Raw genomic sequence first — 72,089 nt, 5'->3', positions numbered from 1 at the left:
TAAAGCTGCCTTCTACAGATTGACAGGTCTGATGTAATTTTACATTTTGTGACTCAGCCTTCAATTTAAGTGATTCAAGATAAAACAATAAAACAGATCACAATTAGTTGAAGAACTGCAGAAAATTTCCAATTTCTTAAAGCGTAAATCATTATAGCCATAAAACATCATTTTTTAAATTTTAATTAAAAAAAAAACAATCACATCTTTTGTCAGTAGTCTTATATTACTGTTTTCAGACTTTAATGCAGAAAAAGCCTAATTCATAGACAAGAAAATGTGGTCAAACTGGTCAATCAAACTTTGAGAGAGCAGCTTTAACAGAGACTATATATGATATATTTTGTTTCTGAGCCAATGGTTTCGCATAGGTATATAATAAGTTTACAATTCACATGTTTAATATTCAATCTTTTAAATCTATTCAGTGTGTTGTAAAAATGTTGATGGATATAAAGATAATACTTACTTAAAGGTTCCTCCCAAAAGATGTTTTTGAAATAATTTAAACAAGAACAGTCAAAGAAAGGTGACATAATTATGCCCTCCCACATTTGGGAAAATGCTGATGGATAATCTGGCGATTAATAAGATATATGTTGAATAAAATGTTATATGATATGAGAACACAGATATCATACACTTCTGCCATGAAGAAAGATCTTAATTATTAAGAATGGGCTGTCAGAGTAATCATCGTGTCACAGAGTTATAACACAGACATTGAAAACAATATTATTTATATTTCTCTCAAATAAATTCAATAAGGAAATATGAAAAGCTTAAGCATTTGTCTGCAAGGCCACTAATTACTATATATCATTATGGTCTAGTGGGTAATTCATAGTCTTTGCAATATCAGTTACAGACATCTGCTAGACTTGTTCTTAATTATTGGACATACATATGCACGTTGTACTTGAGGATGGAAGTGTATCTGATGATGTTAAAACTGTACTTATAAAATGGCAAAAAGATTTCAGTAAGTTACTAAACGTTGAACATGAATGAAACAAATATGGAAAATGTACCAAATGCTGTTAATTTTGACCTTGATGTTAGTATAAGTATTAATGAAATTGTCAAAGCTGTTGGGAATGCTAAGCGATGTAAAGCAGCAGGTGTTGACTGTATACCATTCGAAACTCTGAAAAATGAAACTGCTATTTTAGTTCTACATAGTCTTTTTAATGTATGTTTTCATACTGGAATAATACCGAAGCTTTGGTCCAGAAGTATTATTAACCCGATTCCTAAATCTAGTTTTAAAAATCCAAATGACCCCCTCTCCTATAGAGGCATTACACTAGCTCCTAGTATGTACAAAATGTATACCAGCATATTGAATGAACGTATTGTAAAATGGGCTGATGATAATGATCAAATTGCTGATGAGCAAAACGGCTTCCGAAAGAAACGTAGTACAATAGATCATATCTTGAGATTGAAAAATCTTGTTGACACACGAAAGAAAAATAAGCAATCTACTTTTTGTGCTTTTATCGATTTTAGTAAAGCGTTCGACTCGGTCAACAGAAATTTGCTTTGGAAAAAATTGGAAAACATTGGCATGACAACCAAAATGCTCTCAGCAGTGAAATCCCTGTATCACGATATTTCATCCTGTGTCCGAATCAATGGCCACTATACAGAATGGTTTAGCATAAATACTGGCCTGCGACAGGGCTGTTCTTTGTCAACAGTACTTTTCAGTTTATACTTAAATGACTTGACATTAATTCTTAAAAGTTTGGGAAAAGGTATAGAAATAGGCAATGAAAAATTGTGTATACTACTATATGCAGATGACATTGTTCTTATAGCAGAGAATGCAAATGACCTGCAATTCATGTTATCAACTTTAAATTCTTGGTGCAATTCAAACGATATGAATGTTAACACTTTGAAGAGTAATGTTGTACATTTTAGACCAAATTCAGTGAAACGTTCTGACTATGTTTTTAAATGTGGTCCATCCACTATAGAATATTCAGACAGATATGTATATCTTGGTGTAACACTCACAGAACATATAGACTTTAATATAACCGCTAAAATTGTTGCCCAAAGTGTTGGTCGTGCCTTGGGACTTCTCATCGCTAAGTTTAAAAACAATGGTGGTTTTCCATTTGACGTGTATTCAAAGCTTTATTACTCCCGTGTAGTGCCTATAATAACATATGGGGCTGCTGTTTGGGAAACAAGGTCTTTTTCATGTATAAATGCAATACATCACAGAGCAATGAGCATCTATTTACTTAGAAGTAGCCTCATTAAGATCTCAAATTAACAAAAAAGTGTATCCGAAAGCTTTCAAATACTGACCGAAGTGCAACATTGAGGCGGGCTGTAAGCAAATATTTTCAAGGGCAGAAATCTCGCAGACGTTTGAAAAAGATTATGCAAAGCTCTTGCTTGATGATTTTGGCCCAATTTCAAATTGTTACTCAGCGGCGTAAATTTAATCAAACATCAATATATATATAGTTACACAGGAAAATAAAAAATAGCTTTAAACTCTCTCACATTGATGGCCGAGTGTCTGATGACGGTCCAGTATGCCAACCAGGACGGAGAATATGACTGTGAAGCAGGCACATACTCACACACCTTTACAGCCCAACATTTGGTTATGGTTTCACAGTTATTCATTTACACAAACTCACAAACTCACAATCAATCAATCAATCAATCAATCAATCAATCAATCAATCAATCAATCAATCAATAAATCAATAAATCAATCAATCAATCAATTAATTAATTAATCAATCAATCAATCAATCAATCAATCAACCAATGCACACCCACCTGGAAAGGTACGACATCCTTTGGAAGAGATGAATCTTGCAGTCTGGTAGACGATTGCTGACTTAACTTTATTGTCCCAAGCAGCAACTGCAATTAGATAAACATGTTGATGTTCGCACTAAAACAAAGCTTAGTATTGAGTAAAATTAAACATGCAGCCTGTTGGCTGAGGTAACATATCTAAATCCCCAAATGGATGATCTGATCCCAGCCAACAGATCAGCGAAACACGAATTGTATTGCGTGTCTGGGGGGGGGGGGTCCCAAGGATATCTTGACGCAACTTACCATTGCCTCCTTGCGTTTTTGTTAACAAAGCCGGCACACACAGTTCATTCTCAGTTTGCATGTTGTGTACTGAAAAGTTCCAGCTTTCCATGACACTTGCAATAAACCTATCCATGAATTAAAACAAATTAACAAATAACTACCAGGTAATTATGGAAATTTAAATGTCCTTTTTACTTAAATTGATAAATACAACTTATATTGCAGTCAAACTGGATAAAATATCAGAAAAATGTGTTCTGTTCTAAAAAGTGTGTTTTGAAGTTGCAGACAATAGTCCAAAGACCAAGAATTTAAATGTTTAGACAGGGGCAGGCAAATCTTAGAAAATGTCAAAATTTTAAAACTTAAATAAAACTAAAATTATACAAACCTTATATAAATCATGTATGAACTTGAAAATACATACAAGAATACAATGTACACATCAAATGCTACCTGAGAGAATCCTTTTTTTTCAAGAACTACTTGAAGGGGTACTGCGACCCGCAAGCATTTCGTTGTGTGCCGACACCTTTAAACCTCTTTCCCGTATATTAATTAAACACATCTTATGTTTTGTCAGTGACGCGGTTTTGATGACCAGAATAAATCCAAAAGCAGTTTTTCTGCAAAAATTTACCAAAATGATTTGGATGAATGCTTAACAAGAAAGTGCAGTGTACACTTGTGACAATCAAATAAGTATTTAGTGTTCCAGAAATAATGAGCAATCTGAAATCTGACCCCTTACATTCCTTAAATATTCACAAAGAGTTAAGTTCTAATTTAAGCAACAAAAATCACATTCAAGCAGAATAATTTCAAGCAAAACTGAACAAGAAAATAGAAACCAATTGAATTGTATTTTCAAATGTTCCATCCGTGTTTGTTATCTTTTTATGATTCAAATGGTAAAAAAATGGTGTAAATGTGAGAAGCTCTGAAGAAGAAAACTGATATTTTAATAGAAATAGTGATGAAATCACTGACATTATGTTTACTTAGCATCTAAAGCAACAGACCAACCAGACCTACCAGTATGCTAATCTATATTTAACTGCTAAATTTTAAAAACCCTCAACATACAGATAAGATCTGTGGCGCAGTTGTTTACATTGTGTGATTAAAATGCATATATTTTTGTTGGTGATTAGTTTAAATCCAACTGAAGCAATCTCCTATCAATATAATCCTTAGTTTATCCAACAAATTAAATATTTGAATGTTAGAAGATTTGTTTTCAGAAGGTCAGCAATAATGTTTTTTTTTCTTTGTCTCAATGAAAAATGTAATGTTCAAGTTTTATCTGAGAATTTCCCTGGGTGTGAACCGCTTACTGTGTCCAAGTTATCCAAGCTGGATCTAAGACATTACTACAATATGGGCAATTTGCTCTGCCATTTTTTATAGATAATTGTGTATTCCAAAGGTATTCTTTTGGTACATTGAACTCACGACAATAGTTGAACTCCTGACGTCCAGCACCGCTGTCAGATTATCTGATCCAACCACTATGCCATTGCATGCACTTTACTGAACGAAAGATAAATGAATACGCACAATTTGAACAGTATGTTTTGGTCACAGATAGCAACCTTTTAACCCCACTTAAACCTGTCTTCCCTATTTGGCAAACAGAGAATTTTTAGAATATTTGCTATCTGATGATCCTGTAAATTTTGTGTGGATAGACTAAATACTGTTCGAATTTAGCAAATAAAAACTAACATTTTGGGTTTATTCAGTGTAGACCCTAAAATATCAATTTTGATTTATAAGTATGTAGGTTTGTTCAAAAGCTCAGTACAGTTTACTTTACTTGTTAAGTTATCCAATTTCTGTAAATAAATATTTCTAAACTCGACTATTAAATACTGTAGAGGGGCGAGTCGTAAAGTTAGTAAAAAAGTCCAAATAATGCAACAGTTAATTGCAGCATGGGCCCCCAAGGTCCTGCTAATAGCGGGGATTTTGACTTTCAGTCCAGCCAGTCCCAGGTAAAATTCCTGCTCTGCACAGACAAACTGCTGGTAAAAGCCCCGTCAAATGAATTATGGTCATTTCGTAACCTTTCCATTTCGTATCCGCTCATTGTTGGTCATTTCGTAACCATTGTATTAGTCAATTCGTAACCGTTAAGAATTTGAATGGTCATATCGTAACCGTTGACTCCTATATGAGGAATTAATTTCATACCATTTGAGTTTACAAAATAAGTTTACTGTAAGTATAAAACATAAACATTTGTTAAATCTAGTAGTTGTATTCCTTCTTTATTCCTAATAGTGTAGTGTGATTTGCCAATAAACTCTGAAACTATGACAATTTATAGAAGCATTCAAACTAGCTATTTTTTATGTTGCGAAGGAAATATTATAAGTAGGCTGAGTATTAAATGAATTTTTTTTTAATTCATATATGTTTTACCATTGAAACGAATTGTGACTTTAAGCCAATATTTTTAAATATATAGACCATATAACTTTCGACTTTATTTTTTTTTTAATTGCATAGAAGTATTGTAAAATGTAGTGAGTTTACCAAATGAGAGCATGCGCTTTTTATATGCTTTTTGTATTGAAAATGTGCCGATATGTTTAATTTTGTATCTTGTTATTGGAAATTAATAATTTTAGACTGTTTTTTGTCGGTTTCGGATATAAAGTATGCAAAATGGAATATGGATCAATTGAGAAAAGAACAGAACAAAATTTTGTTCGTTTTAAACAATTCAAACAAATATAGTCAATGAAATAGGTCAAGAATGACCCTTGATCATTTATGTAAACGTAATTTTACTCAAAAATACATCGCGATCCGTCTTAAATTATTGTTTATAAGTAAGCAAAATGTAAGAAAATAATTAACATATTTAGGTAGTATAACAAATCATTTCTAATTTACCATGATATATTTATATCTAATTACTATTGAGTAACGTAATATATTGGCTCGTTATTAGCGAGAATTTGAGTTTTGTCTCCCAATTGGTGTCTTGGTTGCTGTGCCATATACATCCAGGTTCGAACAATACACTTAACGAGGTGCTTAGTGTACTATTTATCACCTTGTTAAATGGTGGTTACCATATGACCAATTGATTTCTTGACGGTTACGAATTGACTAACAGAATGGTTACGAAATACCAAGATTCAGCGGTTACGAAATGGAAAGGTTACGAAATGACCAGATCCCCTTCAAATGCCCCTGGGGACATCCTAGGTTAGGCCATTCGGCGCAAAAACAATAACACCGCATTCACTCAGCACTGCCGGTCCACCTGGAAGGTAAAAACATGGCCCATTTCCCCTGCTATCCCCGGTATAAACAAGACCTGGGGGCCATGGTTACAATACTGGTGCATAACTGTGGCAGATAAGGGAAATGTTTTATTGTTGGATTTATTATCAAATATGAGTATTTAAGACACATGCAAAAGCCACAATACAGATGGGTGATAGTGTTCTTTCTGTTCTGCTATTCATAGGTGATGAGAATGACTAATGACATGACATTGACAAACAAAATGTAAGGCATTTGTATCCTTTCGTCTTTTATTTATTAAAATCTGAGATGTTAAGGGAGCAAATCCCTTTTTAGATTGGAACATACCAAATAATAATAAGCGACGTTGTAGTGGTAAACCAAGTTTGCTAGAAATCAATCGAGTTTCTCCAAAATACAAGGCAAAATTATACCGGATGTTGATTCTAGTGATTTAGTTTCGGATAGACAAAATCCGGATAACTCATTTGCTTTTCATCCAAAGGGTGGAGGATTTATACTACTGTCCAAAAGTCATAAAAATAAACGAAAAAACGTTGAATATGTATTTTAAACACTTCCCAAGTTACCATTCTCTTTCCGTAAGAGAGGTACACCATACCGCATAACTGCACGGATATGGTACCACGGAGATACCCGAAGATTTCCGTTATATTCCGGAAAGTTAAATTTTTGTATACTGGAAAATTTGGATGCTGATGGTACACGATTTATTGAATTTCTTGTTTCTGTTTTTTTATGGAATGAAACTTCGGGATAGTGTACAATAGGCTTTAAATAAAGTAAAACAAATAAAAAATGCTTAGTATTTAGCTATATTTGACCAAAATTATGATTTTTCCCTGGTCGCCTTAATAGCAATTTTTATGGATACACAAATATACTCACACAAAAGTTTAAGAATTTTTTTTTAATATTAAAAGAGAATAAGATTTAAAACAATGATATGATCTCGTAAATAAACATTCAAGCTTATCAACTTAATGTCAATGGACATTTTTATTGACATTTGATACAACAAATCTGGACTGAAAATATTAAGTAGACCAATTTTTGTCGCCTTAATCCAGCGGTCGCCATAATGCCTAGATTAATATATATATATATGGGCACCTTAATATCTATAGTAGATATATACTATAGATATATTTTTACTGATAGCATACAAGTCCTTTGAGGAGACAGTACTTGTTTTTTTCTGCCTTGTCATTATGTCTCCGTATGAAATAATGCAGAAATATATTCATCCTGTTTATATGTACAACGTCGTGAGAGTAAAATAACGTCAATTGACGTTACGAGCAAAACAAATGTCTAAAAATAGCTCTACCAAAAAGAACATAAGTCCGAATTTGCAGTGAAAATGATTCCGTTGCAAATCTTGTGATTATAGCGATGAACCAGCAAATCTGGGTTCGATTCCCAGTTTCGGCGGCAAATATTTTGCGATTTTTCTATATATTTAGGGGTCCGTTTCATATCAGTCGCTGTATATAAACCTAAGTGGGCCGTTTAAATGGTCATATAAGTCGTTGGAAATATACCTCAGATATTTTTTATACCTCAGTGTTTCCCTTGTGCAACAAATTTTTAATCATATAATTCGCAATATATACCCTAAGGGTCCGTGTAATATTTGTCGCAGTTTATACTCCAGGAGTCCCCATGTGAGGAAATATTACACCATACTGGTCGCAGATCACAAAGCCCAGGGTTCCCCAAGTATTATTATTATATATTATTATATTAAATCATATCAGTCGCAATATATAAACTAGACGTCGCCAATTGTAGAACATTTTCAATGTAATTAGTTGCAGTATATACACTTTTCGTTCATTAAGGCTCATGTTTTGCACCGCAAATTCGCAAAAAGTCAAATGCCATTGAGGTGCTATGAATACAAATTATGATTGAGACATCCGTTCGAAGCAACATTATAAATAGCTTCGAGTGGCAATTCAACGATTGATTTTGCATGTGTGTTTTATAACCTTTAGCCTCCAGACAGTGTTTTTACTTCAAGTTAGGTCTACCAGGGTGTTACTAAGGAATATTTTGATTCCCTAAAGTGGAATGTAAGTGGCATTTTTTTCCTTTTACAGTGGAGCGTTAGTGGCATTTGCTTCCATAACAGTGGAGCGTTAGTGGCATTTGCTTCCATAACAGTGGAGCCTTAGTGGCATTTGCTTCCATAACAGTGGAGCGTAAGTGGCATTTGCTTCCATAACAGTGGAGCGTTAGTGGCATTTGCTTCCATAACAGTGGAGCGTTAGTGACATTTGCTTCCATAACAGTAGTGCCTTTAAGAGGCCTTTGTTTTGTTAGTGACCTAAGCTTTCCTTCCAATGGCGCGTACCCGCCATCAAGCCCTTGTTGGTTTTGCTTCTCTTAGAGCTTTAAAGGGATTCCATTCCCTTACAGCGCGTCATTGGCCTTCCTAGTAAATAAGCTAATTACAGGCCTAAGATTCCACTAGGCTACACATACAGCTATGCGTTTCCTTTATAGTTAATAAGCTTACTACAGGCCTGAGTTTCCACTAGGCTACATATACAGCTATGCGTTTCTTTTATAATAAATAAGCTTATTACAGGCCTGAGATTCCACTAGGCTACATATACAGCTATGCGTTTCTTTTATAATAAATAAGCTTATTAGAGGCCTGAGTTTCCACTAGGCTACATATACAGCTATGCGTTTCTTTTATAATAAATAAGCTTATTACAGGCCTGAGTTTCCACTAGGCTACATATACAGCTATGCGTTTCTTTTATAATAAATAAGCTTATTAGAGGCCTGAGTTTCCACTAGGCTACATATACAGCTATGCATTTCTTTTATAATAAATAAGCTTATTACAGGCCTGAGTTTCCACTAGGCTACATATACAGCTATGCGTTTCTTTTATAATAAATAAGCTTATTACAGGCCTGAGTTTCCACTAGGCTACATATACAGCTATGCGTTTCCTTTATAGTAAATAAGCTTATTAGAGGCCTGAGTTTCCACTAGGCTACATATACAGCTATGCGTTTCTTTTATAATAAATAAGCTTATTACAGGCCTGAGTTTCCACTAGGCTACATATACAGCTATGCATTTCTTTTATAATAAATAAGCTTATTAGAGGCCTGAGTTTCCACTAGGCTACATATACAGCTATGCGTTTCCTTTATAATAAATAAGCTTATTACAGGCCTGAGTTTCCACTAGGCTACATATACAGCTATGCGTTTCTTTTATAATAAATAAGCTTATTACAGGCCTGAGTTTCCACTAGGCTACATATACAGCTATACGTTTCTTTTATAATAAATAAGCTTATTAGAGGCCTGAGTTTCCACTAGGCTACATATACAGCTATGCGTTTCTTTTATAATAAATAAGCTTATTACAGGCCTGAGTTTCCACTAGGCTACATATACAGCTATGCATTTCTTTTATAATAAATAAGCTTATTAGAGGCCTGAGTTTCCACTAGGCTACATATACAGCTATGCGTTTCTTTTATAATAAATAAGCTTATTAGAGGCCTGAGTTTCCACTAGGCTACATATACAGCTATGCGTTTCCTTTATAGTAAATAAGCTTATTACAGGCCTGAGATTCCACTAGTTTCATATACAGCTTTGCGTTTCCTCTATAGTAAATAAGCTTATTACAGACCTGAGATTCCATTAGGCTAGATATGTATCTATGTTTTCTTAACAGTAACTTAAGTAGCGTTTGCTTCTCTTAGAGTGGCGCGTTATTGGCCTTAAATTCCAAGTCAGTGGTGCAAGTGAAATTCCCCTCCCATACAGTGGTGCGTAAGTGACCTTCGATTCCCTTACAGTGGTTCATTAGTGGCCGTCGATTTCATTACAGGGTAGCGATAGTGGCCGTCGCTTCCTTGTCAGTGGTACGATAGTGGTCGTCGCTTCCATTCCAGTGGTTCGATAGTGGTCGTCGCTTTCCATGCTTACAGTTGCATATTAAACAGGGCAATAACATATGTAACTGAACCATGTTCGTTTAAGAATAGTGTCTTACATGGTTATGTCAGATGAAAAAAAAAACTGTTTTTTTATAGTTCTATACATTATTATTATTATTATTATTATTATTATTATTATTACAATAATTTTATCTTAAAATTTATTAAATATTCAATTTGAAGAGTAATGCAAGCATAATACTTTTAATAATTCATTCTATTAGTGAGTGACGTTATGTCAATGATTGTCCCTTATATAAAAAAAATAAAAATTATATACTCTTTATTTCCACTTTTCAGTGATTATACATATAAAGTTATTGACATGTTAAGTGTAAAGAATAATGAAATATAAATATGCAAATAAAGAAAAATAGTATGGTGTGTGATAAAACATGTAAACACAATAGCAAGAAATAACATGAAATAAGTTTCTGAAACAGCAATTTCTTTATGAGTTTCAAAACCCTAATTCACCCATCGTCAAGGCTTATCGAAATTCGAAATATAAACCATAAACCAGGTTGGGATGTTTTAGATGCAACTCCTTGTGATTACTTCATGTTTTATAGAGAACATTATAATAAGGACTAATGCTTTATATAGTCGGTTGTACATATTGACCGTGTCATAAATGAATTCAAGCGTCTTATTCAGAAATGTTTTCTGCAATTTTGAGTCAAAATGAAACGCAGTGAGAGTCTCTGCTTGAAAAAGTATGCGAAAAAAACATTTCATTTTCAGCTCTTTTAAGAAAGCTTACAAAGTTGGAGTCTAACACAGAACATAGATCACTGAACAGTTTTTTTCCTTAGCCAAGCAGTGCCATAATAGCTTACAATAAGGTGTCTGGCCAGTTCAGAGACATGATCGTTACATATTTTACACGTGTAGGGTTTAAAGTACCGTACTATTATGACATGCATCGCGCTGATTGCGTGTAATACTATTATTTCATCTCTTCCGTTGGCAAGTAACCATAGGTTAGAATGTACAATGCTGTCATGAACAGCAAGAAATCGCGCAAAATCTTCATCACGTTGTGTTCTGTTTTTCCATGCATTAGTATAATACTTTTTAAGGATAAAATGAACGATTTTCTTCCAGCTACATGTATATTTACTAGTGAATGTCGATGTGCGGATATAAATCAGTAAGTAAGATATCATACTGAATAAGCAAACGCACAACGCTTGGTATGAATCCTCGTTGGAGCTTGAATCGTCTTAATCTGCTTGATCTTTTTCAATATAGTTTTCTGTATAAATTGGAGTCCCAGACAGACTTCGTATTGAAACGCATCTGGAACTGAACAAGCAGCAATAGTTACGGACTGTGGGAAATATTTAAGGTAATTATGAAACTACTATAACTTGAATATATCATCTAGTATCACTGTTTTTTATAACTATATTCAATATGATTATATGTTAAGCATTTTATATTGTAAATGGCGTCGCCATTATGAAATAACATCATTTTATATTTTAATATTACTAGTGTTATAATTCTAGACATGTTATTATAAATAAATACCTTTGTATATTGGATGCACTTTAAATAAGCGACCTTTGATGTTTTTCGCGTAATTAATCACCAAAAGGGTAACTAAGATATGAATAGAATACCATATTCATGGCCATTCAAAATAAAATTAATTAAAATCATTTACCAAGTTTGTATTTTTGGCAAATGTCAGTTTTAGCCATGTTTGAAATTTTTTTTTGAAAATGTCTTATTGTATGAGCACTCTCGTGGATTTTTGCAAACTTTGATTTCACTCGGATTGCACCTTGTGAAATTTGAAGCTGCAAAATTCGCTCAAGTCGAATACAACATCCCGGATCAAAACACAGTTGTAATAATCCTATTGTATTACACGAGAGTAATTTAAAAAATATGCATGTAAACAATTGAATTGGAAAAAAAATAATTGCTTAATTAAATATATTCCAGCAAGTCATACGTTTATTTATCATTTTGTTTTTACGATAAAGATTAATTTGAATAAAGAGGTTCGTTTACAATATGATTCATTAGAGGAAAAAGGGGATATTTCCCTTTGATTTCATTATTTACATTCTCAAAACTTTCATTTCTCTCTGTATCTAAACAGGAAATTACGTATGAGGCTAAAGTCCTAAACTCGTTGAATAAAACGATATATTATATGACGACATGTGATATAATATTTTTAATATGTTTATGTTTTTAGGAGAAAACAAATGAGTGCTGCTCACATGGAGATGCTAAATACAGTCAATCAAGGGAAGTTTGAAGAATATGTTCCAGAACTTGTATTTATTGCCGCTGTCTGTTTTCTTGGTATTGTTGGAAATTTACTTCTCATAATTTACATGAAACAAAGAAAACAAACTGTTTCCAGTGTTTGCCTTACGGTTCTTTCCTTTAATGACCTTGTAGCTTCAACTTTCCTCGTAATAGGAACAATATATGATTTGGCAAATACCTATACATTCTACAACAATATTTTGTGCAAATTCCAGCTATTGTTCACACATGTGTTTCCTACGAACTCTCTGATGTTGCTGTTACCAATTGCTGTAGATAGATTCTTTTGCATTGTGATGGCCTTGTCTTCGAAACGATTTTCTATGAAAGCAGCGAAAATGACTCTCATAGGAATAATGACGTTTTCCATTATTCTGTCACTTCGAGAAGTTTTTATCGGTGGGTCGGTCCCAATTCGAATATCCATGCCAAACAATGTGACTGTAACAGGTTATCAATGTTTCTACTTTGAGGATGAGTTGTTGCAACTCCTTCAATTTATATTCCATTCAGTTGATTTTGCATTGGTTATTTTGACTATCATTGCATTGGGCATTTTATATGGTGCCGTTGCCGCCAAGCTGGTTTTGAAGAGAAAATCCGCCAACACGAAAACAAACGACAAACATGGCGAGAAAGATCAAAACAGCAAACCTTTAGACTTACAAGACCGCGGGACACACTCAACCATTTCAGATGGGAAAATGAACGTACATGACAGGGCAGTCTCCAACATTCCTACTACTTTATCGTCTGACAAGATACAAGCCAGGAGAAGAATCCAAAGGAAAATCACGATCATGATATTCGTGATAACTGCGGCGTCAGTCATCAGCTTGGTACCTGTGTTAACCATCCGTTTAATAACAGAAAAAAACAGAAGCCGAAATGCCGATATGGATGCGAATACTGGTAAGGAGTTATATTATCAACAGCTCTGTCAATCCTTATATTGTTGGTTTGTTCAACTCAGATTTTAGACGTTTTCTCATTGAAAAGATATTTCGTCGTTGGAAAACGTAATTTTGCACATTCGGAGCTCCTCGGCCATTTTTATCGAAAACAACCTCGGATGTATGCCGGTACATCAGTCAAAGTAGTTCGTATTATTTTTTTAATAATATCATTGATTAAATGTAGTGTATTAGCTTGTATCAATTGATCAAAGTAAAAACTGATTGCCAGTGAAGTGTATGATTGCAAACATAATTAATATTCCTAAGAGTTGTCATTAAGTTTAACTGCTAAATTGAATTATTTTTGAGTATGTAAACCGTCAAAATACATCTGAGGTTGTTTTTGATAAAAATGGCCGAGGAGTTCCAAATGAATGTTGTATTGCCTAAACAAATGTAGCAAAGCAAGCGCAGACCTGAAATGACAATATGCTACATAAGTAGAGAGGCTCAAAGTTAGAGAGCGGGTAGCATAAAAGTATATTAATGTTAATATGACACAAACGAAAATATGACGTCTATTTGAATTCAAATAAAGAGACAGGATCCATGGTGAAACGTGTTTAAGCGGACGTAGAAAGTTCAGTTGTTGTTTTCATTGTTTCTTTTTATGTAATCACATTTTTACATTATGCCCACAATCACAATTTCAAAGATAAACCTTAAGATCTAGCTCCTTCTGAAATAAATACTCAGTATACAGGCTATGTTATGTTGTTTTTAATCTTTCATTGTTTTTAATACTTTTGAAGAATAAATTGTCGAATTTTCTTTGCAAAATAAACAATGACTGTGGCACGAAAAGTAGAAGCTAATATGTTTAAAACGCCCATATAATTAGGAATGATTATGTTGAACTCGCAATGTAATGTTTTATTATTGGTTTTGTTATGACAAAATGTTTTCCAAGGGCATGTATTTGATTCATAACATCATCCCATACAGAGTTTGGATTATTCGGTTATTTTGTTGTTCTTCAAATATATGTTGTACATTTGCAAAAATAAAATTATCTGTGTGTTTTCTCCACAAATACTTACTGTTCTTTTCTAACGTTTGTGCGATCACGAAATACATATTAATATCTGTCCTAAACATTATTTTTTGTTTGTAGAAAATAGTGAAAACTTATAATAGTACTGATTATAATATTCCCATATTTATGTAAACTGTGTTTGTTATTGTCTTCTCTAATTTATTGTATGTTTGATTTGTGTACAATTAAACAAAAGTAATATAGTGCTTACCTTAACTTTTAATTGCACCATGAATGTTCTGGGGTTTTTTATCCGTTGCCACGCATTAATTCATTGGATGGGTTGCTTTAGCGGTTTTTTATAAACAGCAAAATAGCTAAGACCGCCCCGTATAACCACATATGTAGAATTTAGCTGCCTCCTGGAAAGCGCTATTTCAGTCAGCTGAATATGTTAAAGATGTTAAAATATGTGGACTTTCTGTGAGTTTGGGGCTTTAACGTCATCGCTCTTTTTTTAGCAGTAAAGCTCGTTTTTGGTTCAGGTCGTTACATGGGTATTAGGGCTGTAACTGTGTACCGTTACATAGCGTTCTCCCTTCAACAAAACCGATCGGAGCACCTCGGCTATTTTCTTCCAAACAACCTCGGATGTATATTGACGGTTTACAATGTAAGATTTCTTTACATCACTGGGAATCAATTTGATCTTTGTAATAAATTTATGGAACAATTAGATAAAATAATAATAATGGCATTACATTAACAATATCGGCAATATATAATGTTAAGCTCTTGAAAACCTGCCTCGAGATCAACTAGGCCATCAAATATATTGAGTGCCGGTAGTGCGTAAGTGGTGAATAATTGTTCATCCAACAAATAAGGATATTACTTTGCATATCCATTTTAAATAATCCGTTCCTTTTAAAATAACACCAATAATAATGAAATAACTACATTTGCACACAAGGCGTTTTAATGAGTTCGTGGTGGAATTAATCTGATATGCCAAATATAGTCCGAAAACGAAAGCTGCTACGCGAAAGATGAGTGATTTTGTTCACAGTTTTTGCATATAATTGCAACAGAATGCCTTTGAAATCAAAACGATATCAAAGTTTTGGTATAAACACACACTCACATCGCAATTATAGATTCAAGATTCAAACCAATGCGTTAAGTATTGTAAATTAGTTCTTGTAACATGATACATTTAATTAGCAATATTGAATAATACGTGACATGACAAACATTCCTTAACAAAAATGAATAAATAGTTTTAGTATTGAAGTGAGAGAGATAAGTCGTTAAGATACACCTTATGTATGAACACAATATCAACACTTTCAAAGACAAGGTGGGGCTTTACTTGTATGTAGTATATCCAGAAAGAATACTCTATAGTTTTACGGACAGTTACACTATATTGTTTACGATATTCGAACGTCTGGGTTGAAATGAAAATTATTTTGAGTTGAAGTCAGTCTGTGAAACTCGTCTTTCGTAAAAAATGCAGACATATTTAAAACACACATGAATATGAATGATGTTTTTTATGCTTGCCTATGACCATTATACAGATTCAATCAAACCATTGGCACTGTTCCGTCTGTATCACTTTGATCCAGGCTTACAAAGAGGCCAATTAAAAAACAACAACATCGGTGTCCGAACTTGAAGAAGCAGTAGCGCAATGTGGACTCAACTTCAATTCTCATAGTCTTCAATAGTTAAGAATCTGCTTTTAACAGCGCAAAAATAAACTATAAAGTTTCCCTATATATGAACGTGATGCTCTTTCATCAGCCTCGAGACACGAACTGACTACTCCTGGCTGCGCTGCTTTTATATTATTTTCACGTGACCAAAACGGAATGTTCCATTTTAACAACTCTCTAAGATGAACCTTTTATATATAAATTACATAACAGAGTAGGGGATGTCAGTTTCATTAATCTCTAGAAAAAGTAGTCAACTATTAAGAATATAACTTCTTTCGTATCAATTATTGATTTACCAGCTAACTTTAGGCATTTAATACTAAAAACATAACTTTAATATTAAATGCACAAATTTGTCATACCTAATTTATAGCGGTAACGGCGAAAGCCGTAAATATTCAAATACTTCATGACTTTCACTAACACAGAAATAGTTTATTTTCCGGGCTCCGGACATAATGAGCCTATTTATAGCAAAACTAAAAACTAAAGATATATCTCCTTATACCTGTTGCAATAGATAGATTCTTTTGCATTGTGTTGGCACATTCTCCGAGAAAATTTACGAGGCAAGCGGCGAAATATCTGGTCGTTGGACTACTTATTTATGCATTTGGTTTATACTAGTTTATTTAAGCCCGATTTAGACGAAAGCTGATAGCTTATAAGATTACTCTCGAGTCCTGGGTAGAAACCAGTACTATGTCCTTTTTGAGAAAATTACCCCTGGTGCGGATCGAACCCACTACCTCTTGGGTGAGAGGCGGACACCTTTACCACTCTCACCCCATGCATTTGCTTCGGCAGTGCAAAAACTATTTAGTGGTGGATCGGTCCAAGTTCAAATTATTATGCCAAACAATGTCACTCTTGCATTCTATCAATGTTTTTATAATAGCAATGAACTGTTACTAATCATTAAAAAATATCAGTTTCAAATGATTTGGGGAATTTCATTCTTTCGGATATTGTGCTGGGTGTTTTATGTGGAGCAGTCACAGTCAAGCTTGTTTTAAAGACAACAACTGACAAAAAATCATTGAAAAATAAAAAAAAATGGCAAAAGAAAAAAGAGTTGGTAAGTTTAACAGTGAAAAAGAACGAGAGCGACGACGCGAAAATGCAACGAACCCACTAAATTACAAGTCAATAGAAAAGAATTGAAAACGATTTCTGGCGTGAAAATTGATGCACAACCCACCACATTATCGTCCGACAGGATCAACGCCAGGAAAATGATACAGCGAAAAATCACACTCATGATACTCGTTATAATTGCAGCGCGCATAATCAGTATAGTGCCAGTCCTGACCATGAGCTAAATCGCTAAAGGGAGGAAAGACGTGATGCCGGTCTGGGTTGGTATTCAATATTGGTCTTGGATCTTAGAACAATGTAGCTAATCGGATAACTTGTTATCAATAACTGACCAATAGTGTCAATGAAGTCAATGATGTATGACTATAGATTGACTAAAGTTGCATACTGAATACCACCCCTGGGTGCGAATTTTGATTCGGAGTTACATGTTAAATAGCACTTTTAATCCATACATCGTTGGCCTTTTTAATACGGACTTTAGACGATTTATCAAGGGAAATATATTATGTAGTTGGAAAACGTAATTTTAGATTGATTTAACCGATAGAGTTAAACACCCTCAGATCTGAGTTTAATAAACATCTGACTGTTAATGGTTTGCAAACGCCGTAGGTCCACTTAAGCAAATTGCAGGCCCGGGACTGCGCATCATTTGTAGTGCTTGTTTGTCTTAGATATGGTTAAAAACACTTATTTGGGGCAATAAAAAAATAATCGTTTTCATATGACATGGCTCGGATCGCCTATTAGGACTGATTGGTCTATCTATGCCCAAGACTGCTACATATGCATGTTTTTGTTGTTGTTTTTTTAAAAACTAGCACTCAAAGGGATGATAAGTCAAATTCCGACTGTGTGTTATTTTTCTGTTGAAATTGTTTTTGTTTTTTTGAAAGATTGTTGTAAAATATTAAATGTTTTTTTAACCATATATGTTTAGCACAAATAAATTGTATCGTATGAATTGTAATAAAAGTCTAAACCAATCGATAAGATTATATCGACTTCTCGAAAGATTTAGACTTCGTATTTAACACTCTGTAAAAACACGGTCTGAAAGTCATGCAGTTATGGTAAGTTTAAACATTTCAGAGAAGGTAACCTCTAAGATCATAGCAGGATAAAACATATAAATGTTAAAAGGTGTGAAGCGTTTGACATTTATTGCATTCGCGTGCACAACTTGTCTTATAAGTTGTTTAAGTCTAGGTCACATTGGAACCATGTCAGAAATATGCAGGCTAACGATGAAAATGTTGAGGATTACGAAGCTTGTCTTGCGATGTTATACGGCAATCGTAAAAAAATAGATATCTTGCGACGAACAATTTGCCGTGGTTTGAAATTCAGACCACTCTATTTTATGCCACAACCTTGTCTCACTTGTGTCGACAATAGAACAACATTCACACGATTTTTTTCACGTTTTAAACACGACGAAATACATGTTGAAAAATAAGAAGATACCGATAAACCATACCAGCTCAATAAAACAGTTAAATAAAATAGGTTTATCTTGCAGATGAACACCTGTCATTTTTTTGCGTTCCAGCTACTAAATATTCTTAAATAATACAAAGTTCTGCAGGTGTTTGGACGACAGAACGCTTTTATCAATGTGTGGCATTATACTTGTACTTACAACAGAAACTTACAGTGATAGATAAGGTTGAAATGTTGGCCTCTGTATCATGGACATTGAATGTATCGCTAAAAGATGTTCATGAGTGCGCACTTTGAGTGCGGGATACGGTCATGAACACAGGTTGTGTAGCAACAAACAATGCTAACAGCATTTTACTGCATTTTTCTAACTAATAACATAAACTTTACGATCATCAGTTTAACCATTTGAAATATATATTTTATCTTATTGCGCATTTATGTGCGTGTTTTGCGTGCGTGCATATGTGTGGGCGTGCGTGCATGTATGTGGGCGTGCGTGCATGTATGTGGGCGTGCGTGCATGTATGTGGGCGTGCGTGCATGTATGTGGGCGTGCGTGCATGTATGTGGGCGTGCGTGCATGTATGTGGGCGTGCGTGCATGTATGTGGGCGTGCGTGCATATGTGTGGGCGTGCGTGCATGTATGTGGGCGTGCGTGCATGTATGTGGGCGTGCGTGCATGTATGTGGGCGTGCGTGCATGTATGTGGGCGTGCGTGCATGTATGTGGGCGTGCGTGCATATGTGTGGGCGTGCGTGCATATGTGTGGGCGTGCGTGCATGTATGTGGGCGTGCGTGCATGTATGTGGGCGTGCGTGCATATGTGTGGGCGTGCGTGCATATGTGTGGGCGTGCGTGCATGTATGTGGGCGTGCGTGCATGTATGTGGGCGTGCGTGCATGTATGTGGGCGTGCGTGCATATGTGTGGGCGTGCGTGCATATGTGTGGGCGTGCGTGCATGTATGTGGGCGTGCGTGCATGTATGTGGTCAATACTTGCGTGCATGTGTATGGGCGTGCGTGCATGTATGTGGGCGTGCGTGCATGTATGTGGGCGTGCGTGCATGTATGTGGGCGTGCGTGCATGTATGTGGGCGTGCGTGCATATGTGTGGGCGTGCGTGCATATGTGTGGGCGTGCGTGCATGTATGTGGGCGTGCGTGCATGTATGTGGTCAATACTTGCGTGCATGTGTATGGGCGTGCGTGCATGTATGTGGGCGTGCGTGCATGTATGTGGGCGTGCGTGCATGTATGTGGTCAATACGTGCGTGCATGTGTATGCGTGTGTATGAACTATAACAACCCTTAATAAGATGAGATTATGGAAACGATGCAATGTGTTCATTTATAATCAATGCAATTCTGATTGAATCATGCTGTTGAAACGTCAACAGAAAACAAGAAGTATCAAACACAATACGTAATGCTTAATATGTTAGTGTGTTTTAAGTTAACACCGGTGTTACATTCAATTTTGACCCCGTTGACTATTGACCCCCAGGAGTCTTTTCTTCTGTTCAACGAATGACGGATGCATTTTTAATGTTAAGAACTGACCCCGAACCGTGAATGAATGACTTATCGTTGCGTGACAAATGACTCTCTTTGAAAGTTGATCAATGGTTATATTCAATATCAAACTTAGTCAATCATACGGTCATACTGAATTAAATTTATTAATTGTATATGTGTTTTTTTTAATACAACGATAACCAATTGGCTTCACCAAATTTAAATCGAAAAAACTGACCTCTATAGTCTACATGACCTTATCATTAGATGGGGTGGGGTAACTTTGGGCACAGCCGTTTGACATTCATCCCTTAGAAACCCAAGGGGTCCCCAAGTGTAGTGACATTATATTGAAGTGACTGCCATTCCCAGTCAAATCTAGATATAAGACTTAAAAAGGGGGTGAGAAACAAGAGATCCGGTGCGATTATCCCTATCTCTTTGCGAACAGACCTCTTGGTTTTTTAAACGCGCTCGGCGTAAAGCACCAATACACAGGATACAATTTCCCTGGGTAAACAAGTACTGTATACACCTCTTTGATAGATCAACATTCATTGATTTTATATCCGATCGGAGATTACAGACACCAGAGGGCAATACAGATAGGACCAATAAACAACCTTGTACAATGTCCCGAATTTGGGGTTTAAAGGTTTGTCAATTAAAGTATGCATAAACTAGGCATTGAAGTAAACGTCCATAAATGACTGGAATTTTGCTCAGAATTTGTCCATAATCATTGTAATCGAATATTAAATGCTCATCTGGTCCGCTAAAAATGATTTTCTCTCAAACAATTATGCAACCGCGTAATGCCAAACGTTCTAACTAAGACATCATAACGGTTACGTATAATTTAGTCCTTAGTTATGATGACGTTTTGATTAAGATTTTCTCGCTGACCATTTAAAATGAAGACTTGATTTACAATAGGAAGCAACCCCAGTGAAATGGATTTTCCAATATTTTTCCAAAAGCCTTTGCGTTTTACTTAAACAGGTTTTTGCCGTATGGTTCTCTATCATGTTGAAAACATTCCAGCAAATTTTAGAACATTTTAATCACCCAAAACAGTTACAACTTAAAAAACTTGGCTTTACAATATGTGAAATACCCTACTATATAGCACAGTTACATTTAACTTAAATGTTTAATTTACATAGTTTTAATTAAATATTTTTTCAAAAAGCTTCTTTCCAAGCAAATTTATGGTAAACATTTTTTTCTGAAAGCAAGTCAGTTTAGTTCCTAACATGATTGATTCGTAAACAATAATTAAAATCCAGTATTCAGAATGAAAATCTATGTTCTGGATGGTTTGGTTAACAAAATAAATTTTTCGAAAATCATGAAAATGAGACGGAAATTCCGGTACAACTATTATTTGTAATCTTCCATTATATACTAGTACATGTGTATTTGTAAATCACATCAACGGTTTACAGATTAACCTTATCCTTTTTTATAATTAAACCAAGTTGTTATTATCAGTTTACCACATGTCACCTGTGTAGCAGTGAGTCAGAATTCTTCGTCTTGTCATTTTTTTCCCTCTCTTTTCCTGAAATTACGCTCACTTATACATTTCCTTACCTTTTCCTCAATATATTTTTTTACCAAATACTTAGTTTATGTGATTATTGAGAAGACGTTACTTATGTTATAATAACTTGAGTCTAACGCATTTTTTTCTTTTTGAATAATCTACGATAATCTCGCAGTATATCATTATTGTAATTACTGAACATGATTATCGAAAAAGGCAATTAAAATTGTTTTAATCAGCGATTATACGCTTATTCTATATACCGTATATGCATGAATACCACTGCTCTCAACAACCAGGAAGTTGACTTCATTACTATTAAATAAACAGGGTACAGGTATGGATATATATAGAGAGAGCACTTTACATGGTAATTCAATACTAGCGGGTGGGATTAATCTTATTCACGTAGACGTGTGACATATGTGAATAAAATTAAACACGTTGGAGTGTATTAAATGTACTTTTAAAAATGGGGAAAATTAGTTCAAAACATAAACGGAAGCACAAACGATCATCTAGAACCACCGATGAAGTAAGTATTATTACATGAATATTGTGTATCTAAAAATGTTAGTACAACAATGCGTATATTTATTTCACGCTTATACTAAATTTAGCTTCCTCGTTTAAGCCACTTACATAAAATTACGTCAATGTAAATTTCATGATCGTACCTATACATTAAAGGCGCAAGAAGTAGGTCGATGTATTGTCTTTTGAATTTTATGCATTATCGTGATCAAAGCAAAATCATATTATGATTTAGGTACAGACAAAAAATGTAAGCGATGTTTTGCCGCTTTTTTCACTGGGTCATTTGTGGCCACGTAGCCATTAATTAAAAAGAAACTATTATAAAAAGTTAAATATTTTATCTGTAAAGGTCTAACTGAGATGTTTGTTTTTGTTTTTATCATTAAAGTAAAATGAGTAAACAGGATTACAATTTAAAATTTATATTATTTTGCATGAACCTGTATTGTTCACCTTTGAATACATATTTTATTTTCACTGCAGTTCACATATCCCTCCTCTCATCCTGAACGAAATGGGAACCGCGTATTCAACGTGCTAGTTCCGAGTTGAACAACTTGGACAGTCAAATGGCGAATTACGGAATGAACAGCTTGGAATACAACAGTCAAGAAACTGATAGATTGCAACTTAGTACAAATTCCCGGCTAAATGAACGATATTTAATTGGGAATGAGCCAAATGAATCAGAAAATGGAGATGGCGGAAATTTAATCAGTCATAGCGATACGAACAATACACCAAAAGAAACTTTTTCAATTAATTCTTCTTCCTTTCCTCTTCGATCAGCGAATGGTTCTAGAAATGACCCGATGTTCTTTCACCCAAATCGTCTTGCCCTAGGTGACGTCGATTCAGAAGACGAATCCGTCAATGAACAAAACGAAGACCTTCAGGATTCGGAACACGGTAATTTTTTCAACTTCCCTTCCAATTTTCAATGCTTCACAGAAATAATATAAAGTAGTTTTGTTTTAACAGGCGATTCCTTTGATAATCCTTTATTTCTGAGAGGAATGATACTGGAACTAACCTCCATTTGTATTTCTTACCCACAGACATTGAGTCGGTTGTCTCCTTTTGAGCTTTCACCAAATGTTATGTCAAATGCGCTGTTCTAGAGCATGACGTCGACGTTGTATTGATTAGGGCTGAATTCTTGAATGTCAGACAATTTAACTGATGCATATCTTAGTTATATGTAATGGTTGCGAGTAGTGTGAAAAAGATGTCCGTGTTTTCCAACCCGGTCGGTTTGAAATTTTGATCCCGTCTTTATTAATGTACTTATCATTTCCCCATACGTTTGTGTTTTAATACTTGTAAGTTCATAATCAATCTGGATGAATACATGTATTATATAAAAACGGGTAATAAGCGGACTGGAAGCAAAACAACGATTGTAAAATTCATTCGATATCCAAAACTATGACGTATTTACTAATCAGTGACTGAGCTTTTGTTCAGTGTATCGTCTACTGAAAATGATATCCATCATAATGAACTTGTTCCTCTAGATATTTTAAATGTTTGGTATAAAATGGGAGTGTCTAATCTGATTCTTCTTCCTTTTCGCTTCGACCAGGGACAAGTCCTAGAGATGATCCTTTGTATTCCCAACCCATACGTACTGGTCTACGTGACTCAGATTCAGAAGATGAACAAAACGATGTCGTTCAGGATTCGGAACACGGTAATTACTTAAACATTCCTTGCAATGTTAATACTACACCGATAAAACTTTACGTAGTGTTTTATCAAAGGTTATTTTGATAATCCTTTATAGCTGAGAGAAATTAAATTGTGACTTATCCCCATTTGTATGTCTTACCCACAGGAAAGTCGGTTCTCTCTAGTTTTGAGATTTTACCAAATGTAACATGTAACTTTGAGAGGTTCTGGACTATGACGTTGTATTAATCAAGGCTTACTTCTTGAATGTCACACACTTCTAGTGATTTATACCCTATTATATAACTGTTGCGAGAAGTGTGGTTATAAGTATCTTCCATGGCCGAGAGTGTAAGATAGGTTCATTCCGACCGAGCGTTGGGTCTTTTGCGGAAACGAGGTTTACCAAGTTTCCGCAAAAACCCCTGCACGAGGGTCGGGATGAACCTATCTTACACGAGCGGCTATGGTAGATGCTTTTTCTCCCATCTCAGTTAAACAAAATTAAGTCAAAATGTATTTTTTTTGCTGGAACTCTTTTGTGCTTAGTGAAAATAATTGCGTACGGGTATGCGATCATTCGTGGTTGTCATGGATATTCGCGCAGTAATTCAGAGTATGTAAATGGTTTGATCGGTCTCTAAATAGTTCTAAGAAGAGTGAAGCATTATTTCTTGAAAGGTGTGTGAAAACTGTTTTCTGGATACATTTGAAGCGAGAAATAATTACCTAGCGTTCTAAATATTGACAAGACAAGGTTTCCATGATGCGCTACAGATTACAGTCTTCAACAAGGTAGGTAATTACACTGTGGTGACCATTAGAAGAAGTTCCATCCGGGCATTTTATCTTCGCCCGTGGGCAAGATAAGAATTTCTAGCATGGTTAAATGAATGGATCTACTTATCTGAGGTGGGAGAAAAAGGTGTCCGTGTTTTCCCACCCGGTCGTGGGTTTGAACTTTTGATCCCGTCGTAATTAATGTACTGTCTTATCTTTTTTCCGTTTGATTCTTAATACTTTTAAGTTAGAGGAAACAGTTCATTTTCAATCTTTTTAATACTACATGTATCATTTAAAACGAGTAAGAAGCGGACCGAAAGCAAAACAACTGTTGTAAAGAAATCATACGATATCCTAACTACATGTATTACATATTTACTCCTCTATGAACAAGGTAACTGAGCTATAAGTCAGTATATCGTCAACTGAAAATGTTATTCATCAATATGAACTTGATCCTCAACATATCTTTATTTTTTAGTGTAAAAAGAAACATTTATTTATATCAATTGTTTAATGATGAATACACATTTCCATTACCTAGGCGATGACGAAATCCCACACTTTGTGGAGTATCTCTTGGAGAACTATTCGGACCAAGATAGTGACAATCTGATTGAAGAAAGGGGCTTGTCGGCCGATGCACTTGAGAGACTTCCGATTAAACATGCCAGTCTTTCACTTGGAGAGTGCCATGTCTGTTTTGAAAACTACGAAGTGGGTGATCTGCAAAAAGTCTTGCCATGTTTCCACTTATTTCACTCAAGCTGCATTGACCAATGGCTTAAGGTAATAGTTAACACAGCTTCATTAAATACCTCTTTTATCTAAAGTTGTGTTTTTTTAACTTGTTTTATTCCTTTAATGATGATATGAAATAGTTACATTTTCACAAGATTATTACATTCAAACATTGTAGATAATTTATTTATATAAGAATGGTTTGTAATGCTATGATGAAGACTAGCATAGCCGAAAATTTGACAGTATAATGATATTTACTATTTGGAAAATCTGTACTTCTTCAATCTTTAAGTTAACATGAGTCTCAAATAAGAAGAAAAACTCCATTTAAAAGACACACTACCGTGGGTTAACATGCAAGTATGTTACACACTTATGTAGTCGGATCCGTATTGACTATATGGTTTGATTTTGTAGGAAAGAGCCACGTGTCCCGTATGCCGAACACAGGTTGAAATTGATGACGACTAGATATGCTATGTTATTTACAATGTACCACTTGTTACTAATAAAGGATGTATTCACTACATTTTCTGTGATTATATCAAGAATTAAACATTTGATCATATGTTATTTTATTATAAAGAACAAACGACAACCTTGTCAAGAAAAATATTCATCACAAATATTAAATACTTTGATCGGAAGTTAAACGATAAAAAGCGCCAATTAGATAAGCATCCGGTTTCGTATGGTTCTCGAACATGAGTGCGTAAAAACAACATTCACTATGTGAAGGGTCTTTATATGGACTGCATTAAAAAAAAAAAGATTAAAATTGATTTTTTAAAAGCACTTCCTGATTAAATTTGTGAGCACACTTCTTATCCTTGATTATGAATATGATTAATTAAGAAGGACAAACGAGCTTCGCTAATACTCTTCTAAATCTACTTTCTCTATACACATACATATGACTGATGAATAAGTGAATAAGAGGTGAAAATGTGGAGTTTACGATTTGCTCAGTAATTTAAGTCATGGTATTTGATACAACATTGGTATTTTTAGATGTTTAAGTCGCATTTTATGACCTTCTCTCCATAAGTCTTGGTGATTTATACGACTATCATGATAGTTGAAACATCATTGGTACGTTCAGATTTTTTAGTCGCATTTTATGCCCGTCTCTCCATTACTCTCATTGATTTATCCGACTATCACAAAAGTTGATACATCATAGGTTCGTTCAGATGTTTTAGTCGAATTGTATACATATCTGTCCATGCCCAAATTTATCGAACAATCTGAAGCAATCAAGCTAAGCACACTAGTTTGTGTTGATATGAAATAGTGTTGAGACCATCATGGTGCACTTTGAAAAATGCAGTTTTAGCATGAACTAAAGCTAAATGAAATAAGATTGCTCTTAAGATTCTCGAATAATTAAGCCCATATGTACGTTTGTTACTATCGTGTCGCAGCTCCAACTAACTTAATTTCAGTCAACCTTCACATAAATGTATAGCAGCAGGGGAATGTGTGTTACAGTATCCTTGCTATAGCCTCAAAGGTAAATGTCACATCTAGATGTCAGTTGATTTTCACTTGGACAAGGCCAAATCGGGGGCATTTATCATATTCCTTTGATAACTCTAATAATATGTATAACAATATTGTTTTTGTTGTATTTGTTTTTGGTGATATAATTTTGTTTGGTATATGAGTCAATATAGTTGGCTAAAAAACGGGGCCTTTGTATCAGGTGTTTGTTCGTTCTCCATTGTGTTAGAAACCGTGTGTGTTTAATTCATTATATTTCAATGCATCAATATTTCGTTTGAATTGCTCATATATCAACTTAATTCAATTTTATTGTAAACACAGGCCTTCGGCCCAAAATACAGCATGAAACAATGTTTCACTAAGTAAAATAAAAGTGCCACCCTGCTTTCCTGACAGTTTTATCTATTTTCAATCAAAGTCATTATTTGTGAAAACAAAGTATGTGACCTGTTTGATAGTACATGTATCGAAAGATGACAATAGATTTTGACATCTCTAGCAACAGTACCAATTAAAAGGTTGTATGATATATGTTACTTAATAATTTAAAAATAAGGAACCTGCAGCGAATTGTATAAAACCGTATAAAACCATCTGAACGTACCAATATTTTGGCTAGGTCATAGTTATCCAAACTGTGCATTGACTGGTCAATAGTTATCCAATAGCTACTCAATTAATATTTTTTTTATGGTTAAACTATCCGAACGATAACCTGTGGTCAACTTATGTATGTTATGCACTAGGAAAGTTTTTTAAATTTTACACGACTTAAGGTAAAACTGATTGTTTGTGCATACGTGTAGTTTATTTATATCGTGGTAGTTGTATTTATGAGTCTTGTAAAGGTATAATAGGTTTTGCGGTCATAAACACCAATTTCGATTCAGTATTTGTAAATGTAACGAACTGTAAAATATTATCGAACCCAAGATTCCTCTCACTTTAGACGAGCAAATGAGCCGACCACTCCTTGCTCTCTTGGCGAACACTCAATCTCACGAGCCATCAGCTCTTCAGGCTAACTCTCGAACGGACGGCCTATTGCTCCCCAGGCGGACAATGAAATCCACTACCACTCGATCTCGAGACGACCCATCGAACCTACGACCTATAACGCACGATCTTTCGAACCCATGACCCGTCGCTCTCCAGGCGACCCTTTAAACCAAAAACCCTGGCTCTCAATTCAGACACTCGAACATACGACCCCTCGCCATTCAGGCGACCTTGAACCAACGACCCCAGGCGGACACTTGAAGTAAAATTTGCAGGTAGGTGGTAAGATCATCGCCACTAGCTGTAATTAATATTGTATCTGACAATATGTACACATATGTCCATTGCCAACCATATAAATGTATCAAGCATTGTATTTGGTACTCATTGGCCTCTGCCTACTGTACATGTTTTCCACAAGCAACTGATATACATTTTATATTGTACGCCGTATCGAAACTATTTATACGCTATGCAACCTGATATATGTTTTGATTTGAGCTATACAAAGGCAATGACGTATAAATTGTTTAAATTAATCAGTGCATTAAACCACTCAGTTGTAATATAGAGCGACTAATTAAGTTAATAATTTTACTTAAATTGTCCTTTGTGTATTGGTCAGATTGTTAGTATTCAATGTATCATTCAGCTTCTTAATTTAGATCTTAGATATAAGAGATCAAATTTAATGAAATCAAAAGAACTGCTTTATTTCTTGTTTAAGTCAAAATTAGCCGAAATGTTTATTGATTGGTCAAATATCATTCAATAATTACGATTAACCAATCAAATGACTCGATTGTACAAACAAGCCACAAAATAACATGTGAATAACCTATCATAATTGGATATAATTGGATGCAATCCGTTTGGTTGAATTAAGACTGGTGTTTAAACATGAAAAACCGCGGAACGAATTCCTACCGTCCTTTCGTTTCGTTCAGTCGAACAAGGAATTACCTTATTAATACACTAGACCAGAGTTTCTTATTTTGCTTTCTTCTTGAGTATTGTCCTAGGTAACGTGTGTACCAAATTTCAATGCATTTTACGGTCTTTGAAATATTGCCAAGTTAAAGTGTTGACAGGCCGACAACGACTCTAAAGCTATAAGTAGTACCTCGACTTTTCACTTCGAAAACCACTCAAGGTAAAATGTGAAAACCGTCAATTTTAATTGATTTTCCTCTTTCATATTTAATGACCGCGAATAAAAAATAAGAAGAAGTTGAGTACATTGATAGCATGGGACTGAAGTTTTATAACAAAGTGAAATCTCAATTTAGAGAGGAATTTTTAGCTTTCATATTAAAATGTGAAAAATATTTAAATCTGAGAACAACTGAATGTTCTTTACTAGCTCATCAGAGTTCAGTCAGGCATATTACCTCTAGGATAGAGACTGTAAGCTATTTTGATATGCCTGTGAAATCTAAACTTTGTGAACTCGTGACTATCAGGAAGAACTACTCGGCCTGAATCTGTTCCGTCAAACTCTATTGCAAAAAACTACTTTGTAAAAAATGTATTTAATGATTTACAATGGTAAGCAATTATCAAAAGTATTGGGGAGAGTATACAATTTATATTGTTCAATTGATGTCGGAATTGTTTTATTTCTTTTATATTGATAACAAAATACGTGTAAATAAGCACAGTTTAAAACAATTGTTTATCGAAAATTCTGTATTTTGGCGAATAGCGTAAGGAATGCAATTGAGTATCTGTCAGTTTTGTTTTGTGTTTGTTGAACGTAAAAAAATCAACTTGAACAAAGTTACAAAAAGAGGGAAATCAGAGGATATCACTGGATATAAATATTATAATGGTTTATTTTAAAGCATAAAGGTGATATGTGTTTCGGTGTTGGCACAACGAAATACCGTTGTTTAACTTAAAGTAGATTTTAAGTTTTGAATGATATTTTACAGGACTCTATTTCTTGGATGGATGGATTCCGAGATGACCCAGAGGTGTGGCCATAACTTTGTCACATGGGCGTTATATAAGTGGCTGTAAAGACGTCATGGTAGCAAACACAGTATCTTGATTTGGTATTCATATGTTAAATCAACGTAAAGCTGAAATCTTTTCTAGAACCTCATTATGAAATAGTGAATATGAGTCGTTTACATTTAACAAAGAATATGTTTTCGTTGTGTGCTGACACCTTTCTCGATGCACATACCTCGTGGTTAAAATGTCATCTGTAAATATGTACTTGATGCGCATTGCGGATATTTTGAAAACAGGCAAAAACAATTATCACTTATTTCATTTTCTCGAAGCCGCACAGTAACAAAGTGTATGGTGACTGGAATATATTTTGGCTAAGTTCAAACAGCCCAAACAGTCAAACTTTTAAACTATCCACTGTTTCAAGCATAAAGACGTCACTAAAATGTTTTAAGCTAGTTGCCATTCTCGCCGCTTGTGCTACTTAACTGTCCTTACTAGGCTTTTGCGCACACAAACATATCTTTTGTGCGGACATCATGCGCTCAGTTGTGTCCTATTGTGATTTGTTTTGGGAAGTATTGATCATTGAAACACCCTCATGTCTTTCTGAACAATGTCCAAAATGCATCGTGTATTATATCGTATAAAGTAAAATCATATTATGCATATTATTACCGTGATATATCTATTTCCAAATTTCATTTCCCAAAACATAATGAGTGTCTTAAGAGTTACAACACTGCTCACCTAGGCGACACGGGTTCGATTCCTTGGGCGCATGTGAGTTCGGTATGTGGTCACAAAGCCGGACAAGTGGGTTTTCTCCGGGATCTTAAGTTTCCCCCACAACACAAGATCACACTCTCGTGCCAACGAGATTGATTAATATAATGTTGTTATAACTTGTTTCACAATCGTTGTAAAATAGATATGTTTAAATTAACACTGAGGTTCGATTTGCCGGTTGAACTTAAGTTATGTTAATAATTCAAATTTTATATAAAATACAATGAAAACTACAGTTAAACAGTTTATAAGTCAACCATGTCAGCAAAAGCACTGTTTATAGAAAAAAGGCTAGGGTCAAGAAGACGAGAGACACTAAACGTACACAAAACACATTTGCAACTTAGTCTAGGTATAAATTGTCGTCCAATTTCATACTCTAGAACATACTACTAAATATTCAAGTAAATATTCAAGCCCTGAGGTTCCTTATAAACAGGATTAGCCAATCTTGTTTTGGAAATATTTGTACTTTCAGGGAAGTTATCTGTATGATAATCAAATTAAACTAGTTTTTTGGTAAGATCTAAATTAATTCAAGACAATTCGCGGAGCGAACTTATCTATGTTAGCATGTTACCCTTAATAACATCAACGGTCTTGGTTACATATCATTGTACCCACTTATATACTCCTTTTCATCATATTTGTATACGAACTTATGAAATGGTTTTCCAATGTAATTGTGTCTAAAGAATCACATGGCATACTTATTACGCTGCGATATTTACTAGTGTATCATAATGTTCATATACTGTACGAATGCATTCAGAAAGTCTAAACCAAGAGAACAAATCAAAACGCGTACCTCTGGATATTAATTATGGTATAACCTCTCGTTAGGTATTTTATCTACGATAAATGTATCAAGAACACAAATGTGTTATTTACTGTACACCTTAATATAATGCCTGCGGTTAAATATCTTAAATCTTTGACATAACTATTCCCATACATCTAACGAATGTTCGCTTATATACAGTATTTTAGAATACTACTGCTCTCTTCAACAAGGAAGTTGAAGTAATTGCTAAATATTTAAACCTGATCCCACATTGGTTTAATATTAATATACATGATATATTAATATTGTATTGGTAGATAGCCTTATACTTGTACACTTGTTAAATAGATTGTTGAAACGTAATAAATTTAGAGTGTATTTTATTTTTGAAATGGGTAAAATTAGTTCAAAACATAAACGGAAGCAAAACCAAGCACCTAGAACCAACGATGAAGTGAGTATAATTAAATGTACGTCGTTTACCTACTGTGTGTTATCCACTGCCAAACCGAAAGTTTTGGGAAGGGAATAACGTTTTGTTGTTGTTCGTCCGTCCGTATTGCATGTTTAGAATGGAATATTTATTCAACGTTTTATTTCCATTTCATGAACTTTGCCTTATAAGTCACGTATATCATTTTAACGAACGTATTATTTTTTATACAGTTATTATATAGCTCCTCTCATCCTGAACGAACACGGGAGCCGTCTGTTGAACTTTCAACCTCCGAGAATAACAGTCAACCTGCAAGTTCTGAGATGAACACACTGGAAAACAACAGTCAACTTGCAAGTTCTGAGATGAACACCCTGGAAAACAACAGTCAACTTGCAAGTTCTGAGATGAACACCCTGGAAAACAACAGTCAACCTGCAAGTTCTGAGATGAACACCCTGGAAAACAACAGTCAACTTGCAAGTTCTGAGATGAACACCTTGGGAATCAACAGTCAAGATACTGATAGATTACAGCCATTTGTACTTGGTACAAGTTCTCTGCTAAATGAACGATATATATTATCAAAAGTACCACTTGGAAATGAAGATGATGAAGTCTTGAATATTCCTAACGACAACAACTATACACCAGAAGGGAGTGTTTCAGCTGATTCTTCAGCCTTTTCGCTCCGACCGGTGACTTGTCCTAAAGATGATCCGTTGTATTTCTACCCCAGCGGTATTGCCCTTGTTGACTCCGAATCAGAAGACGAATCTGTTCATGAACAAAACGATGTCCTGCATTATTTTGAGCACGGTAAGTTTTTGCATGTTCATTATAATCTTAAGTAATAAACTGGAAAAACACTAGGTTGTGATTCAACAACAATTTCTTTTAAACATCCTTCAGTCGAACGATAGTGTTACTTAGTAAAACCTTTTGTATTTATATCCAACAGGTATTGTGTCGGTTTTATCTAGTTTTGAGCCTTCTTTATTTATATGCTATGATTTAATGGGTGTGAGTCATATTAAACAGGTGTCCGTGTTATTTTCCCATTTAGTCGTTGGTTTAAACTGTAATTGGTGTACTGTCTGATCATTTCCCTATGCCTTTATCTTTTAGTTCTTGTAAGGTAGGCAAAATAGCTCATCAGTTTCAATCTTGATAAAGGCATGTATTATATAAAAGGGATAAGTAGCGGACAGAAAGCAAAACAACTGGTGTAAACTTCATACTCGTAGAACTATTCCGTATTTACTAATCGTTGAACAAGGTAACTGAGCTATTGTTTAGCATATTGTCAATTGCAAATATCATTTATCTACTGAACCTTAATGATATGAACTTGTTCCTCTACTCATCATTGCTTTTATAAGTAATATATAGAACTATACCATTATTCATATATAGTTATTGATAAATACCTATTTCCTTACCTAGACGAAGATGAAATCAATATCTACGGGGACTATTTGGAACAAGATAGTGATAATCTGGACGACAGAGGCCTATCGGTCGAAGCGCTTGGGCGACTACCGATTAAATATGCCAGAGCCACACTTGACGTGTGCCATGTCTGTTTTGAGAATTACGAAGTGGGCGATCTGCAAAAAGTCTTGCCATGTTTTCACTTATTCCACTCAAGCTGCATTGACCAATGGCTTCAGGTGATTTTTAACACAGCTTCTTTGCAAAATCTTCGGTTGTATACATAAAAGATCTTATAATAAGTCATATTCTTAATTTAAGTGCGTTTTCAATAATTTTCACAATTAAATTGAAATAAATACCTTTCCACATACTTCAGATAGATTATTCAAAATTTAAATACACGTTTCAGTGTCTTAACATGTTATACTGGTACGTAGTAAAGCATTTCACCATCTATATATTGACTAAATGGTTTTGTTTTGCAGGAAAGTGCCACGTGCCCGGTATGCCGAACACATGTTGATATTGAAGACTACTAGAAATCCTGTTATTAATAATGTACCACTGGTTACTTACAATGGAAAACATAGACTACATTGGGCTGACTGCTCAGACCTTTGTTAAAGTTATTATCGTTGTTGTTAACCTACAAATTATTTCTGCTCTGGAAGTTTAATGGATACACTAGTGATCTGCTGTATTTCTAACAAGATTGAGACAACTGTTCCAGCTGTACTTCCCGTTTAAAAGTAAACATTGAAATACTCAAAAACGTTGTTAACCTTAATTAAGTTCTGGACAGTCGGCCCAATGTCTGTATTATTTCGACAATTAAACTAGGTTACTCCGTTTAAACATATATGTTATATCATGAAAATGTGCACAAAAACAGCAATATAAAATTATAAATACTTTGATCTGAAGCGAAAGGCTTGTAAATCATAAAACTATTATGATTTTATCTGTTCTACTTATGGTTTTCAAAACATGTGTGTGGTTGCGAAGTACATTCATTATCTATACTATCTTTAAATGGACATTTTTAAAAACAAATTGAAAATAAATTTGGTAATGGTTTCATAAGACTAAATAAGTTCTTAAAGCCCTTCCCCGATTTAATGTGTGGATACCCATATGTCATAGTGGAGGTTGAGTCAGACTTCATTCTGACATTTAGGAGGTTGAACGTACCATTATCTGACATTGAGGCAATAGATTCAGGCTTTAATTTGGCATTAACGATGATTTATCAAGCTTTTACCTAACATTGAAGAGGTAAAATCAATTTTATATCTTGCATTGTGGAGGTCGCGCTGTGCTTCTCTGCAACAGTTTATTGGCTGAGTCCGACATAATATCGGACATTGAACAGGTTTAGTCAAACTTTTATCTGACATTGAGGAGGTTCAAGTTTAATTTCTTATATAATTTGAGGTATATTCAAACTTTTGTCTGGAGTTATGTGGACGTATTCAGCCATATATCTGACATTGTTAAGGTTAAGTAGCACTTCTATCTGCCATTAATAAGGCTGATTCGGGATTCTAGCCGACATTTTGAGTCATAAGTCAAACTTCTTTCCAACAATGAAGAGGTTTATTCAATCAAGTATCTGAAAGTGAAGAAGTTGGGTCAAACATATGTCTGACATTGATGATGTTGAGTCGATCACTAATCAGGCAGTAACGAGGTTTAATCAATCATCAAGAGGTGGTTGGCTTTTTGGAGGTTGAGTCAATCAACTAACTGGCATTGTGGATATTTAGTCAATCATCTATCTGACATTGAGGAGGTTAAGTCAATCATCTATCTGACAATGAAGAGGTTGATTTGTTTGTTTTCCTCGATCTGGCGTGAGTCTTCCTACATCCTTAGGTCCGATGCAACGATCGAGTGAACTCTATTACTTTATACAGTATTTCCATATACGACTATTCTCTACAACAGGGAAGTAATTACTATAAGTCAAGACATGATCACAGCGTCATATTAATTTACATGATCTATTAATACAAGCGGGTAGTGTTAGTTTACTTAACACTTGAACTCTTTTAACATAGGTGATTGAAATTAATTACATTTCGCCCTCAACTCGACCTTTTGAACCCAAGACCCCTCGCTGTCAAGGCTGACAATTGAACCCAGTTCCCCTGGATCTCAAAGCGACCCCTCGAACCCTCGACCTTTTGCTCTTACCTCGACCTTTTGCACGGTACCTCTACCCCATGAATCTTCGCTCTCCATGCACAACCTTTCGAACCAACGACCCTTCGCCTTTCAGGCGACACCCCTCCTACCATCATTTGCAATCCAAACGACCGTTTGTGCACACGAACCCTTGCTCTCCAGGCGGACTCTCGAACCTACGACACTTTCCCCCTAAGCGAACCCTCAAGCCCAGGGTTACTCGCTCTCAATGCATTTATCGAAGCCATGACCCCTTCGATCACCAGTCAACCCACCGAACTCACAACAACGCCTCGCTTTCCAGAAGACCCCTCGAATACACAACCCCTCGCCCTGCAAAAAAGCTCTCTGAATCCATGACCCCTCGCTCCATAAGAGGTGGACTCTTATGAAAAACATGTTATAAGTTGCGTGTTATAAATAACGTCAAAAACACTGTTACGGCAAACCATAATACAATGTGCATGAAACCTTGTTTAGTTGTTTCACAATTATTACAGATGATTAGTTTTTCGAAACAATGTTCAAATAATAACATGAAGGTTGGTGGTAAAACATCGGCACTAGCTGAGACATCTATTGTACGCCTAACAGAAACTATTCAAACGCTGTGTAACCTGATATCCATTTTGAATATACAAGGAAGTTAATGTAACCGATGCATAAAACCGCAGCCAGTCGTTCCCTTATTCATTAATGAAGAACGAATAACTAAGTTGATACTTAATAAAATGTCATCTTTAAACTAGTGTTTGTGTAAGATATCTGTTAAGTATGACAAATTAACAAAAATAGCTACGTATGCATGTTAAACTTAATAACATTAACGATCTTGATTAAATATAATTGTACCACTAATATACTCTATTTTCATCATTTTTTCTACGAAGTTATGAATTGCTTTTCTTATGTAAAAGAGTCACATGGAATACATATTGTGTTGCGATCTGTGTACCTTAATATAATTTTTGTGGTTAAATAGTATGTAGTTACGTAGGCCTGTTAACTTTTTCTAATGATTCATTCGTAAAAAATAAGGCACCATTAGTTTTTTTTAAAAAGTATTCGAAAGTCTTAACCTTTGACACAACTATTCCGATACATCTAACGATTGTATTTTCAAATATTACTGCTCTCTCCAACAAGGAAGTTGAAGCAATTGCTAATGATAAAAACATGATCCCACCGTGGTTAAATATCAATTACATGATTTATCAATATAGGGGCGTGTAGTGATAAATAACCTTATACTCGTACACATGTTAATTAAGTTGTTGAAACTTCATATACATGATATATCAATACTGTATTGGTAGATAGTCTTATACTTGTACACTTGTTAAATAGGTTATTGAAACGTAATAAAGATAGAGTGTATTTCCATTTTGAAATGGGTAAAATTAGTTCAAAACATAAACGGAAGCAAGACCAATCACATAGAACCAACGATGAAGTGAGTAAGATTTAACGTACATCGTGCTCTTAAAATGTTATAACATGTATATTTTCTTACCGATTATACAAAATATAGAACCTTTGTTTTTGTTATTAATGTACTGTTTGTTATCCACGGCCTAACCGAAAGTTTTGGGAAGGGGATGTTGTTTTGTCCGTCCGTCCATATTGCATGTTTAGATAGGAATATTTATTCAACGTTTTATTTCCTTCCATGTACTTTGCCTTATAAGGTGCTGATATTATTTCAAAGAACGAATTCTTTTTTAATACAGTATATATAAACCCCTATCATCATGAACGAATACTGGAGCCGTCTATTCAACTGCCCGAGATGAGTATCTTGGAAAACAACAGTCAACTTACCACTTTGCAACTTGATATACAACAGTCAAAATTAACGATATATTATAGTTATCTTAGAAATGAAGATGATGAAATCTTAATATTTCGTAACGAAAACAACTATACACCAAAAGGGAGTGTTTCAGCTGATTCCTGTTCCTTTTAGCTTCGACCGGTTACAAGTCCTAAGGATGATTTGATGTATTACCACTCTATATGTACTGCCCTAGGTGACTCCGATTCAGAAGACGAATCTGTTCATGAAAACGATATCCTGCCTTATTCGGAGACTGTAAGTATTTCACATTTATAACAATCTTTAATAATACACTGGAAAAGCACGAAGTTGTGTTTCAACAAACGTTTCATTTAAAAATCCTTTATTTCTGTTTGATTGTATTGATAAGAAATTAATTATTGAATGCCACACAATCTAATTGATTTATATGCAAGTCGTATGAAAAAGGTCAACGAGCTATTATCCCATCAGGTCGTCGGTTTGAAACTTTTAAACCCCATCGCACTTTCAAGAAAGTAATAGATGTATTGACTTTTCATTTCCGTATGCTTGTATGATTTAGTTCTTGTTAGGTAGACGAAACATTTCATCAGTTTCAATCTCGATACAATTCCGTAATTACTTACGATGAACAAGGTAATCGAGCTTTTGTTAAGTTCATAGTCAACTGCGGTTGTCACTTATTTATTGTTCCGTTACGATATGAGCTTGTTCCTCAACACATCATGCTTGTATGATTTAGTTCTTGTTAGGTAGACGAAACAGCTTATCAGTTTCAATCTTGTTACGTACATAGTTTATATAAAAGGGATAAGAAGTAGACAAAAAGCAAAGCAACGGTTGTAAATATCATACGATATCGTGGAACCATTATTGGTGAACAAGGTAACTGAGATTTTGATAAGTATATTGTAAACTGCGGTTGTCATTTATTTATTGATCCTCAACACATCATGGCTTTAATCTGTTATTTATGAAAACACACATTTATTCATATCATCTTTATTTGATTAATACATATTTATCTTACCTAGACGAAGATGAATTAGAAGAATACGAGGACATGAGCGTGACCGATGACAGAGGCTTTTCAGCTGATGCTCTTGAAAGACTACCGATTAAACATGCCAGGTCCTCACTTGACAAGTGCATTGTCTGTTTTGAGAAATTCGCAGTAGGAGATCTGCAAAAAGTCTTGTCATGTAGTAACTCATTCCACTCAAGCTGCATTGACCAATGGCTTAAGGTAATAGTCAACACAGCTGTTTTAAAATTATTGGGATGTATGCAAAAACTATCTTTAGTCATTTTCTTAACTTAAGTGAGTTATCATTAGTTTTCATAGTCAAATAAAAACAAAAGTATAAGTGTTTTAATTTATAAGTATTTATATTCAAGACCTGCAATTCGAATAAAGTGTTCTTATGGTATTAGGCCATATGACAAGTGAGATTCATGGTTTGTCGTTTTGTTCGTGTTTTTGCTAGTAACAGTGATATAAAATAGTTGCATATTCACGTAATTATTATATTAAGATATTCTTCAGATAAATTAGAAAATTTAAAAAGAAGGAAAATATTATTTTAAATACACGTTTCAGTGTCTTACCATGCAGCAATAATACGCACTAAAGTATTTCGCCGTCCATATATTGATTAAATGATTTTGTATTTGCATGAAAATGCCACTTGTCCAGTATGCCGAACGCATGTTAATGTTTAAGACGACTACTCGGACTAGAATTCCTGTTATTAATAGTGTACCACTGTTTACTTACAATGGAAAAATAGACTTCATTCGGCCCAGAGCTCTAAACTTCGTTAAATGTAACATCGTCGAGTCACTTGTGTATTTTTAACTAAATCTGAGACTAATATTCCAGCTGTACTTCTCGTTTAAAAGTTAACGACAAAGTATTTAACAAAGTTGTTGACTTAAATTTCTGATCTGTCGGCCCAATGCCTGCGTTTTGTTGTCAACACTACTAGGATACTTCGTTTAAACATATGTAATATCATGAACAGATTCAAAACAGCAACAATGTATTCCTCCCAAATAAGTAATACTTTGATAGGAAGCGAAACGCTTATAAAGCGTATATATTTTGTTTTACTTATCGCTTTCGAAATATGTGTGTGCTCAATATTACTTGGCATTCGGACAGCAGTTTTAAGCAGTCGAGCCATCCGATTTGAGCGAATTAGGGCCTATTGTGATGTCTTGGTCTGCGAATTATAAACAAATGTGTTCTTGTACTTAATGATACATATTATTAACAAATACTATTGGTCGTATACATTTTTTATGTTTCATACAATCTTTAAGACTCACAAGTTATAAAGATTAGCAGATTTCAGATTGAGACAAACGTACTGAAACGGGTTCAGATCTAGAAGATTTTTTCAATAAAGTAACTGTATACCTCGCATGAATGTCCATTTATTTCCAAGATGCAATAACGTGCACTTACGAATAATATTTGGTATTTGTAATATCTTATAATAGAATAAAATAGAAGTTTTAACAGATCTTTAAAATACAAATATGAAATAAATTTATAAATGCTTTCATCAGACTTATTAAGTTTTTAAAGACGTCCCCCGATTAAATGTGTGTACAAATGGTACATATTAAGTACAAAGTGTCAACAAGAATACTACAAATACTCTACGATGACTTCTACAAACACATAATGCTAATAAATAAGTGACATTAAAGTGAAAATTGGGAGATTATGTTCGATTTGCATTTGTTCAGCCATTTCAACAAGTGTCATGATAGTTCATACTGCATTGGCATGTTCAGATGTTTATGTCTCGTAATGCCAGTCTCTCTATAAGTCCATCCGTTTATATCGTGTCGCAACTGTAACGTACGCAATTCAGTTTCACATTATTTCAGATCACAACAATGAAATTGTAACAGAGTTAAGTCTCAATTAAGACAGTTATTTGAGTTGGTTGAGTCAAGTTTCTATCCGTATTTCAGATTCATAATAAATCGTTGATGTTTAGTCGAACTTCCATCCGGTAATATGGCGGTTTGGTCATACTTCTATCAAATTTACATTGATGAGGTTTAGTTAAGCTCCTATCACGAATTGTTGATAATTAGTCAATTATTTATCTGCCATTGTGGTGTTTCATCAAGATTTTAACCTCACATTGAGGAAGTTTAATCAAATATATATTTTTCATCGTGGCGATCTGGTTATACTTTATTCAAACAGTTAATTGGTTGAGTCCGGCATTTATCGAACATAAAAAAGGTTTTGTCAATCTTTCCAATAACATTGAGGAGGTTTTAAGTCAAGCTTCTATCTGATATAGTTTGAGGATGTATAGTAAAACTTCCGTCTTGAGTTATAGGGATGTATTCAGTCATATATCTAAGGTGAAGTCAGACGTCTATCTGATACTTAAGAGGACGACTCAGCCTTCTAACTGACATGATGAATAATTAGTCAAACGTCTATTCAGAATTAAGTAGGTTTATTCAATCAAATATCTGAAAATGACGAAATTGGGTCAATGCACTCTCTGACATTGGCGATGTTAAGTCAATAACCACTCAGCATTGAAGAGGTTAAATCAAGCATATTCTAGTGGTTGACATTGTGAAAATTCAGTTAATTATCTATCAGACATTGAGAAGGTTCAGTCAATCATCTGTCTGACATCGAGAAGGTTAAGTCGATTATCAATCTGACAATGAGTATGTTTAGTTTATCATCAAGCTGACATCGGGAAGGTTTAGGTAATCATAAATCTGACATTGAGGAGGTTGAGTAAATCAACAATATGGCATTGAGGACGTTTAGCCCATTATCTATCTGACATTAGCGATGTTGAGTCAATAACCTCTCGGCTTTGACGAGGTTAAATAAATCATATTCTATTGGTTGACATTGTTGATGTTGAGTCAATTATCTATCTGTCATTGAGGAGGTGTAGTCAATCATCTGTCTGACATAGAGAAGGTTAAGGTAATCATAAATCTGATATTGAAGAGGTTGAGTAAATCATATATCTGACATTGAGGGGTATAAGTCAATCAACAATCTGGCATTGAGGACGTTAAGCGAATTATCTTTCTGATATTAGCGATGTTGAGTCAATAACCTCTCGGCTTTGACGAGGTTAAAAAAATCATTTTCTATTGGTTGACATTGTTGATGTTGAGTCAATTATCAATCTGCCATTGAGGAGGTGTAGTCAATCATCTGTCTGACATAGAGAAGGTTAAGTCAATCATCTATCTGACATGGAGAAGGTTTAGTCAATCATCTATCTGACATTGAGAAGGTTTAGTCAATCGTCTGTCTGACATTGAGAAGGTTTAGTCAATATATATCTGACATTGAAAAGGTTTAGTCAATCCTCTATCTGACATTAAGAAGGTTTAGTCAAACATTTATCTGACATTAAGACTGTTTAGACAATCATCTATCTGATACTGTGGATGTTTAGTCAATCATCTATCTGACATTGAGACCGTTTAGTCAATCATCTATCTGACATGCAGTGAACAGGTTCAATCAATTTATCGTACATTGAGAAGTTTAAGTCAATCATCTGTCTGACATTGGCGATGTTGAGTCATTAACCACTCAGCTTTGATAATGTTAAATCAATCAATATTGTAGTGGTTGACTTTGTGGATATTTAGTCAATTATCCATCTGACATTGAGGAGGTTAAGTCAAGCATCCATATCTGACATTTAGGAAGTGTTGTAATCATCGTTTGTACTTTGAAGAGGTTTAGTCAATCATCTATCTGATATTGAGGAAGTTTAGTCAATCATCTTTCTGACATAAAGGATGTGTAGTCATCAATAATCTGACATTGAGAATGTTTAGTCAATCATTTATCTAAAATCGAGAAGGTTTAGTCAATCATCTAACTGACATTGAGAAGGTTTAGTTAATCATCTATCTGACATTGAGGAGATTTAGTCAATCATCTATCTGACATTGAGGAGGTTAAGTCAATCATCTAACTGACATTGATGAGGTTTATTTGATCATATATCTGACATTGAGACGGTTAAGTCAATCATACACTTGACTTTGAGAATGTTTAGTTAATCCCCTATCTGACATTGAGAAGGTTTAGTCAACTATCAACGGACATTGAGAAGGTTTAGTCAATCATCTATCTGACATTGAGGAGGTTAAGTCAATCATCTATCTGAAATCTAGAATGTTTAGTCAATCATCCAACTGACATCGAGGGGATTAGTCAATTATCTCACTGACATTGAGGAGGTAAAGTCAATCCTTTATCTGTCCTTGAGGAGGTTAAGTCAACCATCTATCTGACATTGAGACGGTTCAGTCAATCATCTAACTGACATTGAGGAGGTTTAGTTGATCATATATCTGAAATTGAGACGGTTAAGTCAATCATCTACTTGACTTTGAGAATGTTTAGTTAATCCTCTATCTGACATTGAGAAGGTTTAGTCAACTATCATCGGATATTGAGAAGGTTGATTCAATCATATATATTTCATTGAGAAAGTTTAGTCAATCATCAATCTGACATTGTTGAGGCGTAGTTAATCACCAACTAACAATCAGGAAATTTATTAAATCACCTTTCTAAGATCGTTGAACCAGGCGACCCATTCAAACGACGATCCGTTGCTAACCAGGCAATTACTCGAAGCCATGACCACTTCGATATCAAGACGACCCATCAAATGAATACCTTGACCAATCGCTTTCAAGAAGACCCCTCGGGTACACAGCCTCTTGCTCTCCCAAAGACTTATTGAATGCATGGCCCCTCGCTCTCCAGGTGGACTCGTTAATAAAAGGTTTTATGTTTCGTTATAAATGACGGCACATCAAACGGTAACGGAAATCTTGTATATTTGTTAAAGAATTGTTACAGATAATTAGATTTTCGAAACGGTAGCATAACATGAAAGTCAATGGTAGGATACTAGATGAGACATCTATTGCATGCCTAACAGAAACTATTCAAACGCTTTGTAACCTGATATATATATTGAACATACACGGAAGTTGAAGAAAACGATGCATATAATTTATAAAACTGCAGTCAGTCGTTCTCTTATTCAAGTGGCACTCGTATTTAAAATCAATGCATACACTTGTAAAACAAACATTAACTCTGAGTGGTACATCCTCAACTTCTTACTAACTAATGCATTTATGGAAACTGTTAATTACTATTAACAATATTATAACCGTGTATTTATTAACTGAAACACACAAATATTAAATGATTGGTGAATGCTAAAAGATTTACTACAGTCTCATTAAGGTAGCAATACCGTATTTTCTGCAAATTTCTTTTAGATTTGGTCATCCTTTTTGGTATATTAAAACAATTGTATTCAACATGTTAAATCTTATTTGGGAGTAATAGTGCATCTTTAAGAGCGAGTAAGTAAGTTTATAGTTTTTAAGATGTCGCCTGTGTATCTTTAAGATTGCTAGTATACCGTCGAAATATAATTTAAATCTGTTTGAAAGGGCTGCATTCAATGTGCCAAACATAACATGTTGATACTATCAGAGTTTATAAAAATGACTGCAAGAGTATGAATTTCAGTTGAATAGAGACTGTTCAACACTTGTATAACCAAGAGAACCGAGGAGCGAGCTTAAACGCTCGTCCGATTGTGTTTTTAACTTTTATATAGCTTTTTTGGCCAGAGTTCTGTTTTTTGCTTTATATGTGAGTACTGTCTAAGACAACATGAGTACCGAGTTTCATTTGGATGGTCAACTATATATCTGAAATTGAGAAGGTTGAGTCAAGTTTCTATCATGGAGTTCGTTTTAAACAGCTAGACAATTAATTTTAAACTTTTGACAATATGGAGATTAAGTAAAATTTCCATATGACATTGCACTGTTAAGTCGAAAATTATACGCTGTCGAGTTTTAGGCCCTCACACCTCTAACACTCAGGAGGTTTAGTCTATAATCTATCTGCTGTTGAAGATGTTCAGTCAAGCTTCAATATAGCACAAGAAAAAAGTTGATGCATAGCATCAAGTCGGCGCAATGAAATTAGAAGAAAAACGTGCATGCAGATAGCCAAAAATGGTTATTATTTCAATGACAATATTTTGTTTTATGTTGGGTGTACATTTGCTCGAAGGACATTATGGTTAATAATATTGTTACAATAGTTTAAGCCCGGAATTAAAGATATTCTGTTTTTCCACCAAGCTGATCCTCCGGTTAAAACTAAATTATAACAAAAATATTAGGGATGCAAACGAATATTCGAATATTCGATCGAACGATTGGTATTCGAATGTCAAAATCAGTATTCGAATATTCGATTTTTTTAATAAATAAAAAATAAACCTTTTTGCTACCACTGTCCTATGTTGTGTATAATTTTTGTTTCTCTTGTTTTTACAACGAATGTTCCGTAGTGTCGGAGGCGTATTTTTAAAATATACATACGTTTCTTCGGATGAAATAGAGTCAATTGTCTAATACATAGATTTCAATAGCATGAAATTCACCTTTTATTTGAACCGGCATGTTATGTTAATTCCTTGCTTTATATTTTGAAAAAGTTTTTGTAACACATTTCACTCATTATGTGTGTATAGAACGGGGATAAAAACACTATACATCAAAGGGGAATTATCTGGAGTTTATTCCTTCGAATTACATTTTCAAAACAAACAATTAAGCTCAAGATTAATTTTTCAAAACTCGGCATTTTTGCTATCACCAAGGGAGATTACTGCGTAGGAGGTTTACAAACATAAAGGATATTTTAATAGTACCGTGTAACCTTCATCTATTTGATATCAATCGGAACACCCCGGCCTGTATCTTTCTCGGAGATTGCCAAGTTGTTATGATTGAGTTGGTATTTAAAATCAAAATTTTCAAAATGATAAGCGAGGCTGTTATAATTTAAGGTTTCATTATCAATTTAAGTGTTAAGTTTTTTAAAACAAACTACACTTCATATTTTATCATGCAACGTGGAAACTATTGAAAGCATTGTTCTGCAATTTATGAACTAGTCCCTAAGTTGGAATATTTCTAAAGTAATATCAAATATAGTCGGCGCCCTTCTGGGCGCCGACTAATCAATTGTGGAAATGTGCTTAAACTTCTAGCTGGCGTTGTAAATATTAACTCATTCATGTATCTGTCATTGTGAAGGTTATGTCAAGACTTCTACCTGATATTGTGGAGGTTGAGTCAAGACTTCTACCTGATATTGTGGAGGTCAATTCAAGAAATCTACCTGATATTGTTGAGATTGAGTAAAGACTACTACCTGATATTGTGGAGGTTGAGTCAAGACTTCTACCTGATATTGTGGAGGTTGAGTCGGGCTAATATCCAAAATGAGCAGAATATGAGGATGTTTAACTAATCAAATAGCTGAAGAGGTTTTCGTCAATACTCTTTCTGCCATTGCGGAAGTTTAATAAAAAATATTTCTGTCATTGCGGAAGTTAAGTCAACCAGCTCGCCTATTTCGTTCCTCGTTCTCATGCTTGCGTTGATCTCCGTACTTCGCATTGTCCAAGGTCTGAACTTTTATAATCATTCATTTATATTGTTAATCACAATAAGCATAAAAAATGCTTGGCGATTTGTTACAAATATACCCTTAATTATACTGTAAAAATAACAAGCTGTTCTCTATTTTATAATAAATGAAGCAAAGAACGTTTCATATTTCTTAATTTTATACTTAAAGAGTCAATGGCACAATCATAGTTGTATCTTTCATTAAAACAGGAGCTGGCACAGGCACTGTCATTTAACCCAAATATGACATTGTCAGAGTGTTAACCATTTGTATATAATGGCCATATGGCATGTGTAAATGCTTTTTTAGATATTAGCATCTATTCGTTTTCTATGTTTAAGTTTAAATTAAATGACCATTAATTTATTTTTGCCTAAATAACATTTTGTGAATTACACCATAATGGCAATATTTAGTGCTTTTAAGATATTAACATCAAGATGTTTTTCATGTTTAATTTATATTGATTATCCATTTTTGAATAACACCATTATGACGCTTATACTATTATATGATATATTAAGGTGGTAATAAGACATCACTATACCGTGTTTTTTTTTGCAGTTTGTATTGATTTGCTCTTAAAAGGGACTGTACTCCGAACTTGTTCTCGATATGTACAATGCATTGGAACTTACTAACTGAAGTACCACATAGTTTACAATTAATTCATTTTCGCAGTTTATTTTTTTATTTTTCCATATTTTTTTTCTAGGTATGTCCTTCTAGTAGAATTCATTCCTTATCCGTGATTGGCTTGTCAATGTTATCACGTGATATGACGATGTTGGGTTTATAGCTTAAAAATTCCAACTGTTTAGTGTAAGCCATCGTAGCACAGTGGAAACAACACTGGAATGCAATTTTAGCGACACCGGTTCTTACATTTTGGTATGTTTTTTTACAATTATGACATCAAAAGTAAAACATTTTATTGAATAATTGTCCTGAGATTCGTTACAGAAATTGTGCCAATCTGGTGTACAGATCCTTTAAATATCCTAATGCCTATATAAAAAAGATCTAGGTGAAAACTTCAAGAACTTCAGCTTACCATTCATGTAAGTTTAAAATGAACCTGGAATGATTGCACACATTGAAATCATTTTCATAGTGTAAAACTATATGAATGCTACATTCCAAATATGTTAAATTTTTATTTTCTGTTTACTTCTTTACATGACTGCTCTTTCCAACAAGGATGTTCAGTTTATATTGCTGTATGTTAAAACATAATTTTACTTTGGTGTCATATTACTTTACATGATGCAATAATGACGATTTAAGTTAACCTAATTCTCGTGCACTTGTTACATAGGTGATAAAAACTGAATAAATACAGAGTGTATTTCCTTTTAAAAATGGGTAAATGTTATTCAACACATGAACGGAAACAGCAACAATCAACTACAACAACCGATGAAGTAGTGAGTATTATTTAACGTACATTATGTTTATAATCTATAAATACTAATCAGTTTTTTAGTTTACTTAATACTCGTACATTTTTACATAACTAATAAATAATAATCATTATAGGTACCTAAATTAATGAATACTGTTGTGTTTTTTTCCTTTTATAAACGGGTACAAGTAGTTCAAAACATTAACGGAAACAAACACAATAAACTAGATCAACCGATGAAGTAGTGTGTATTGTTTAACGTGGATCCTGGTGTTTACTGAACGATTATGCAAAATATAGCACTCTCGTTTTAATGCCATACGTATAGTTTATTTGAATTTATGTATCTAAACGTTATATATAAAACAACTCATTTATGTTTTTTTACAGTTTATATATAACCCCTCTCGTCTTGAACCAATACGGGAACCGCCTATTGGACGTGTCAGTTCTGAGACAAACAGGTTGGAATTCAACAGTCAAGACACTGATTTATTACAGACATTAGTACCTAGTAATAATTCACGGCTAAATAAACGATATTTAATTGAGAATGTACCACTTGAATGGAAAAATGGAGATCGTGTAATGTTCAAGATGAACACATTGGAACACAACAGTCAACGTGCCATTTCCGAGATAAACACATTGAAATACAACCGTAAACGTACCATTACCGAGAAAAACACATTGAAATACAAAGGTCAACGTGCCAGTTCCAAGATGAACACATTAAAATACAAACGTAAACGTACCATTCACGAAATGATCACATTGGAACACATAGGTCAACGTGACATTTCCAAGATGAACACATTGGAACACAAAGGTCAACGTGCCATTTCCGAGATGAACACATTGAAATACAAAGGTCAACGTGCCATTTCTGAGATGAACACATTGACATACAAAGGTCAACGTACCATTACCGAGAAAAACACATTGAAATACAAAGGTCAACGTACCATTACCGAGAAAAACACATTGAAATACAAAAGTCAATTTGCCAGTTCCGAGATGAACACATTGGAAAACAAAAGTCAACATGCTTTTTCCGAGATGATTACTTTGGAATACAAAAGTCAATTTGCTTGTTCCGAGATGATAACCTCGGAACACAAAAGTCAACTTGATTTTTCCGAGTTGAACGCATTAGAAAACAACAGTCAAGACACTGACAGATTACAAGGATTAGTACTAAGTACAAATTCCAGGCTAAACCAACGGTACTTTATGGTGAATGTACCAATTGCATCGGGAAAAAGAGATAGTAAAAGGAATTTTCCTAACGACAACAACTATACACCAGAAGGGGGAGTATCAACTGATTCTTTTCCTTGACGCTACCACCGATGACTATTCCTAGAGATGATCCGTTGTATTTCCACCTCAGATGTATTGCCCCAGGTGATTCAAATGCATAAGACGAAATTGTTCATGATGAAACCGATGTCGTTCAGGATCACGATAATTAATTTAATGTTCCTTACAATTTTCAATAATACACTGGAACGCATTATGTATTGTTGTAACAGACGTTTCTTTTAAAAATCTTTTATTTCTGGGATTGGTGCCACTGTTTCTGACTCAAGCCTGCATTTTGTCGGTTGTATCTAGGTTGAGTTTTCACCAAATGTTATAAAATGAAATTTGATGTTTTAGAGTATTGCGTTGTATTGTATGTAACCTTTCCACTTATTATATTGAAATATTCTTCAGATAAATACTTCAAAAACAAAAACAAATTCCATTTTAAATACACGTTCAATGTCTAAACATGCAGGTTAACTACGAACAAAAGCATTTTCCATCTATATTGACTACATGGTTTGGTTTAGCAGAGAAGTAACACTTGTCCCGTATACCGAACACATGTTAGGGTTGAATACGACACAAAATGTCCACAATTTATCACTAGTTTACAACAAAGGAAGACTTGACTTTATGTTCTGTGTTTAGATCGACTATTAAACTAGGATACTTCGTTTTAACATATGTCATTTTGTCAGTACAAACAACAATGTCAAAAAGGTATTCTTCACAAACAAAGATCAGGGGCCGTATTTGTAAAACATCTTAAGTCGCTTCCTATCTTAAGTCATTCTCCGAAATTAGGTATCTATCTGATCATAAAATATAATATCAAAACAATATCTCATAAAATTCTTTATTGTCATTGATTTTATTCAACATTCATTCTTTTTTTTAAAAAAACCTCCTATACGTTTGTATTAATTTTGACTATGACAATTTTAAGAAATCGGCTTAACATAAGAAATTACTTAAATGTTTTATGTACCGTCCTAAAAGCTTAAAATTTATAAAGCAACAAACAGTTATGTAATTCACGATCAGTTTAGTTTAGTGCACTTTTATACACGTATATCCAAATGCCCCTACGTTACTATCGTGTAGCAGCTGTAACGTATTTAATTAAGTTTGAATTTTGATCAACCTTCCACTAAATGAACAACACCAAAGGAAGGAATGTTGCGCACGATATTCGTCCTCTCTCTTCGAATGACAATATCACAATGTGACGCCACTTGGTTGCCTCTTTTGACAAGGCTAAATCGTTGTTTTCGCTCGTTGTTAGGATTCTGTTTAGTTAATGTGTTAATATTAGATATTAGTGGCTACAAAACTGCCTTAGCCATCCTCGTTATTTTACGGCATAGAATGATTTCTTTTAAATGTTCTATATGTTTCGTACTTATGTCTATGCATGACCCTCGAACCCTAGACACTAACTCTCCAGTGGACACTCGAATCAACGTCCACTTGCCGTGCATGAGACCTCTTGAACCCAAGATCCCTCGCGCTCCTGGCAACGCCCCACACCAACGACCCCACGCTCTCCCCACCCTCTGAACCTATGGCCCCTCACTCTCCAAGCCGACACGACCAACTACGCCTTGATCTCCAGGCGACCCCTCGAACCCACGACGTCTCGCTCTCCAGGCACAACCATTCGAACACTCCACCCCTAGCTCTCCAAACGACCCCTCGAACCCATGACCACTCCTTACCGAGGCTACCCTTCGAACACAAGACCACTAGCTCTCTAGCGATCATTGAATCCATGGATCCTTGTTTTCTAGAAACGACCCTTCGAATAAACAACACCTTACCTTCCAGACGATCCCTTATCATAAGACTCTCGCTATCCAGGCTGACACTCGAACCATCTACCCCTCGATATCAATGCTACTTCTAGAACCCACGACCGCTAGCTCTCCAGACAATCCCTCTTACCCATGAATCTTGTTCTGAAGGCAAGCCCACGACTCATCCACTCCTAGGCGACTCCTCGAACCAACGTTCTTTGCATTTCAGGTGACATTTTGAACCCCAAAACCTTTGCTCTTCAGGCGCACTCTTGATCCCAAGACCCCTCGCTCACAAGCGACCCTCCAAACCCACGATCCTTCGCTCATCATGCGATACATTGAAGCCAGACGACCCAACGTACTCACAACCTTTCACTCCCTAGAAGACCCCTCGAATCCACAACCCTTCGCTCCTAATAAGACTTTGAATCCATTGTCCCTCGCTCTCCCGGCGGATTCTTTAAGACGCTATATGTTGCGTTATCAATAACGTCAAAACTGTCTAACTCAACCATAATACAATGTGTATGAACCCTTGTGTAGGTGTTTTAGAATTCTTACAGAAGCTTAGTTTTTCGAAACGAAGTTTAAAGTATAACATGTAGGTAAATGGTAAAACATCGGCAATAGCTGAAACGTATATCGAAATTATTCAACTGCTGTGTAACCTGATATTTTTTGAATATATAAAGACGTTAAAAAGAATTTATGAGGAAAACGATACCTAAAACCGCAGTCAGTTTTTCTGCTTTAAATGTAAAGCGAATACATGTATTTAAGTTTATACTTCTTAACCTGTCTTCTGTGTATCCATCAGATTGCTAGTACACAATTGATCCCTCGTCATCTAATTCAGACCTTATAGAAAGAGCCGCTACCAAACATAACCTACTGACACCTTACTAGATTGTTAAACAAATGGTTGCATATGTTTCGGTTAAATTAATAATGTTCAACACGAATGTTAACAAGAGAATTGCGGAATGAACTCAAACGCGCGTCCGTTCGTGTTTTTTTCTGTCGAACAAGAGATACAACTTAATATTTTTAAGCCAGACTTGTGTGGTAATGCCATAGATGTGAGTATTGTTCAAGACAACATGAATACAAAGTTTTTTGTTTAGTCAACCACTTATCTGAAAGTGAGGCGGTTGAGTCAAGCGAATATCTTATATTGAGAAGTGTATTTTAAACATCAAGAACATTGATTCAAACATCTGACATTATAGAGATTAAGACAAATCTATCTTACATTTAGGAAGTTAAGTTAATACTCTATCTGACGTTGTAAAGGTTGAGTCTATCATATATTTGACTTTTTGGAGGTTTAGTCGAAGAGTTTAAGTCAGGCTTCTTTATGAAAAATGATGATGTTAAGTCGAGCTTCTTTACGATTTTTAGGAGGTTTGGTCAAGTTTCTCTCTGGCATTGAGGGTTGAGTCAGGTTTCTATCCGACAATGAGGAGTACAAGTCAAACTTCTTTCTGACTTTTTTTCAGTGTTTACCTTTATTTTCCCCGTACATACGGTATGCGTGGTTCGGGGCACACCACAGGAACGTACCTTACAAACAGTTTTATATGATATTATCTATTACTTCTATCTGACTTTAATGAGGCTGAGTGAATCATTTATCTCACATTTATGTAGTTGAGACAAACTCTTATCTTAAATAAAGATGGCTCATCAAGCTTATAACTGTATACTATGATGAGGTTTGGGGATCAGATCAGGATTTTCTCCGACATTGATTATTATATCTGGACATTAATATGGTTAAGCTTTCATATGAATTAGGAGGTCCAGTCAACCATGTATCTTACACTGAATCGAGCTTTAATTGGACACTGAGGAGGTTTAGTCAAGCTTCAATCTGATATAAATAATTGAGGTATAGTCAAACTGCTAACTGACGTAATGGGATATAATTTTCCAGTCAAATATATATATTACATTGTGGAGGTTAAGTCAATTTTTTATCTGACATTGAAGATGATGAATCAGGCTTCTATCAGAAATTAAGGAGAATGAGTCAAACTCTTATCTGGCATTGAAGTAGTTTAGTCAATCAAATATCTTACATTGACGCGGTTTGGTGAATTACCTGTTTGAAGTTGACGAGGTTTAGTCAATCACCTACTAGTGTATGATATTGTGGAGGTTTATTCTATCACCAACAAATATATGATATTGTGGATGTTTATTCTATTACCTACAAGTGTATGATATTGTGGAAGTTGGGTCAATGACCAAGAAGTGTATGATATTGTGGATGTTTAGTCAATCATCTACTAGTGTATGATATTGTGGAGGTCTAGTCAACCACCTACTGGTGTATGGTATTGTGGAGGTTGAGTCAATCATCTACTAGTGTATGCTATTGTGGATGTTTAGTCAACCACCTACTAGTGTATGGTATTGTTGAGGTTGGGTCAATCACCTACTAGTGTATGATATTGTGGAGGTTTGGTCAATCACCTACTAGTGTATTACATTTTGGAGGTTTAGTCAATCACCTACTAGTGTATGATATTGTTGAGGTTTAGTCAATCACCTACAGTCAAACCTGTATTAAGTGGCCACCTTTGGGAAATGATCAAAGTGGCTGCTTAAGACAGGTGGCCACTTAATCCAGGTTTGACATTTCGGCCTTTAACTTTATTCAGAGATGGAGTATGTATCTTAACCACCACCTCACACCACAATCAGTAACATCTGTATAAATATAATTGAAGAAGGTTGAATACAAATACATTTGTATAGATAAAATAAATTTATTTCAAATTTATAAATAAAATACAATAGATAAATGTTGATACAAGGCATAAACAAAACACACCACATATCAGTCTACACATTTCACGCTTACGCTTAAGTAAGAAATTGATTTGAGTCCTTCCACAGTTAAATTCCTTGGCAACACTTCTTGCACTACGGCCGTTTTCTAATAACTTTATAAAATCGACGCGTTCTTTTAGAGTCAAACACTTTCGATTAGTCTTAGTCTCAGCCATAATTAAAGGTAAAAAAAATATCAACAACAATGCATTGTAAATATTCGTGCGTAGAAATATAAATCTGTGCACTTTGAAAAATAATATTAAAGTGCATAAAATCGTAACTCGTTTAATGCCTTCGAATGACAATGCAAACTGTGAACTCATAAAAACCAGTGTTTTTGTCGGTATTTAATAATTATCTTCGTAATTATTTAATTATCTTATCAGTTGTGTCATTAATTGGTCAATTCTGATCAAAACATTCGCCGACGTGTAATAAACATGATTTCTCGATGAGTAAACACGCATGGCAATTGTGTGAAGCAATATTCATTTTCATTGGATGACGGAGATACCCGAGGCCGTCGTTCTTTTCCGTAAACTTCTATACGCAATTAAAGCTGTGTATTGGAAAAATTTATAAGTGGAAGTGTCAGTGACAAGGGATTAGTGGCCGCTAATTAGTGTTAATATGGCTTCATGGGGACAAAAATTAGTGGCCATGGCCGCGTTAGACAGTTGGCCGCTTAATGCACGTACATTATATAGTAAAAACGTACAGGGGGAATTTGGAGTGGCCCGTTAAGGCAGGTGGCCATTTAAAGGAGGTGACCGTTCAACCAGGTTTGACTGTACTAGTGTATTACATTTTGGAGGTTTGGTCAATCACCTACTAGTGTATGATATAAAGGTGGTTTAGTCAATCACCTACTAGTGTATTACATTTTTCAGGTTTAGTCAATCACCTACTAGTGTATGATATTGTAGAGGTATAGTCAATCACCTACTAGTTTATGATATTGTTGAGGTTGGGTCAATCACCTACTAGTGTATTACATTTTTGAGGTTTAGTCAATCACCTTCTAATGTATGATATTGAGGAGGTTGGGTCAATCACCTACTAGTGTATGATATTGTGGAGGTATAGTCAATCACCTACTAGTGTATTACATTTTGGAGGTATAGTCAATCACCTACTTGTGTATGACATTGTGGACATTGTCAATTGTAGCCCCGCCACCCCCATCCAAGGTCCGGGAGTATACCGTGGAAAGCCAGGGAAGGTTTTTTTCTTCCAGGTGACCCCGCAGTGCCGGGTGAATGTGGTGGATTTGTCTTTGCGCCGAAAATAGCGGGAAATGGGCCTTACCTAGGGTTCTTTGGGTGCGAGGGGATTTTACCAGCAGTTCGATTTTACCCGGGCTTGACTACCTCCGGGTAGGCGTATCTTTATTGCAAAAAAGTGATATTATCTTACTAACCAGGTCAAAGTATACTCCGAAAACACAAAAATATTTTAACAAACCGCCATTTTGTTCCGCATCTAACATTTTTCTCACTTAAGATTCCGCAAAAATAGATTACGTTTGACCATTTGATATCGTGCCTTCGGTTTTTACATTGTTTGTTTATTGTCTATGAAATGTTAAGCTTTGTTTACCAGTGTGTGAATACCATGTGCAAATTACGTCATAAATGCTACGTTGGACGGCACCATTTTGCTTCGAATTTACAAAGATATTTAAACATAGATAACATTTTTTCATCATTACTAGACTTTGATTGGTTGATAAGTTTCATCAAACCCTTCGACAAACCTGTTTCAAAAATAATATTTTGACAGTGCTCTGTCTGACGGTCGCAATACTCGCAACAAAAATCTAGAATATGACCGAATTGTGAAGAAATAGTGAAGTTATCTTTGTAAGAAGTCCTCATTTGAAGGGAAATGTAATCTACCGATGTAGCATTTATGACGTAATTTATCACGTTGTATACACAAACTGTATGTACGCTCGCAAGCATTTTTTAAAGACAGCGGTTACTCATGATCGCTCATGATAAAACATATATCTAACAACACAGCAGATTATTAAGAATTAAATGGCTGTTTTTAATTCATATTAATTAGCAGCAGTGAATGTAATGTATTTACAATTTTATCAACAACGGGATTTCAACACATGTACATGTCAGTGAATTGTCTGGCATAAAACTACAGGTCATTGTTATTACGTAATCATATCGGGTTAAAATAATATTGCACTTTTCCCTGGCCTATTTCTCCATGTCATTTATGTTTATTATATAGACCTCATTTGCCATATATTATGGTATGAGAGAATAAACGTTGTTTGACATGACTTGACTTGACTCCAACAAACAATCATAATTTGGTTTTGAATTGGTATGAGAATCAACAATTTAAAACAATTTCAAATCAACGCAAAATTGTAAATCTGTTCACAGGTGTAAACCAATCGCTCATGCTTTTTTAGAAATACATCTCGTCGCCTTCTCGACTTTTCAGTCAGACTAAATCGTGGCCTGGTCGTTCCATTTTAGATCATGACGTCACTGGGAGAAATGACATCACTGGGAGTTTACTGCTTTGTCACATTTCTAACATGCATTGACTTTTCAAGAAGCTTTCAGAAACTCAAATGGTGACCTAGACGACTGCGGTGTCTACTTGTCGTCGGATTGCCGTCCTCCCCCGTCCAGGATTAAGACTTCACCTGGAAGCGACGGAGATCGACCGAGTGGTTCTCATGCAACATGGGTTTCTAGCTGATTGGATAACACAGATCCTGAAATGATGGAAATAAAATGTATATACATTTAAAGTATGAGAGGCTTTGTGGAACTATATGTATATACACATCGAATTTAAACAAAAAAGTCAGTGCCTCATACTCCAAAACAAAACAAAACTAATGCATACCTAGTTTATTTATGACTGTTGATTTTATAAAGAAATAAAATAGTATACTTATTGGCATATATACCTATTGTTCTACTTTTAATATATCCGTTTGCACCATGATGCTTTGTCTAAATAATGTGAAAAGGCACTGCCTTTTACGGGCTTTAGGTATGTTATCAACTACAGAAACTGCTATTGCAGTACATTTTTTCTTAGGTAAACAAGTGTAAAAGGCAAAATTGTTTTTATATGACTATGACTACGACCAATTAGATCCTTTAGGTGCATCAAAAGTAAGGTTAAGGCAATGCAATGCAAATCTATTATTTTAATGTTTGAGAAAACTCATAATTTCAAACACAATAAATATTCTAATTTACCTTATACTGAATATCATACAAGCAGTTACAGTACAAAATTATGATTCCTGCATTAAAGATAACAGATAAACAAAACAGATTGAGTTAACTTAAAATTAATGATCACAGTTATCTGACAATCAACCTGTACTCTGAACTATTTTAATATGTAAAACAGCATTGTGTATATTTCAAATTTTAAAGGTTCTGCAAATAACCCAGTAAAATGGTTTGACCCCCTTAGAAGTTTGAAATGAATATGAATTCCCTGTAGTTGACATTGTAAGCACTATTTCATCATTGAATATAACAATGTATGCAGAAAGTATGAACATATTTAATTATTGAAAGTACTTTAAACTGAATTATAACATTCAACAACAATACATCTATTACATTGAAAACAACAACAAGCACAATGTGCACAATCTATTATAGATTATTCAATAAAACATAAGTTATTGCTATATATATATATATATATAGTTTTAACAGATGAACGTATTGTCCGTGTTGAATAAAGCTTCCCTTTTAAACAACCCTTTTACTAAGTTCATACTGTCTCCTGAAGTTGTTTTGTTCTTCTATTTGCTTTGTCTGTATAACTGTACACAGCTTGGTTATTTTCTCATCCAGGAAAAACATTTGTTACATACCCAGATCAATCTTTTTAAAGTTTTTATCAAACGAACTTTTCACAAAACTTTGGTGCCAAGCATTTGAAGAAAGGATTTCAGGAGTGTCGTTGAATTTATTTGGTGTCCAGTGTATTACATCGTTGTAAAACAACCTGAAATTCAATGAGCTTTGATGATTCATGTTCTAGAACTTAGGTTCGTGAGCTTGTTTTGATAGACTGCGTAAGACATTACTTAATTGGATTTGGTTCATGGATGTGTTTAACTATCAAGACATTACTTAATGACATTTGGTTCATTAAATAGTTTTAATGAATTTTTGATGGACATTTCATAATTAAAAGCACAAGTTAATACTCATAAACTTTTGATAAACTACTTTCTGAACATGTTTATGAACAGTGAATGACAGTTCAGAAACTATTCGTTAGCTCATAGACCGAATCTCGACATATCCAGCATGCAGATCAGGAATAACACTGGTAGCACATGTTATAAACGTATATATCTTTATAGTGAAAGGCTCTGTAATATGATTAAATTAATCTAAACATTATCGAAAATGCTGTTGCTTAATCGTTTTTAATTTAGTTGAACAAGTATTTATTTTAAATAATATTAAACATGAACATTGCATCAGATACATCACGAAACATTCCATAATTCAAATATGATAAACACTACTTTATAATAGTAATGAACATTCCACAAATTAATTGAAAATTGATCAAGAATTCTATTCTTAACAGTGAACTTTTTCTTTAATTTTCATATAAATAGATTGTTATTTCATTTACATAATCAATACTACGTGTCTGTCAAATACTTTAATATGATCACGAATCTCAACTCTTGAGGCCTGAGCATTCAAATTAAAGACCTGTACAAAATAATTAAATCTAAATTCTTGAACTTAAAATATTCAATTTACATAAGTGAAGACCATTTAGACAATTTCAATAATAAATTTAGTTTGTCTTTTCTTGAACATAGGTCGAGGATAACTCAACAACGTAGGTTCAGAAAAGTTAAATAGGTTTGCCAGTGGCCAATGAAATGACAAGTTTATTTGTACACATGGCACCTTTATGTAGGCCAATGACAACCGAAGATCTTTTTCATTTTTTCTGTTCAATGATTTAAGTTGATCGATTCTTACGAATGCACCAACATATAGTTCTATAGAATGCATTTCAGTCATTTTAGTTTCTACTAAGGCTTACTCGGACTCTATAACCATTTTCCAGTCCAAATGCGTTCATACCCAGATAAAGACATCAATAACGCAAGTCATTCCTTAAATAGGATAATATACTGCTGTATATCATATATTAACCAAACGGAATGAACAAATATTTCACTTTCAGGCGTTTTTTTCAGAACTAATTTATTGCTGAAAGGAACACATTTTGAGTACCCTTAACCAAATAAACTTAACAAGAGCTATCACTTTGGAGTATTATTAGGGTGTTATTCACATGTTTGGTTTTCACTGTGTCAAGGTCATTGATTGTTTACTGAAGTTTACAAGGACATACATGAAATATCTCAATGACAGATGAAAACCATTTTAAGAAAAATGATTCTTTTTAACTTTTGAATAACAAATGTATTGATTTGATTTTTGTTGACATTGAAGTTTTCAAAGACTCATTTGAAAAATGGCCATCAAAACACCGACCTCGTTCAACAATATCATAACTTTATATATAGAGTTCCTTCAAGAGATCACAATGTCTAAGTAAGGAAGATATAAAGACACATGATACCACTTAAATGGCCTTTTTGTAATACGCTAAACACTTTAAAAAGAACATTAAATTTTAATATTGTTTGATTAATGTCCCTTTAAGATAAGACCATCAGGAAGTGAAGTTGAAGACTACAATAAAAACCACATGTACAAGCCAAATAGGAAAAAAACATATAACTTATAATACGATATAAATCACAAGCCAGGGACATGACAAATAATACAACCATAGCTAATACTACAATATGAGCCACAAGCCAGGGACAAGACACATACTAAAGCCAAAGCTTTTATTTCAATATAAACCGCATGGGCAAGTGAAATAGTAAAAATACATTGCTAATAATACAATATAAACCACAAGCATAATAGTAAAAAATAAAATACGTCCCAGTTTTGAGGACAATCTTTTGGCCTTACAACCAACACTGACTGACCACTCATGCATCAACACATATTTACAAACCAATTTTTGGTTATCGCAGAGACAAGCCAAATAGTAAAAACATGTCCCTTTCTAGAGGGCAAATCTAAGGCCTAACAACCCTGATCATCAAAACATATGTACTAACAAATGTTTGGGTAACGCAGTGACAGGCCAAATAGACAAATTTGTCCCTTTTCAGAAGACAATACTAAGGCCTAACATCCCTGACAATCAAAACATATGCATTAACAAATGTTTGGGAAACGCATTGGAACCGTCAGCAAGACAATCCAAATACTAAAAACATGTCCCTTTTTAGAGGGCGATACTAAGGCTTAACATCCCTGACAATCAACACATATGTATTAACGAATGTTTGGGTAACGCTTTGGAACCGTCAGCGAAATAGGAGTTAACTTGGGTGTATAACTATCACCAAATACTAGAAACATTCCTTTCGAATGTGCAACACTCGTTAAGCCCCTTCCATCAGCTTTAAAAATTGTAATTTAATTTCAAAAAATACGTAATACTTAATTATCCTAATTGAGCAGACGACAAATAGCCACACCATGGACGAAGTGTATAGAAACCATTAAATAATCAGATACCGGTTACATTCTGAGAAGATTTCGATACTGAATGCCATTTTCTTAATTGTTACATTGAGTTAGTGTACATTAAAGATTAAGAACATTTGGCTTTCAAGGTGACGGAACGAAAGGTCGACAGACAGACAGGGTGATTACTTCAGCACAACCGCAATCTTTGTGAGGATATAATTAAGTATCTACAGTTACCAATCTGCTCTCTCATGTTTTGTTTATAATGTTATTATTAACAGGAAGAAAAAACAAAACAAGTTCATTTCGTTAAACAAGAGCAATTAACCGAAATAGCCTTGCCTTAACTAATAAATAATGTGCTATAGCAGTTTTAAACACGTAGTACTTAATATCAAGATAAACAAGGAAGACATGTGTATTAACATAGCTTGTTTTACGACAGCTAAATGACCGTAAGCAGGAATATTAAGTACAAGCACCAACGTTATAAAGGTTATATCTGAACGGCTTTGATTAAATTAAAATGTTTTCTTTATAAAAAGTTACATACAGTAAAGAATTGATTATAACCTATGTTTATTGAAGGAAATATTTCGGAAATAAAACGTGCGATAATGAACTATTTTCAAGTCAATTTGATCAACTTTAGATAAACATGCATCCTGATCGTGATATATTGCAATTAAACGATTGCGATACTTAAGAATGTATTTAAGTGTTTATGTGTTGCTTTTGTAATTATCCACGTACTGATCCTGGAAATTCAGAACAATCCGGGTCAAGCAAGATTCTTATGAATATTGTATTTATATCTTATTTAAAAAAGGATATTTCATAATTCGTTATCAAAGCAAAGACGTTGGCCTTAAGCTAAAGTCGGGCAAAAAAGTTTAATACAATAATAGTTCAGAAACGAGGTATATAACATTCTTGCAACATTTAAGATAATTTTATGATCATGATACTTTCGCTTATCTATTCGAATGTTTTATCGTCGTAGATGATTATATTGTTTTATATTATATTTCTTTTTTAGATTTACATCGTGACCACAAACTCCATCGAGAGGGATAATAGATAAATGGATATTGACGAGAACAGTTTGTGTGTTAGAAACATATAAAAACATAAACTAAGGTTGATACTTCATTGCAGCCCGGATAGTACCCTTTTTCACGTTAAACGAATATCCTTTTCCTGTCAAAATGGATGGAATAGACAGCATCGCTTCAAACAACATCAGTAAACAAATCAAAGGTGGTGATGACGATTATTTTGGACGCCATGGGTTTATCACGACACAGCCTGCAGTGGCAATTCCGTGTATAATCATTATTTCTGTTGCTTCATTGCTCGGGACGTTTGGCAATCTGCTCATCCTCTACGTCATAGCAACAAAATCGAGTTTGCGTAATAAAATGGAGTCAACGTTCATTGTCAATTTGGCCATATCCGACCTGTACGTCACTCTGATCGCCGATCCAATGAGTATTATTGGTAAGGCTTTATACATGTTTATATTGGTAATATACTTGATAAGTTTTATTGTAAATGGTTGAGAACGAATAATATAACTGTGGCGATTTTTTCGTTAATGTGCGTATCAAATATGTGATATCACCGTGTGGAAGCGCTTCACAAAAGACATGTGGTGTATACATGTTGAGCATTTTGTATTGCTCTTTCGCGTAGAAATAACATCAGTTTAAGTTATACACTCGTAAAATATAAAGACCAACCAGCCCCCGGTGATAACTACGATAACACAGACTTAATCCACTATGTAATGAATACAATAAGATAACAATCATCATCAGATGGCGCATACAATCATATAGCTATGATAATCCATGCTCCATAAGGATGTGTATGGAAACCAGTTCAGCTTACGGGAATTTGCGTGATTGAGATATTAGCCTAAGCGGCAGATACGATTATTAATGAAATGAGTTTTGATCTTGGTAGTAGAGCAAATCATTGAAAGACATGAGAGTGTTTCCCAGCTCCCCTTGCATATAAAATGTTCCTGTAAAAGCCCATTTCGGAAATGGTCGGTAATTTTCAGAAGGAAAGTCACATGACGAGTAATCATGTAATTAAGCTAGCTTATGAAATTCTGGAGTATAACTTTGCAATGCCACGAGGAAGGAAGAAGTTATTAAAAAAGGTTATTCACGCAAATTCACGTGTAGTCTTTTAAACACCATTGACTTTAATTAACTTCTTTTAGCAAACATTTCTGAAACCTTTTTTTTACTTTAGAAAGCGCCTATTGCATACATAACATCAGCAACAATTCAATTAACGGCGTCATTATTAATATTTTCTTTAAAAATGACATAAGATGCTGCCAAAAAGCGTGTGTAACATTATTGAAAATTGAATGGATTCAGGCTAGGACTTACAAGTTTGTTCAAATGAGTATCAGTCAGTTGTTTATTTTTCCATGAAGAAAGTAGACCAACTGCAGTTGCGTATTCTGTAACAAAATTGTTGCTTGAAATATGTGAGTTAGCCCTTTTTGAACGCTTTGAATATCTTTTTACTTGCATTTAGCGAAGTTTGCAACATTTCACCGCCTGTTTTGTTCTTGCATATCCAATCCTACCCTCTTTCGAGACCCATACTAAAACCCCCATTGAAAACCGAGTACTTCAAAGGGGGATTTCACCCAGTACCATCTTTAAACAAAATAAAGACGCAGAGAAATGAGACACAGTCGTAATCGATAATTCATGGGATGGAAAACACTTAAAGTCAACTTCTTATCTGACATGTTAAATTTGCACTGGAAAATGAAACATACTTTAAAGTTCAAATCATTGTATACTATATATAACAGTCTTATCTTATAATAAGCAAAAACAAAAGTAGTTATGTAATTTTGAGCGTGAATGTCTTCATGACGCCCATACTTATTTGACTTATACGTATTTAGAACATTCTTTTAGCCGGACAATAGAGATTTGCTCTCATTTCTAAAGATGGTGAAGGATGATTGCGTATATATTAGATGCACATCCTTACTTAACCATATATGCTATTCAAAGCGTGAAATTGTTACAAATAAGTTACTTATTTTGCTGGCTCCGCTTATTCGCTTGAGCTACCGAATAGTTCTTAATTATCTTTTGCGTATGCATACCTTATACTAATTCGGTCATCATGGGTTTGGTTTTGTAACACAGTTTTGGAAATAATGGTTAGTGAAAAGCTCTCATGTCCAGCTGAACAATGCTCGAAACATCCATTGTACATGTACCGAAATATCCATCAACATTCTCTTCAAATGTGCCGTAGTATCCATCAACATCCTGTTTACATATGCCGTAATATCACGTGTTATGAACACCGTGTTTTTAAAGTGTTGTGCGTAGTGTGTTCCCGTTTAAACAAATTTCAAACAATAATTTTAACATCACAAAAAATAAACTAGATATTATAAAGTATGGGGTTAGTAGGCGATCTGATATGGGATATACGTGGCAACGGAAACCGTAATGGATGAGAGCGAAGCTTATACCCGAATATGGTTCCCTCTTTCCTGAATATCTCATATCGGGTCACCTACTTGCCTCAGAACGTATTTATCACGTCGACAACCTGCTTACATTGATCCAGAAGCCAACACTGTATGAGACATGTTTCATTCATTAGTCGGAAAATAGACGCCATTTGGATATATGTACATGTATTAAAACTTGTGACCCGGTATAGCAAAATATGGGGTATTCCTGCATACATGGATCTCTTGCGTTGCGTTATTCATGTTGAAGGCGTGATATATGGTTATATGTTTTGATGTAGCTATCACGTTACACATACAATTTACATATCATTTCCTTTTCCTGCAATTTCATAACTTTCATTTGTTGCTCAAAAAGTTCTTGTTCATGGCGTTTTTTCATTTTTAACGAGTCCATTTCATAAGCATGCTTTTCAAGTAGGAGTTTAACTTTGACATCATGTTCATGCTTCTCCAGGATACCTATTTCGGCACTTGGGTTGAATACATGGAAGGGTGTTTCTATAACCTTGGCAGGTTGAGATTTTACAGGTAAATCACTGACAAAAGAATGGCCGGAAGAAGCAGAAGTTTGGCTCAAAAACTCAGATGGATGGTTAATGATTCCCAAGTTGCTTGAACCGATTGACGTTCCGACATGTCCGTTATCGCTGAATTCCTCATGTTTTGCTTCAGGAACTACCTAAAACAATATTGATAGCTTTACTTTGATAAACTCTTTCCAAAGTGTTATCTAATAAATTTGAATGACTTCGTTTCCTGCATGCCTTAAAACATTGTTATTTGCAAAGTAGACATGGCTTCATTTTCTGAAGAAACTGATATTTCAACTTGATGCTTAACTGATTTAAGAGTATGCGCCCTCTGTTGCATGTATTCAACACATATTTCAAATATACTCATAAATAAATTCGCATTTGACTTTAACGTATTGCTGTGCAATAACGCTAGAAAATGGTTTTCTGAACTAAAATCAGTTATCTGGGTCTAAAAACTGTTTTTCTTTGAAAAATGTGTTGTTTATCTTCTCCCTACCGTACCTAACTATTAAAACTTCTATTACTCATATTTACAGTACATGATTCTATTTTTCTAAAACAACGATCTTTTATTTCCGTCATCTTGCAGTTTTTTTATAACAATTATCGTGCATTTTTAGTTTAAGAATATGAATAAAAAAATGGTTGATAAAGGATGATATTAACATGTAATAGTCTATTTCATAGCTCACTTATTCGTGTAAATTCGTAAGTACGTCTTAATTTGGACCTGTATGTGAAAATAATAAGTATGATACGTACTGTGTTATCCTGGTGAACATTGGTATCGTCGTTGTAGTCGTTTGAAAAGCTGCATGGCTCAGTCTTAACAATCGAACATACTTGTTCAGAGTAATATCCGATTTGGTTGACATTATTTGCGTGCCTATCCGTCTCCGAGTGCTTTCCCCGAATCGCCGCGACGTCGCTTTTTGCTCGCGTCTTTAAATTCTTCCAAAGTACTTTCAACTGTTGAGTGGTCCTTGGGTGGACTTCTTTCCTTAAAATCAGAAAAAAACAAGTGTATAAATGCCGATTTTCTTTATTAAGCTGTATGTGTGGACTTCATTGAAATGAAATTTCACAAATAACTACTAATAATTTACATGTATTACAAACAATAAATTAATGAATTATAAAAATACATAGCACTCGTTAAACAATGATGAAAATACAGTACCTGCAATTGTACTCCGTCGTTAAATTTGTCCACACCTTTTCTTTTTCAAGTATTTCATTCGTGCTATTAGCCTTTCTGAATATAACCTTCTCATTCTTTTTAATTAATGCTAGGAAGAATTCTTTTTCAAACGCCGAGAACACAACTGTTCCTTTCAGACGTGGCATTGTGAGTAAACTATGTAGATATATATCACTCCAACTGAACCAACGACTATTGATTGAACGTTGAATGATGTATGCGAATATAATCCTAGCGAAAGGCTGGGAGATCCTTTTAAATCCGATCTCCAATAAACTGCTTATACGATAAGGCTCAACTCAACTCAAATATAATCGGCTTACTCACTGGCTGGCGTGATAGTTATTTGACCTCGCTTCGAGTGAATGGCCGTTTAATCGATAACTGTCAAGAGAAATAATAATTGTATTTCAAACGCTGGTAAATTGAAAGAGAACTCGATTTATGAATACTTCTATCATTTCAATCTTAATCCTGCATAACATTTAGCTTTGAACGAATTTGAGAGTCTACGAGATGCATGCAGTTTACCTCTAGGTTTCGCGTAACGCGTTCCACTGTCTTGCTTACCTAATACCAAATTTACTTAAAACCAAATTAAATATTGCATATCAAAAAGAAAGGTTTCGGCACAATTTTCTACACATGAGAACATCTTTTAAAGATAGTTTATTTTCCAACATACTTCGTAGTTGATATGGTTAACTTCGAATGCCATTGATAAATGACCGCACACTTATTATTTTAGATATCAATACTGGTGTTATTAATGACGTCGTATCACCTTGCGGTTCATGCAATATCGACGATAAGTTTACCCGATACAACATACTAGGAAATGTCATTTTAGGCTTATGTCGCTTTTATAAAATTCATACGATTACGTTTGCCTATATCCGACCTCAATTGGCATATTGATTTTATATTTCAGCAAAAGTTGAAGGAGAAGATTTCTTCAAAACGGTACCGGGACTATGTGAGACCGTTGCGAGCCTTTGCACGATATCATGCGTGGCATCGCTAATGACGATTGCTATGATGAGTATGAACAGGTATTTCTTCATCTGCGCAAACGACATATACAGGAAAATATTTACTAGGAAACGCTGTATCGCCATATGCGTCTCCGTGTACTTTGTTGGTACTACTTTAGTCATTTTAAATACAGCAGGCGTCGGCGACCATGGCTTCGATAAAAAAAGTCTAGAGTGCATCTGGGACCGAATGGCAACGTACCCATTTACAGTCGTGTTTTCGATCGTTCTGGTATGGATTCCTTCGGTTATCATTGGAGCCTTTTACTTAAAAATATATCTGTTCGTGAGGACACATAGACTTAGGATAAAAGAGAATAGAAAACATTTTGGTGGAAATCAAACGCCGTTGAAAAGTTATCACCTTGCGAAGACATTGTTTGTCATCTACATTGTTTTTATCACATGCTGGGCGCCATATGCGCTGCTTATGGTGGCGGACTCCAAAGACACCTTTGCATACGAAGTGCATGTGTACATCACAATGTTTGCGCATCTGCATCCTTCTCTCAACTGGATGATTTACTACCTTACGAACAAACATTTTGCGAATGCATACAAAGAAGTATTTGCAAGTTGCTGTTTGAGTGAACGTCGCGCCTTGCCGGTGAGTGTCACTTCTGACGACTCAAATAAAACTGGAACAATGACGCTGTCAACTTTGAAAGCTACGAAAACAAAGCTGGAACATAGTCAGACATACTCGAGTTCTTGTGATGAAGTAGAGATGACTTTGAGATAGGAATGGTATCAAGATGGATTTGAACTTAACAATTCATGAAAAAAACAGTGTAGTTATTGTTTGAGTTGGGAAGTTTTGTCATAATAACACTTATTCAATTAGTTGTATGCCTTTTCCCTATTATCAGTTGTTTTTTTATAATATCAAGAAGCAATGCTTTTCATTTCTTTTAATATAGTATGTTATATTTACTGCACCCCCTACACGATTTATTTAAATTATAGACCAGCACAAAGCGCGTATGGGTAAAGTCACTGTATCCTACAATGTTGTCAAGAAGTGTGTAAAATAACTAGCGTGCGTAAAAATCAACGACATTATAACCTATTTGTACCTTATAGATTACACGGTTAAGCTCTGTTCCGATAGAGACTATTTCATGTACAAATAAAAGAAAGAGAGCACGTTTAAACGTAGTTTAATGTTTACTTAACTGTTTTGTATGATTATGCCAATCATAATTCAAATTACTGTGTTCGGAATAGTGTGATTCAAAGAAATGTCAGGTTAAGGTTGTGAAAATAATTATGCAATCAGCTTTTTCATGTTCCTGCTAACTGTCTGCTTTCAACCAGCACTGTGCTTTCAGGATGCTTGTCCATTTATAGTGTCGTTGAATTAAATGCTAAGTGTCCACTTTGCAATACCTTTAGCATACAAGATATGGACCAATATAGAAACTGTATAGATTAGCACTCGTGGATCCAGGGTGGAGGGTGCACACCTGGCTCACCCAACCCCTAAATTCATCAAGTTTACTTTTCAATATATGAGAAAAAAGTATTAAAATACACCACCATCGAACCATTTCCGACTAGCAATTGTAAAAAGGTTCCTGGTGATTACCCCCACCCTCTCCAACACTTTAAACCAAATAGATTTCGGTTCTGAGGGAGGGGTGTAAGTCAAAAGCTAACGCTCCTTAGTTACGACCCCATAAACGGTAAAACCTTGATTCGCCCCTGATTACAGTCAGGATTTGTTTTCTTTTGAGTATCACTTCATATAAGTTGATTCATTGAAATCAAGGACGTTCAGTCTTCACAGTTTTTGTTTTTGTTACTTATCATTTTTTCTTATATTCAGGTTTGTAAATTCCCAACTCGTTATTAAAATCGAACAACATGTGGCGTTATCCTTCCAACTTTGATTACAGGAACATAAAACTGAACTAAAGTTGACAAGCTAGCGTTCAATAAGTAGCGTGCGAATGAATCACAGCAATATGGAAGATAAATGGGGTATCAATGTAATATAGTTATATATTGCATCGAGTCAGAAACCAACGGCTATATTTTTCCCTGGTGGGGGCACTTAAAGAAGACATAAACAATGCCTTTAAACGTCATTGTTAGCCTAATTAAGATCCGTATGAAAGAACAGAGATCAGTGGATTGCGATTTCAGTATCAGTAATAATAAAATAATCTTTAAGATAAGAACGTTAAGTAATTAAGGAAGTTGTTCAACACAATAAATAAGTCTCTTCAGAAAAAGCCCCGTACACACCTACCTTAAAATTGCAGTGAAACAATATATCATAAACATTATTATCATGATTCCGGTCTTTGGGTTGTTGTTTCACTCGTGGATATAACTAGCAGATGTAAATACTATAACTCTCTCGAAAGCGACATAAACTTGAAGAAAATAATGATTGACGAAAACAAACTTTTATACTTTAATAAACACAACGATTTTACCAACCAAACAGCAGACCAATATTTTAAATGCGTTTGAGACAAAGCTCATAAAAAGTTTGATTTAAACAAACATTACCCAACTATTCATGATACAAACATCTTTAAAGAGAATAAAAATGTGTAATAGAGTCACTTGTCGAGTGTTTTATTGATAAGCTCTTGAGTGAAACTAACCATTTTGTTGCTTTCCCAAACTTGGTTCAACTCACATAATCATTAACCAAAATTAACCGAAAGTATGGCACAAAGATCATTTCAATTATCGACGTATTTTCGTTAGTTTGCTGCATATTTGCGTGAGTTACCATGGCATTGGTGCTTAGTAAATATTGAATGATACATCCGAAACGTTTAAAATGTTTATCTCTGTTTCGGTTTTGATGTGCCCTATATGCTACCTAGCGTTTAATGAAACCAAAACCATGTCTGTCAATCATTAAGATATCACCTCAAGGCTATATGGGTGGACGCTTTCTTTATTTATGCGTCTATAATTTTAGTTACCCATAAATATAGAACGCAAGAAATACTTAAGTATGGCAGGGAAATTCGGCTTGGGTCTAAAAAAGCTATCATGGCCTGGGAAGGCTTCTCAAAAATCGATTATGAATAAGTCATCAGCAGATTTAGCGAGAACCATACCCTAGAAATGCAATAATTTTAATTTCAGACAGTGCACATGATATCATTGCAACCACTTGCATAAGTGCTCTACTTATAACTCAGTTTAGCAGCTAGTGTCGAGTGACTCTTGTGCCGAGTGACTCTTGTGTAGACACACAAATGCTTGTGTAATATTAGTCAAGTATTAACACTCGTTAACACAAGAATTAAATATGAAATTAGATGATACGACGAAACCATATTATCATGCATAGTTATCTGCGTATTAAAGCATATAGTGTTAACTTGATGATAGTTTACTCGTATTTTACAAAAAAATAATAATGAAAAGTTACCTTATGATATATAGTCCAGTTTGTTATATACATCCATCATTTAGTGTTATCCAAGAAAGAGCTTATTCGCAATTAAGCACAAAACATTAAACTCTTCTTTGGTTAAGTAATAACATACCACACTGTAAATGATATTGTATATCTCGTATCATTCTTGTTGTAAATTATTATGTAATCAACCCCACACTGTATCACTATCAACTTACATACACAAAGTACAGTTATTTATTATTATTCATGTATATATATATATACATGAATAATAATAAATAACTGTACTTTGTGTATGTAAGTTGATAATGATACAGTGTGGAGTTATATATATATACATTACAAATATAATGAGAAAATGTATCGGATGTAAAGCTTGACTAAATCGGAATGTGGATATCAATTCTAACTCCAGTTTAATACAGACATATATATATATATATATATATTATACTTGTTTAAACACAAACTACCTAACAAAACTTGTAAAAAGCGATTTGCCAATAATGTTTCTTCAATTTAAAAATCAGACCAGTTGGGGTTAACCGAGAGTGTAAACCGATGATTTGTTTAATATATAAATATGGAATTTTTCAAATGTCTAGACAAACCCACACATGCCAATGCTCTTAAAACATTTAAAGTTGGCATTGACATGATTTGTCTTTGTCTAGAAAATAGCATTTGCTATATTATTCATATTGATCACATATGAAAGCTATTTGGAAATTGTCATTATGCTAAATGTTCTGTTCCAAAATTACTTTTCATGGTATTCTAAATCATTATTTAGATGAACCAATTATGTTTTCATCAAATTACCGGTGTTTTAAATCATTATTCATCTATGATAATGCTACACTACGTCTATTATATTCAGTATATTTATGACAATGACTAGTCTTCTACCTATTCATTCCTTTATTGATTTATCTTAAAGTGACACTCTTATTCAAAATCAATACATACACATGTGTAACAAACATCCGATTTGACTGATAAACATTTAACTACTTACTAAACAATGCATTAAATGGAAAATATTAATTACTGATAACAAGATTATAACCGTGTATTTAATAGCAGAAAGGGTAAAATTTTTAAATGATTGGTGAATGCTAAAAGATTTACTATGGTCTACTATAGTCTCATAAGATAGAAATACCGTGTTTTATGCTCATTCCTTTCGAATTAAACTCGGTTTCCTTCATAAGATCCATTGTTTTCAACTTTTATTCATCCTTTTTGGAATATTAAAACAATATTATTAATTGTGGTAAATCTTATTTGGGAGTAAGAGTGCATCTTTAACTTTTTCTTACACATCTAATTATTCTAAATAATACCATGTAAAACATGTATATTGAACAAGACCAATGGCGAGCATCCATCGGATTATACTACGCTAAAATAAATGGGTTAACAAGGCAATGACGTACATTTAGTCACCAATTACTTTTTTCTTAGAATTTATCCTCAATTTAAGCGGAAAATTGTGCGTATTGTTGACCAACTTGTCTTGTTTCAACAACTTTTTCTAAACATTTGTTTTATACAAATGTCAGGTGACTTCAAAGAAACAAATTTTAGTATAAGATCTTATTGGGTAGACAGTACTTTGTCGATATTAGGTATACATAAGTATATGTACATTACTATATTATTAACCGTTCTAACGAGTTGTACAGGATCCAGGGCCGATTACTAAAGTAGGGAGTGATTCCAAATATTCGCAGTATAAGAAATAAATTATAACTACATAAATGAACAAATACCAGATGAATATACATGTATTATGTTTTACTGAAACATACCTTTCAAATGAAGTTTCAGACTCAAAAGTAAAACTTGATAACTTCAACACTGTCGAAAATATGCAATAATTTCTCCTGTGGGATTAAATTTCGGAACGGATTTGAAACTAGCCTAGAAAGAGCCTTTGAAATTTCCTCACGATCAGTAATAGTCGTTACTTTGAATGAAAAAATATAGAAATAATAAACTCACTCTGAAAATTATGACAATATATCTCAAACAAATTATTTATTATTTAGTGATAAAGATAAGCCCTTAATGAATATTTGGCATATATTTTCACAATAGACAATATTAATTAAATGGAGTTACCTCTGTTCTAATCATGGTCTGCTGAAACTGTTGGCAATTTTAAAATAACAGACCCAGATATTACCGATATACTCAGTAATTTGGATGTAAAAAGGCCACTGAACTATATTGAAATAAGCCACTTCCTACTAAGAAATACTCCGAATTCAATTTGCGAGCCATTATGTCAACCTTTTAATAAATCACTGTCAAAAA

At 34.4% G+C, this 72,089-nt stretch overlaps 4 protein-coding genes across 5 annotated transcripts; 3 read left to right on the top strand and 1 right to left on the bottom strand.

Moving 5' to 3' along the window:
* The first annotated feature begins 22,291 nt into the window (after nucleotides 1-22,291).
* Nucleotides 22,292-26,168, top strand: LOC128211094 (uncharacterized). The gene is made up of 5 exons (XM_052915515.1): nucleotides 22,292-22,439; nucleotides 22,925-23,350; nucleotides 24,027-24,134; nucleotides 25,440-25,684; nucleotides 26,057-26,168. The coding sequence occupies exons 2-5, from the start codon at nucleotides 23,011-23,013 to the stop codon at nucleotides 26,108-26,110; spliced, it is 747 nt and encodes a 248-aa protein (XP_052771475.1). The 5' UTR covers nucleotides 22,292-22,439; nucleotides 22,925-23,010; the 3' UTR covers nucleotides 26,111-26,168.
* Nucleotides 26,169-31,959: 5,791 nt separating this feature from the next.
* Nucleotides 31,960-34,626, top strand: LOC128211093 (uncharacterized). Of its 2 annotated transcripts, none has more exons than XM_052915513.1 (4): nucleotides 31,960-32,130; nucleotides 32,343-32,931; nucleotides 33,559-33,785; nucleotides 34,035-34,626. In XM_052915513.1, the coding sequence occupies exons 1-4, from the start codon at nucleotides 32,068-32,070 to the stop codon at nucleotides 34,086-34,088; spliced, it is 933 nt and encodes a 310-aa protein (XP_052771473.1). In that variant the 5' UTR covers nucleotides 31,960-32,067; the 3' UTR covers nucleotides 34,089-34,626. The 2 variants fall into 2 exon arrangements, with proteins under 2 accessions (XP_052771473.1, XP_052771474.1); XM_052915514.1 differs by having other exon boundaries at nucleotides 32,061-32,146.
* A 12,799-nt stretch (nucleotides 34,627-47,425) lies between these two features.
* LOC128210280 (uncharacterized) lies at nucleotides 47,426-49,169 on the top strand. Its single transcript, XM_052914516.1, has 2 exons — nucleotides 47,426-47,536; nucleotides 47,905-49,169. Exons 1-2 carry the CDS (start codon nucleotides 47,471-47,473, stop codon nucleotides 48,853-48,855), a joined length of 1,017 nt encoding a protein of 338 aa, XP_052770476.1. The 5' UTR covers nucleotides 47,426-47,470; the 3' UTR covers nucleotides 48,856-49,169.
* A 14,719-nt stretch (nucleotides 49,170-63,888) lies between these two features.
* Nucleotides 63,889-65,502, bottom strand: LOC128210636 (myb/SANT-like DNA-binding domain-containing protein 3). Its single transcript, XM_052914988.1, has 3 exons — nucleotides 65,319-65,502; nucleotides 64,901-65,138; nucleotides 63,889-64,281 (listed from the first exon to the last, which is right to left on the bottom strand). Exons 1-3 carry the CDS (start codon nucleotides 65,483-65,485, stop codon nucleotides 63,889-63,891), a joined length of 798 nt encoding a protein of 265 aa, XP_052770948.1. The 5' UTR covers nucleotides 65,486-65,502.
* Between the last annotated feature and the right edge of the window lie 6,587 nt (nucleotides 65,503-72,089).

Source organism: Mya arenaria, chromosome 12 (assembly GCF_026914265.1).
Source record: "Mya arenaria isolate MELC-2E11 chromosome 12, ASM2691426v1".
In the NCBI taxonomy this organism is placed as follows: domain Eukaryota; kingdom Metazoa; phylum Mollusca; class Bivalvia; order Myida; family Myidae; genus Mya; species Mya arenaria.
This window is presented reverse-complemented; position numbering and strand designations above follow the sequence as displayed.

Excerpts from the sequence above, each read along its gene's own strand:
- LOC128211094 (XM_052915515.1), top strand. The coding sequence starts at position 23,011 with ATGGCGAATTACGGAATGAACAGCTTGGAATACAACAGTCAAGAAACT. Across the intron at positions 23,351-24,026 it reads CCTTCAGGATTCGGAACACG|GGACAAGTCCTAGAGATGAT; the intron begins GTAATTTTTTCA and ends CGCTTCGACCAG. Across the intron at positions 24,135-25,439 it reads CGTTCAGGATTCGGAACACG|GCGATGACGAAATCCCACAC; the intron begins GTAATTACTTAA and ends TCCATTACCTAG.
- LOC128211093 (XM_052915513.1), top strand. The coding sequence starts at position 32,068 with ATGGGTAAAATTAGTTCAAAACATAAACGGAAGCAAAACCAAGCACCT. Across the intron at positions 32,932-33,558 it reads CCTGCATTATTTTGAGCACG|ACGAAGATGAAATCAATATC; the intron begins GTAAGTTTTTGC and ends TTCCTTACCTAG. Across the intron at positions 33,786-34,034 it reads GCATTGACCAATGGCTTCAG|GAAAGTGCCACGTGCCCGGT; the intron begins GTGATTTTTAAC and ends TTTGTTTTGCAG.
- LOC128210280 (XM_052914516.1), top strand. The coding sequence starts at position 47,471 with ATGGGTAAATGTTATTCAACACATGAACGGAAACAGCAACAATCAACT. Across the intron at positions 47,537-47,904 it reads CTACAACAACCGATGAAGTA|TTTATATATAACCCCTCTCG; the intron begins GTGAGTATTATT and ends GTTTTTTTACAG.
- LOC128210636 (XM_052914988.1), bottom strand. The coding sequence starts at position 65,485 with ATGCCACGTCTGAAAGGAACAGTTGTGTTCTCGGCGTTTGAAAAAGAA. Across the intron at positions 65,139-65,318 it reads ACGACGGAGTACAATTGCAG|GAAAGAAGTCCACCCAAGGA; the intron begins GTACTGTATTTT and ends TCTGATTTTAAG. Across the intron at positions 64,282-64,900 it reads ATGTTCACCAGGATAACACA|GTAGTTCCTGAAGCAAAACA; the intron begins GTACGTATCATA and ends ATATTGTTTTAG.